A 72089-nucleotide genomic window follows, 5' to 3' on the forward strand; every position below is an offset into this window, starting at 1 on the left:
AGTACACACATGCATATAATGTACATAGAATAACAAACCTTTTGCCTTCTCCTTGCCTTACAACATGCTTTTCAGAACATACATATTTGGAGTGACAGAGGGCCTGAGTCTGATTTCATGTTCACTTCATGCTGAATAGAGACAAGTGTCTCAGCATCTCTGAGAAGTGGACGCAGGGATTAACAGTGTGGTTTGAAACAATATGAACAGTTTTTCACGTGCAAGAAAGGTTTGCTTAGACATAGAAAATGTCTCTGCACATACGCTCCATCTCTGCCTCTGGTTGTGTAGTGGCGACCAACACACCCTTGGTTGTGGTTTGACAGTCCTTTTTTTTTTTTTTTTTTTTTTTTTTTTTTTTTTTTTAAAGATTTATTTATTATATGTAAGTACACTGTAGCTGTCTTCAGACACTCCAGAAGAGGGCGCCAGATCTCATTGCGGATGGTTGTGAGCCACCATGTGGTTGCTGGGATTTGAACTCTGGACCTTCGGAAGAGCAGTCGGGTGCTCTTACCCACTGAGCCATCTCACCAGCCCTTGACAGTCCTTTTAAAGAGCCATGTGTAAGCCTTTAAAAAATGTTCAGGTCGGTAAGGTCCTTCCACACTAATCCTGAAGGGGAGAAGAACACAATTCCCACGGATACATCTGTACTCAAAATTGGAAGCCTCGGGGCAGAACCATTCTCTTTATTTTGTAATGAATCATCTAAGTCCATTTTCCAGATAGATAGCCAGGCTTGTTTAATGAGTAGAACCATCATTGTCCCAGGACTAGACAGGATGAAACAAAGTTCAGCCAGCTAGATTTAAAGTGTCTGATAAGGGCAGCAACTTCCTTGGAAACATCTTGTAGAAATTATGGTGTATGAGAACCATACTTTGTCATTTTCCACTTATACTTTTGTCTGTCTGATAAAATAGTACAATTTAAGCATCTGTTTATAACATACATTCTTAGTTTAGACCATCTAAAATCTTAATCACACACAGAATGTCTGAAAATGTCCTAGAGGGACATGCTCACTTTGACCTGCATTCCAGAAAATACAGACTACAGTAACAAAGTCTTTTGAAATGCTTTACATTTTCTTCCAAAGAAAGTAACCACTGATTGAGAAAGTGAAAGGTGGCCGAGGAACAGTGAATTCAAAGGTGCACAGTGACTCCAGGTACATAGTGACTGCTGAGCTAGCCTGGGCTACAATGTGAGACCCTGTCTCAAAACAAAATCCCCAATCCAAAGAATAACAAAATCCCTGTGCTGAGTCTCATTAAGCTTTTATAAGCATATATTAATAATATATAAAGGGTTTTATTGTGACCATTTTATGTGCAGTGTATTATGATCATATTTACACACCTGTTACTCTCTTGTCCTCTGCCCACCCCTGCCAATCCCCTTCATTTTCCCAGTGAGCTTTTCCATTCTGCTTTGATGTGCATGTGTCTGTCTCTGTGAGTGACATCTCATGAGTTTCATTAGGGTTGTTTACAGGTAAATGGGTGAAGTTTTGCTTTCAAATGTCTCTCCCTTCCCCCATCAACCATTGTGTAGAAACTCTCAGGGGAGGGCAGGACCCTAGGAGCCCCTTCTCTTTCCCAGACACAGTGCTGATGTGCCCAGTCTTAGAGTAATCACAGTAAGTGTGAGTTCAAGAAGGCACCAACGATGTCATACTGGAAGTCCGAGTTTTCCATTACTTCCCTCCACTTCCTCTGGTGTTTACTTTTCATCCACCCCTTCTTCCAGAATGTTCCCTGGCCTTTGGAAGAAGTGATACAAATGTTTCAGTTCATGGCTAGGCATTCAACAGTCATTTATTCTCAGTTCTTTGATCAGTTAGGCATTTCTGCAGTCACCATTGACCATTACAAAAGAAAACAAACAGCTGCTCTGTTCAAAGCTGACAGTAGCACTATTCTATGAGCACACACTTTAGAAGGCAATTTAACCAGAAAAACCTATCCATTTGTTGGAATTCAGGAATTTGTCACACACACCATCGCAGTTAAGCAAGAATAGTTTATTGAACACACACCATAATACCGGATGCCCAGGTCCACAAGAAGGAAAAACCTAATTGTGACACGAGTCTGCTCTCAGAGTAGACTTTCTATAGGAAAAAAAAAAACCCAAAAACCTAAAACTAAAAAAACCAAAACCAAAACAGGTACAGAAGTTTAAAGGGCAAGGAAGGCTCACTAGGCAAAGTGTATCAGTAAACCTTTAAGCTGATTGGTCCTGAGTAAGGTAAGGAAAGTGGGAATGCATGGTGAACAGAGGAATTTCAGGACATTGAGGTAATAGAGCATGAGTGTTATAATCATAACTTTTTAGCTTATTAGAAGCATTCTTCACTGTCAGCCACAAAAACCACAGTGAGTTCATATGTAGGTGCAGGAAGGGCTGTCCGGTGGTCAGCTCTGACTCAAACCGTTTTAGACATAACAGTTCGTGTTGACCTTTGATTTAATGGAATTTCTTAAGATTAGCAAACCTCATACATAACATTCAGAACAGACAGGACAAAACCATGGTATGTGGTCAGCATGTTCTTGAGCAAAGTCACTTCTTGGTCAGTGACTGGCAGGCATGTTACAGTAGTAATATAACTGGCAGGCATGGAACAAAATGGCTACAGTTATGGGGGGAGGGGTGTTAGACCATAATACATTTATCCAAATAGCTACAATAGCTTTTTACTAGAGACCACAACCTTGATAGCCATGGGCTTTTGACCTGCTTACCCTTACCAGAGGTGGATTCCCTCCTGTGAAGGGAGCCTCAAGTCCATTCAAAGTGGTGGGTTTCCTCCCCATTTACTGATTTGCACTCAATTTCTTTATTTTTTATTAGATATTTTTATATACATTTCAAATGCTATCCCGAAAGTTCCCTATACCCTCCCTCCACCCTGTCCACTCATTTTCCATTTAAAATTTTATTTTACAGTACTTTCACTAAGCGATTTAAATTAATCTTTAAAACAAGTGAACATGCATCCCATTCTATTTATTTGGCCAGACAGGTATTGACTTAGCCCCTGGAATATAGTAGTATACGTATACTGCACAGGATCCAGTATCCATATATCTATTCTCTATTCCGGGGGGGACAATAATTTCAGTAGTGGTATTTTGAAGAAAAGTGTACAGGGTAGCTATTTAAAAATGAGAACCACGTTAATTAATTATAATTAAGGTGGTGAAAGAAGGTTTAAGCTAAGAACTGAATGAACCTGACATTGTAATGGTTAAAACAGGCGAATGTGTTCAGATTTCTTTCTCTCTGGGACCAGGCTGTTTGAAAAACTGCTCCATCTTCGCGTACACATAATACCGCGACTTCAAATTTTACGCACGCCTCTAATTTTGTTATACTACGACCGAGAAGCGGAGGTTGAGTGATCAGCAGGTGATCACGGTGTTGGACAGAGCGGTGCCGAGGGTTCAAAAGGAAAGAGGACAGAGGCTTAAACCCTGCCTTCTCCTCCTGCTTCCCACGCCCCGGCGGCACTTCGGAAGACTGTCTCCCGGGACACGACACAGACTCACAAATGCCCAGCACAGTCGGCAGCGCACACCGTCCTGGCCCGGTGCTGGCCAGAAGCACCGCCCACCGCGCCCCCGCTGGCACATTCCGTCACTTCCGCTGTCGCGCCACACCCCCACGACTTCCGGGTCGCCGAGGCCGCGGGCCGCGGCGCACACATCCGTGCTCGCCGGGGTCCGGTCTATGGAGTCAGTTGGCGCGGCAGGCGGCTCGGAGGCAGGAGGCGGTGTCCGAGTGGGGGCCTCTGCCCCGCCAGGATGTTTCCGGGCTTGGCCGCCGCCGCCGCGGCGCACAGGTGCAGCTGGGCGGCGCTGTGCAGGCTCGGTGGCGGCCGGGCAGCGACCCGCGGCCGCAGCCAGGGTGAGTGACGGACCGGTGGAGGCCGCGCCTGGCCTCGGCAGTTGGCCCGCCCGCTTGCCCTTCTCCACCCCAGACAGAGCCTGCCGGTCTCGCAAGGTCCTCACAGGTGTCCCCGCGAGCCGCGGCTACCGGGGAGGGGTCAACCCGCGTAGGGACACCCTGAGGCGGACCTCCAGACCGGGAGGTCTTAGGGCACATCGCGGTGACCCAGGGTGACCCAAACAGGCCGTGGGAAATGGCGGATTCCACCAGCTTGGAGGGTCCCTTGGGCTCGCCGCCGCAGTTCTGCTGCTGCTTAGGTTGAGTGAGGTACTCCTGCGCTATACTTTTTCGTAGTGCCATCCCGTTTTCTTAAATCTCCCTAAATCAAAGTGGATGTCACATACGGATCTTAAGGTGAGGGCTTCTCACAGTTATCGAATGGGCTTAGTCTGGGGGACAGGAAACACACCGAAGTTTGCGGTTATATCGAACAGTTCTTTTGGTGAAAAAAAAGTGTCTCTTGAAACTGTACATAAATAACCCTGGGTGCGGGGTGTGATGGAGAGTTTTCATCTTCTTCAGCATTGCTTTCTCAGTCAGATTCAAGTTATTGGAGAGTTTCTAAAGTAGCATCAAACCTGTAAGTTCTGTTTCTGTTCACCTCCCTTGTTCCGTAGCTTGACACGGAGGACTCCTAGCAGAGCCCAGGAGAGGACAGGACCAAATCCACCGCTAACCCGAGCCCCTCAGGTTCTTGGGATTTGCAAAGAGTGGTTACAGAAACGTTTCTCAAACATTCACAGTGACCCCTCAAAAACTTGGAGTGGAAGGCAAAAGCTGCAGCCATTCAGGTTTTTGATAAAAGCAGTCACACACTCCTGTGCTGGGCAGATAAAGTAGAATATATTCATACCTTATTAAAAGCTGGTTTCTAAGGTTGCAAATGAATTGGTTGCAATAACACTGTTTTAGTTTGTTGTTAATGACAGAATACTGTAGCTAGTTTTCCCATAGTGGTGGTATGCCACTTATGAACAGAATGGGTTGTCTGTTTAAAACTCCAAATAAACTTCAGCATATTACACAGAAATTCATAGAGTGGCTGTTAAATGTTGTCCAAAGTGCCCCTTCAGTGTTGGTGAAGTGAGTTGCAGTAGTGTAATTTGTAATTCTCATTCTGGGTAGCTGTCACTGGGCCTAAAATGCTGGGCTCTTTGTCCCATTCTCTGTAGCTCAGATAGTAATTAGTCTCTCCATTTAGGACTACTTTGCAGAGCTCTTTTAGGATGTTTATTACTACAAAAAAATTGATGTTTTTAACACTTAACACCTTTTTAGATTTAAAGCATCACCTTGGTGGAAGTTTTGTTACGGTATTTGAAAGAGCAATCAAAACTATGGTTACATTTAAAAATCATTTGGAGAAAGTGTGCTATTTAAGTTGGATGCATATTACAAGAAAAACTATTTGAAGCTTTTTGTCTTGTTTTGTTTTTGTTTGTTTGTTTATGTTTTGGGGGAGAGGGAGTTGGGGATCCAGAACCAGATGGTTTTCTTTGAGAAGAAATAAAGTTTAGTTTCTGCTTCTAGAATGCTTACCTGTCTAATGAAGTCTTCTAAAGGATAAACAGAGGCAGCCAGGTATGGCGGTCCATGCCTTTAGTCCTAGCAGAGGCAGGAGGATTTCTGAGTTTGAGGCCATCCTGATCCACAGAATGAGTTCCAAGACAGCCAGGGCCACACAGAAAAACTTCATCTCAAAAAACCAAAATGACACTAAAGAATAAACAGGAGGAACCCATTGACTGATACAAATACTTAAAGGTGAGAAACCTCTGTGAAGTCAAAGAAAAAAGACAGTATTCAAGAGCCAGGCCACAGCCTGTAGTTTTGCTCTGTGTGGTAGACTTATTTTTAAAAGTAAAAATAGGTTAATATACTTTAGCTAGTATATATTCTGGCATATAATTTTTTTAAAAATGTTAAGGTGTCTCCCATTTTATGTTGTCCTCAGAATGCAGTGTGTGTTTCACACAGCCCATCACAGTCTGGAGTAAGCACACTCAGTATGGCTGTAGGATAGCCATACGACAGTGCAGTAATGGGCAGAGGAGATGGTTGAAGGTTGATGAATAACATACAGAGAGCATGTTCAACAAACATTAAAATGTTTGTTTTTTTTTTTTTTTTTGGTTTTTTGATAAAATGTTTGTTTTTAAACATTTATATTTAAAGGATTTTACTGCTATCTGTCTATCTTGCATTGGCCAAGTTTACTCCTTTTTTGTCCAAACATTTCTTTTATTTGTTTGTGTGTGTGCACATGTATGTTCTAGAATGTGTGTGCATAGAAGCCAACAGAGGGTGTGAATCACGTGGGGCTATAATTATTGGCATATGCAGTACTTAGCTGCTAAGCCATATTTTTATCCTCTTAAGGTTTTCTTACCGATGATATGATATTTTTTATGGGAGATGTAGGAACTCTCTTGTACTGATTGGCAGCAGAATTGAACACTGATTTATGAGGTAGTTATTCTCTGTGTAAAAGGAACCTTAAGAAGTTTGTGCCCTGTGACCTGACAATTGTCTTGAAAATAATTTACAATAAATATATACTGAAATGTGTATCTCAGTTCATTACTAATACATTGGAAGTTTATTTGTAGTTATAGTATTTGTATTTTGTTAGATGCTTTTATTGATTTTACCTCCCTCCTCATCTTTTTGAGACAGGGTCTTAACATATAACCTAGGCTGACCTCCAACTTGTGATCCTACTGTCTCTATCTCTAAGTCTTGGAATTGCAGCTATTTTTACTTTTTCTTAGCAAATACTGAAGTAACTAAACAAGACAGTAGAGCTATAATCCAAGTTGTAGCACAGGGAGTTGTCAGTGTGTGCTTTTGCTGCCTTTAAAAAAAAATAAAGTGAGAGATGGCCTTCTTTATGCTGTGTACTAAAACCATATTGGTCACATTCTCCAGGGCTGGGCCTCTCTATCTTGCTTACACCTCTGCTGGCTAGGTGAGTAGGCAGGCTTTCCTGCAGTATTGGCTAGCAGAAGGGATGCCAGTAAACTGGGGCTCCTGAGTGTTCATACTGGCAGACTGTCACAATCTGATAGTGCTGTTAATAAGATCTCTTCTAAAATCAATTCATGGTTGTAACATTTTTATATGTATGAATGTTTTGCCTGCATGTAGACCTGTGCATCACATGTGTGCAGTGCTCATGGAAGCAAGAAGAGAGTATGGGGTCCTCTGGAATTGGAGTTGCAGAAGATCGTTAGCTGCCTTGTGGATGCAAGGAATTGAACCCAGGTCTCTGGAAGTGCTCTTAACCACTGGGCCATCTCTTCAGTCCCCATTAAGATCTTTTTTTCTTTTAAGATTTATTTTATTTATGAGTGCACTATACCTGTCTTCAGACACACCAGAAGAGAGCATTGGATCCATTACAGGAGGTTGTGAGCCACCATGTGGTTGCTGGGATTTGAGTTCAGGACCCCTGGAAGAGCAGTCAGTGCTCTTAACTGCTGAGCCATCTCTAGTCCTCCATTAAGATTTTAATGAATTCCAGATAACTTATTGGTAGTTATGTTTTAGTTTCTATATGGTATACTTTTTGGGTTTTTTTGAGACAGGGTCTCTGCAGAGCCTTAGCTGTCCTGGAATTCACTAACTAGATCAGACTGGCCTTGAACTCATAGATCTGCCTGCCTCTGCCTCCTGAATGCTGGGATTAAAAGCGTGCACCACCACACCTAGCCTATTGTACACATTTTTTTTAAATATAGAAAAGCAATTTAAAAATTACATATAATTCTGGTAGCTTATCAAGTATATTTTTTAGTGATTGAAACCATACTGAGTTAGACTCCCTTTTTCATGTAACATGTAACTGTAACATGTAACTGGGAATTGTTCCTCATCTAGCAAGCAAAGGGTTTTTTGTTTTTGTTTTGTTATTCTCTCACATATTGTATCCCAGCCACAGTTACCGATTCCTTTCCTTTCCTTCTCCTAGTCTCCACACCCAGACTTCCCCTCTCCCTCAGATCCACCTACCTTATGCCCCCCCTCAGAAAATAATAGGCCTCTCATAGACATCAACCAAACAGGACATAACAAGCTACAATAGGACCAGGCACATACCATACAGCAAGGCTGGATGAGGCAAGCCAGTAGAAGGGAAAGGGTCCCATAAACAGCCAGAAGAGTCAGGGACAGCCCCCACTCCACTGTTCAGATTCCCACGTGAATACCAAGCTACTCAGCCATAACATAGATGCAGAGGACCTAGGTCAGATCCTACTGGCTCCCTGTACTCTGTGAGTCCCCTTGAGTCCCAGTTAGTTGATTCTGTGGAGCAGCCAGTATTAGCATTCTTAATCCCAGAGCCATCCCTCCAGCTATTCAGTTATTCAGTTTTTAATATGTCAGTGCTTTCAAATTTGGAGGGAAGAAACTACTGAAATGCTCCCTTAGGTAAGGAGACTGATATGTAGACAGCAGGTTACAACCTTGGTTCAAGTCACAAAATTAGCCAGAAACTAACCCAGACCACAAGATGTCCTTTTTGTTTATTTTAATGCAGATGAAACATACATAATAGACTGAATTGTCAGTTTGCAGGAAAGACAATAGATTGTTTATTGTTATCCTTAGTTTCAAATGAAAGCCGTATTTTCTCTGTAGGCTGAAGTAAACAGGTAGTCGGTGACAAACTAGATTGGCGAGAGGGCAAGCAGTAAACAGTAGCAGTGGCTGCCAGGAGTCACAGAAGCAAAGTAAAAGCAGAGACTTGTGACTAGGCCCCCGATTGTCATGACTAAACTGGTAACGTGCCAGAAGCTGCAACTTAGATGAAGCAGCCCTGATGATGCAGCCACGAGCAAGCCCTGTTCAGGCTGGTAGAGCAGTGAGTGCCAGACAAAAGACTAATGTTCCAGATGTAACTGAATTTAGATGTCACCTTGAAGAAAGGGTGTTAAGATTAGGAAATAAGCTTTCCTACATTTCTGCCAGCTAGAGTTAATGAATTCAACAATTCACCCTGCAAGTGATTGATTATGTTTTCTATTGCTAGGTTAGAATTGTATTGGTTTCATTGAGTCCCATGTGGGCCCATGTAGTTTCTAGCCTATATGCAGTTTTCAGTTGTGTATTAGTGCTAAAGGTACGCTGAAAGCTGCTGATACCTGAAATACCATTAACATTCAAGACTAAGGGATGTTTCCAGACAGCTACAAGGGGAAAGGATTAGAAGGATTTGAAGAAACCTCCACTGGCCAGAAATCAGACCATTTGAGCATTGCAACTCAATGACTGGAATGGATTGAAATATACAGCAAATCATACTGAAATCTGGACTTGTAATGATATCTGTAAACTAAAACCATGCCACCTTTGCAGTGTGCCAGGCGACACACTTACCATTTTGAGAGTTGGTGCATAAGAAGGAAGAGTTAAGGCCTGAGGCTGACTTACACTGGATTCCTGAGTAACCTCAGAGCGGGATTTTCTGTGCAAAGGCATTCTGACTGAGTGAAGAAGTAACCATATTAGAAGGCTGCAGGTTTTTTTTTCCCCCAAGGCTTTTCTTTTCTTTCTTTTTCTTTTCTTTCTTTCTTTCTTTCGTTCTTTCGTTCGTTCGTTCGTTCTTTCTTTCTTTCTTTCTTTCTTTTTTTATTTGGTTTTTTAGAGACAGGGTTTCTCTGTATAGCCCTGGCTGTCTGGAATTCACTTTGTAGACCAGGCTGGCCTCGAATTCAGAAATCCGCCTGCCTCTGCCTCCCGAGTGCTGGGATTAAAGGCGTGCACCACCACGCCTGGCAGAAGGCTACAGTTTTAAAGCTGCTCAGAGAGTAAAGGAGTGTAGCATTGAATAGCAGTTAGACATTGTCATAAATAAAGGGAAAATTAGATACTAGATGAGTTTGGTCATGACCAAATCTGGGACCCAGAGCTCTGCTGCTAAGGTGCGATCCCAGTCCAGAATAAGCAGCCCTCAAAGTGACTTCATCTCTACTTCCAAGGTTTTTCCTCATCAACTGAGTTCAGAAAAAGCCTTTACACCCACTGGCATGTGGGATACATAGGGTAAGTTAGACACTGCTATGGGAATTCAAGCAATAAAGTTCAGACTGGAAAACTACCAGGGCAGAAATTCAGATGAACAGCTTAACTTATTAATATTTAAAGAATGTAAATTGAAAATTTAAATATATTGTATAGCTTTAAAAATGGCTCGAAGAGATCTCAGGCGCAGTATGTGGGCCTTGTTTGGGTCTGTCCACAAAGAACTGAAAAATCATGTTTGTGACAAGTAGTTAAAGACTTTTTCTTTGTTTAGAAAGTTATTCCTACTGTTGTTATTGCTGTGTGGCTGTGTGTGGTGTGTGTGGAGGTATAAGAGCACGCATGCCATGGCATTCGTGTGGAGGTTAGGGGACCACAGTCTCTAGTTGGTTCTTAGTGCTTTTCTCCATGGAGCCATCTCGTGGGCTTGGGTCCCTTCCTCCCTCCCTCCAGCCATGTCTTCCTCTCACTCGGTGCTAAGGTTTACTGTTCAGATTTAGGGATGGGAGGAATGCTAAAACTTGAGGTTACAAACATTTGGCCCCAAATACACATTTTTGGATGTTTTGGGGGAAACAAATTATCTCTGTAGGCAATTTTGACTTTACCAGTATTGCTGAAAATTTTGTTTTGATTCTTAGTCAGCAGGAAAAGCAACAAGGTCCCAGGTTTCAGGCTTTTCATGAGCCATTAATTTATCAGCATCAGCATCACCATCATCATCATCATCATCAATTATTTTTAGTACAAGGTTTCACTGTGCAGCCTTGGCTGGCCTAGAATTTGTTATGTAGACCAGGCTGGCCTCACACTCACAGAGCTCCACCTGCCTCTGCTGGGAGTGCTGGGATTAATGGTGTGTGCCACTGTTCCCTGCTCTCTGTGCCCTAATTTCCCTTTGTCTTGTCTTGTCTCTTTTCTTTTCTTTTCTTTTTTAAAGATTTACTTATTTTATGTATATGACTACACTGTAGCTGTCTTCAGACACACCAGAAGAGGGCATCAGATCCCATTACTGATGGTTGTGAGCCACAATGTGGTTGCTGGAAATTGAACTCAGGACCTGTGAAAGAGCAGTCAGTGCTTAAGAGCTTAAGACCTGTAAGCCATCTCTCCAGCCCCTCCCTTTGTATTTTCTTAGTCTTCCTATTTTGCCTCAAGAATAGCAGTGGCTCCAGTGAAGACAGGTTTGGTATGTCACATGGTTTGTGTGCAGGAATTCTCTACTGTTATTTTTCTCACTTAGCTTTTAGAAATAGATGCACATAAACAAAACCACATCGGACCCTCAGCAATTTGCCAGATAGACTAAAGAATACATTGACAGCAGGAAGTTTCCCCTAAATAAATGATCAGCCTGAGCTTGACTGAGTTTTTATGTCTCCTTGAACCCCTCATGCTTTCCAGTTACCTGCACTGCTCACAGTGGCTTATTCCTGCCAGAGTCTCTGAGCCCCAGGGAAAGGCTTTTCTTTATTTTACAAACCCTCTTCCTGTAGATGACATACATCAGTGTTTTGGAGATTCAGTTTTCAGCAGTTGGACATTGTACCCCTCTGCCCCAATGGTGCTGAGGATGGTCCTGTCACCGAGCTGTGTCCCCTGACCAAGTGTCAGCCCTGCAGTGCTCACTCATTCACTCTTGAAAAACAGAATTGTCTCTAATGACATGGTTGGTTTCATATAAAACCTGAGGAAGTCTAGATTCTGTCTCAGTAGTTCTTGAGTCCTTTAAGACACTGGAAACCTGAGTACACACAGTAATACATAAAAAGTCAGGAGGAGAAGTTTATCTTTCTGTCACTTCAGCACAACTGTGGAGTCTCGTTTCCTTCTGTGTTGGTCCAGAAAACCACTGTCAACCAATATGCAACAGCTAAAGTGCTTTGTGTCTCCCATCCTCTCAATTAAAGGTTCCATATAGAGCTGGAGAAATGGCTCAGAGGTTAAGAGCACTGGCTGTTCTTCCAGTGGTCCTGAGTTCAATTCCCAGCAACCTCACCAGTAATGGGCAGCTCACAACCATCTGTAATGGGATCTGATGCCCTCTTCTGGTGTGTCTGAAGACAGCTACATGTGCTAATATACATTAAATAAATAATAACTAAAAATAATTTTTAAAAGAAATGTGGACAGCTACATGTGCTAATATACATTAAATAAATAATAACTAAAAATAATTTTTTAAAAGAAATGTAAAAAATCAGACAACAGGGATGACTACTAATAGGATTTCCTTTTTTGTTTGTTTGTTTAAAGCCATCTTTTTAAAAGACTTATTTATATGTATTTTGTGCATGTGCACACTTTGTCTGCATGTACATCTGCACTCCAGAAGAGGGCACCAGGTGAGAGCCTTCATGCTTTCATGTTGGTGCTGGGAATTGAACTCAGGACCTTCAGAAGAGCAGTGAGTGCTCTTAACTACTGAGCCATCTCACCAGTTCCAGGTTCATTTATTGATTGTTACATGACAGGACCTAATCTCCAGCTTGTGAGAAGACATGGGATAATTTTAAGTAGGAAGCCCTTTTGGTTGTCTCATACCCAGATTCTGCTATTCTAAAAATACATTATAGCAGCTTTTTTTTTTTTTTAATGCAACCAGCATACAAAATAAGAGTATTTGCTATGTACTATGTACTATCTTTTGAAATAACTGAATATGAATGTTTGGTTGATTTCATATATACTTTTGAAGTTTGTATATCAATATAAATATAGGGGAGAAATTGAACTAATTGATTCCTATATTACTAAGAAAATTCAAGCATGTAATTTGTTAAATGTTTAAAGTTAAAGTGACTTTTTTCTCTTAGGATGGAAGAATGTAATGACATTTGAAAGCTTTACATATGTGGTTCCCGACATTCACCCACATGTATCTATTCTAAATCAAGTCAAGTTGTACTCTACGAATGTCCAGAAAGGAGGGCAGGGCTCACAGACTCCAAAAGCTGACAAAGTCCCATCACTTACACAAACAGGTATGTATAAACTTGCTGAATGTTTTTAAATTTTTCTTGTACATTGGGGAAATGTAAAGTTATTTACTTCTTTAATAATAGAACATGCCTGTAAAACCGTCTGGGCTGGAGTGAGTGTGTGTGTGTGTGGTGGTGGTGGTGGTGTATCTCAAACAGATGAAAGGTGAGGACCAATTCCTGAGATTATTCGACCTCCACACACACTTGGGCACACATATCTACACTCACAGATACAAACAAGCATGCATACATGTGCACACATGCAGACTTCAGTTTGTTTGCATGAAGTTTGATGAAGTTTGTAAGCGTTGTTTACTCTGTTGTATTTGTGGTTCCTTTCCTAATGGTGTTTCCATACTTTTTAAACCTTGCTAGGGCTTCATGTTCTGTCACAAAATTTGGTCTCTATGATTCTGGTGTGAAGCTTGTCTAAGTTTTGGTTTACCATTTGAAAAGTTTTTCTAAGTGGCCCCATGTATTTAAAAATGTATGTAGCTTGATTTTTTTGGGTCAGAGTTTATGTATAGATCTATTTAGTACTTTAATTTTTTTTAAAAAGTAGTATCTATAACTTCCATGTTTATAGGGAAGTTATATATTCTATTACTACTTCAAAGGCCAGAGATAATTAACGTTTAAGGTCCTTTGGTAAATACAAAGACCTTAGAATGCCTTAACTCTGACAAATTGTTCCCAACTGATGTGCTATTTACTGGCTAATATTTCATATCTATTTAATTCTGTAGACCATATACATTGGTGTTCTTCTGCTTTTTGTTATTTGTTTATTCCTTTCTTTTGAACCTAGGACCTCACACATTATCATTATTATTATTGTGTGTGTGTGCACACGTCCATGCATGCACATGTGGAGCTCAGAGGACAATTTTGTGAAGTTGGCACTGCTTCCATGTTTGTGTGGGTGTGGAGGTCAAGTCTGCATCATCAGACTTACAGAAAAAGTGCCTTTGTTCATTGAGACATCTTACAAGCCTGTCAGCATTTTGTTGTTGTTTTGTTTTTTTAGTTTTGCTTTTTAAATATTCTTTATTTTGAGATAAGATCTCATTAAGCTGCCAAGCTGGCCTTAAACTTACAGCAAGAGTCTGCAGCCAGGCTCTCTGCTTCCTGGGAAGGAGACAGGACTGGGTGGGGAACAAGATGTGGCACCTGACTGATGTAGATTCCCTTGCCAGGTGAGATATCACAGGCTCTGGCCAGTGGCTTAGGGTGGGGTTTCACAGATACTGCCTCAATAGGGTACCTGTCAGTGTCTGTCAGTGAAAGTCAGAGTCTGAGAGGGGCCTGAGTGAGGCTGCATTTGGGTTTTTTTTGTTTGTTTGTTTTTGTTTTTGTTTTTCGAGACAGGGTTCTCTGTGCATTTGTTTTTAAAAATTTGGAAGGATAGCTTGTTGCAAAATAGCAAATGTTACAAAGGAGGGAACCTGAAAGCAATATTAATCACAGGGCTTCTCTTTCCTTTTCCTTTTCCTCCCTTCTTCCTTCTTTCCTTCCTTCCTTCCTTCCTTCCTTTCTCCTTTCTTTCTTCCTTCCTTCCTTCCTTTCTCTCTCTCTCTCTCTTTCTTTCTTTCTTTTCTCTTTTAATCAAGAGCCTTGCATGTGCTAGGCAAGTGATGTAGATTATACTGAGTTACATCTTCTATGATAAACAATACTTTTGAAAATGAGTTGATAAATGAATTAGAACTTGGTCATTGAGTTAATGAAAGAGAAATTCATGTAAAGAAAAAGGCCAGTTGTGTAAATTATTTCATTGATTTCTAAAGTCACAAATACAAGGCTAGCAAGCTGGCTTAGCAGATAAGGGTACTTGCCACACAAGCTCAAGACCCGAGGTCAATCCCCATAATCCAGGTAAAGTTAGAAAGGAAGATCCAATCACAGAGTTGTTCCCTGATCCCAGTTGTTCCCAGGTGGAGACACCTGGGCTGTGGCATGTGCGGGCACTGCTCTCTCCCCTGTAATTAAAGTAATGTTAAAAACTGCAAACATCAAAGTGAGAGGGTATTTTTAATAAAATGAATTGGTTTTGGACATCTAACCTTTAGGTACCCATTGCACACCTTACCAGATGTAGTGACCAGTTAAGTGGTTATGCTATGAATTTGCAAGCCCACTGGCGTCATGATTGTTAGCCTATTGTTGAGCCGTCCCCTTCCTGAGCTGGATGATAGCACTAGCTGTCTCCCTGGGAGCACTGGGTCTCAGTTACTACCCTGTTGCTGTGAAGAGAACTGTGGCCAAGGCAACTCTTAGAAAAGAAAGCATCTGCTTGGGAGCTTACTTACAGATTCAGAGGGTGGGGAGTGTGGTGGCAGATGGGAAAGCACACATGCATGGTGCTGGGGAAATAGTTGGGGAGAGCCTGGTTGACAGGTGGCAAGCAGAGAAAGAGACACTGGCCCTGCTGTGGGCTTTTGAAACCTCAATGCCCACTCCCAGTGACCGACCTCTTCTAACAAGGCCACACCTCCCAATCCTTCCCAAACAGTTCACCGACTGGGAACTAAGCATTCAAGGATGTGAGTGTATGGGGCCATTCTCATTCGGACCATCCCACCCTGCCTGCTTCTATTCTTCCTTCTGTATCTGTTTTCCAAAGAGCAGTATGGGCATTAAAAGTAGATCATATTCCTTCTTTTTAGAGCTTCTCTTTGACTTCCATTTATCCTCAGATCAAAATCTACTGAAAGAAAAAAAATTCAGTGTCTTCACTCTCAAAATTCCCTACTGTGATGGATATTCTTGGTCAACTTGATTACACCTGGAATTAGCTAAATGGCTGGGCATGCTTATGAGAGATTTTTTTTTCTTTTAAATTTAAATCATTTGAAGTGGTAAAACCCACTTCTATTTCAGATCTTTGAGGGGAGAAGATTGACCTTCAATCTGGGCCACACCTTCAGCTGGCAGCCTATATAAAGGATTGAAAGAAGGAAGCTATCTCTTTACCTGCTAGCCAGTCCATTCTTTTACTGGCATTAGAGCCTACTTCTTCTGGATTCCAACATATACTGAAGACAACTGAGAAATCCAGCCTCATGGGCTCAACAACTATGGATTCTTAGACCTTCCATTTGTAGACAGACAGCCATTATTGAACTAGTTGGACCATAGCCTGTAAACCATTCTAATAAATCCTTTGACCTCCATATACATATCATAGCACACATGTATGTGCACTCACACATGTGCCCATATATACATATATCATTGGTTGATTAAATTTTTAGAATTGGATATTACTGGTTAAAGGGATAAAATGTGTAATGAGTCTCTTCATTCCAGAACTCGGGCTGTGCTTATTATAAAGACACAGTAAAGGAAGAGACAGTTGCTGAGATGACACAACAGATCATATAGTGGGTTTCTTAGGGAAGCCTAAATGCAGAAGGAAATAGTGAATGTTGCTTGCACTATACGAAAACTTTTAAGATTTACATTTTTGGTTTGGTATCCTTTTTCTCTGCTGAGTGTAATAAAAATTTTAGTTTGTCTTTTTTTTTTAAGATTTTTTTATTTCATATATATGAGTACACTGTAGCTGTCTTCAGACACACCAGAAGAGGGCATCAGATCCCATTACAGATGGTTGTGAGCCACCATGTGGTTGCTGGGAATTGAACTCAGGACCTCTGGAAGAGCAGTCAGTGCTCTTAACCACTGAGCCAACTCTCCAGTCCATAGTTTAAATTGTCTTCTACTAGAAATACATTGTCTATTGACATTTTTTTATTTTGGACTCCTTTTCAAGATTTGCCTAGGCCAAATTAGACCTTGTTAGATATCAGATAGACACCAAGTAATTGCTTGGTTGAAAGATAATTTATATACTGAAGAGTTTGAGATTGACTTTTGAATAATTCAAATCACATGATAAAGTCAGGAATGGCTCATTAAGGAGCAGAGGCTTGCTAAGACATCCTTAAATTTTTAAGAGCATTCAGATGGTTTGAATTTTAGTAAAATTAGTTTTAATTTTACTAATGACAGCAGATGTGTGGCAAACAGCCAGAATTTGAGCTTAAAAACAAATGTCTAGAGCCATTCATGGATAGAATATCTGATTATTAGTGGAAATTATGGAGATTCTATACCAGCAATGTAGTGTGAATTTATTAAGATGGTTGTGGTTTGTAAAATAAGTATTCATGCATGTGTTTGAGCCATTACTAACCTCCTTGTTTGTGCTTCATAGCATTATATATATAGTAACATCTAGACAGTTCAGAATGAGAATATTTACAAGTTTCCATCTGAGAGCAACTTATTTTATGTGCTTTGGTTAAATGATCATTGTGGGGAAAGTGGTGTTTCTGAAGCTTTTGACAGCAGATTTCAGTTTAGACAGAATTGCCATGAGCCTGAGACCAGCTTGTGCGTACCAGATCAGATCCTGTCTCAAACAGACAAAACAAAATAGCATGAAGCTCTAGCTTGCATTTCATAGCTTGCAGGCTGCATTTTAAGGGCAACCTGGTTTACACAGTAAGTTCCAGGACAGCCAGAACTACTTAGTGAGACTTTCTCAAGAAAACCAAAACCAAACAAACCAGAAAAATTCATTACATTTGGACTATTGAGCAGGATAAAAAAACAAAAACAAAAAGAATCCACCTAGACATCTTGTCTAGGGAAAGCTTGTCTAGGGAGACCAGCTTGTGCGTACCAGATCAGATCCTGTCTCAAACAGACAAAACAAAATAGCATGAAGCTCTGGTTTGCATTTCATAGGCATTTAAGAGGGAGAAGACAGAAAATAATAAGTAATTTATAAAGATAGTGGAGGGCTGAGGGAATTGTTCAGATGATAAAGTGTTTGCCATCAAGTGTGAGCACTGGAGTTCCAACCCCCAGAACCCACATAAAGGTAGAAGCAGTAGAGTGTCTAGGATCCCAGCATGCCTACAGTGAAATGGGAGATAGAGATGGGAGAATTCAAGAAGCTCACAGGCCAGCTTGCTTGCCATATGCAGCAGCGAACAATAAGAAGGTAGAAGGAAGGATTAGCATCATGAATTGTCCTCTGACCTCCACATGGTGCAAGTCTACTTTTGCATCTACAGTCACATTAAAATGTGCACATCCACCACACATAGATATCCCACACATATATTAAAAGAGTGAGGGACATAGGCACACACATACACACACATACACACACACACAGCATGTGCACATGGTGTTCAGAATTTGAGAAAAACAAAGTTCTTCAACTACAGTGACTTTGAACCAGTTGGGAATGTTCGCACATGTGTTAATCTCAGCACTTAGGAGACAGGCAGGATCTCTGTGAGTTTAAGGGCAGCCTGGTTTACACAGTAAGTTCCAGGACAGCCAGAACTACTTAGTGAGACTTTCTCAAAAAAAACCAAAACCAAACAAACCAGAAAAATTCATTACATTTGGACTATTGAGCAGGATAAAAAAACAAAAACAAAAAGAATCCACCTAGACATCTTGTCTAGGGAAAGCAGATTGGAAAAACAGACTGAGAAACAATTTAACCTAAAAGCTGCCAAACAGAGAAGCCAGTTACTGCTCATTTGAAATAATATTTATATCAACAGTACACAGGAGGCCAAGGGACCACTCCTTGGGAGTGATATCTTTGGAATCAGGAAAGGAAAACTGAATGTTCCCCTGGAATTCCATGCTGAGATCAAGGTGAAAATAAGCATGTTATTACACATAAAGGTTGCTATTACAAACCAGCCATTCAGAGCTAAAGAGCACTGTAAACATAGATAGTTCTCTAAGTTGCAAAATAAACTCAGGGAAATCAGGATATGATAGACAGGGCTCTGAAGAATAAGAAATGGATAAGTGATGTTGGTAAAATTAAGAATTGGTAATAGAAATAGCAAACATTTTGTCAGAATTTAGTATTAAAACTGTAATCCTGAGTGATAAGAGAAAATTTCTTGTTCTAGAGGAGAGTAGAAATACTAACTTTGCAGATGGCTGAAAATCTTACAGGGAATATCCTGTGTACACTAAATTAAAAAGTAGAAATATAATTTTATAAATTCCAAACCAGTGATAGGAGAATGGGACACGCGGAACGTATGGGAAGTTGATTGACTCTAATGGATAGCAGGAAACGTGAAAGAAAAAAATAAAAGCAAGGAAAAAAGGACAGTACTCTAGGAACAGACGATAAGCTGGTCCAGTGAGCCGCAGTCAAAGGTCGTATGTGATGCTGTGAAGGGTAATCTAAACACATCCATTTGCAAAGCCGTGGGAGCACAGACTCCGCTGTACTTTGGTCCTCTCTCTCATTTGCTCTAGGACTTTGTTCTTAGGATTTATTTTTTAACTGCACCAGCAATTTTCCCCTTCCTTGAAATGAGGTCAACCCTTCCTTGATTCTGTTCTCAGCTTCTGCTGAAAACCCAGATGATATTCTGTCTGTTCCTGCCTCATCACTGCCCCATCCTCATTCTTCCCCAGAAAGTGGCTTGTCACGAGCTTCCCATGGCTTTCCTGTTGCTAATTGCTCAGTACTCACTGTGAGCCTTTTCTGTCTTCCTCAGTGTAAAATACCCAGATGCTGCTTATGAAGTCAGATGTCACTGTAAACATGGAGGCAGTATGTGCTTAACAGCGTGCACCACACTAATAAAAATGTCTTAGGTTTCAGTCCTTTCTCCTTCCATTTCTAAAATATCACCTTGCAGTTACAGTACCTTTTGCCTGTTTCCTTATAAAGAGGAAATTGTAGTTGTGTGACTTTGAGGGACATAGAACCTCTCTGTGCTTCAGTTTCTTCAGGTAGAGATCATAAGACCAATGCCAAAATGATTTTGTGGGAACTAAGTATAGTAGTGCACACAAGTCCATAGGATGCTGCAGCGCAGGCTGGCTGCTGAGGACATGTGCTGGACTCACTGAGCTGTGATTAAAATATGCAGTTCTAGTTGAATGAAGTCAGGTTATAATAAAGAAATGTTTTAAGAGTGAATGAAGTTTTTATTATAAAATATACACATACATTGAAATATTTTTTAAGTTAGAGAATAATCTTCTCTTTGGTAACATCCTTCTCACATTTGCATTTGCCATGTGAGTCTATGGCATTATTTCCAGCTTTAGCACCTTGGATTTTTTTGTTGTTTTGTTTTGTTTTTAAAACGAGGCAGGGGTACTGAAGAGTTCAGAGCACTTACTGCTGTTGTAGAAGACTCAGTGCCAGCACTGACATGAGGTAGCTTCACAACCTTAACTCCAGGGATCCAGTGCCTCTTCTGGTCTCCACGGGCTCACACAGGCACACTTAATTCATAAATACATCTTTTTAAAGGGAAGTGAAAGGAACAGCTTAACATACTTGTGTGCTCTAAATTGTTTAGTTTTGTCTATTTTTGAACTTTGTTGCAATAGATTTCTGTGTATTCTTTGTAGTTTGTCTCCTTTTTCATTAAGTTTTGTTGCTAGATTTATCCTGACTCTGTATTTGTGTGCTTTGGTGATTTTCAAAAAGATAATTACAGCACAAACTATTGAGGCTGTTGTATGAATTAAAGAGTTGACACAACAGTAGTGTTTGGCTTAGAAGAGATAGCTAGCCATGGTGAGGTTTGCACTCACTGCTTATAAAAGGAAGGGATGTCACTGTTCTTTTGCTGATGGGCTATTGATGGTTGCAGTTTTTAAAACAGAACACAGTGCTGCTGTGAATGCCATGCGCCTCCCTTCAGTTGCCCTTGTGCAAGGATTTCTTGCTTCATTGACCTGGAAGACTTAGAGGATCATAGTTCTCTGATGGGCATTTGTGCCTGTTCCCACCAACAGCCATATTCTCTTTCTTTGTGCCGTTACCAAGATCAGGTGGTGTGGTTTTTCATTTTCCATAGTGTAATGGTTGTAAAATGCAGTTCTTTAGTTTCACTTGAATTCCATTAATGAAATAATCACCTTTTCATAATCTAATATAAATGCATATTTGTTTTTCTATGCAAGTTTGCTCTAATGTTCAGTTTAATGAACTTTTTCTTATTCATCTGGAGGAAGTTTTAAAATAGACTTGAAACAAATCATTTGTTAACTCTGTTGGAAGTAATTTCTCCCAAATTGAGACTTTTCCTCCTTCCCTCTGAGCTGGGCGTGGTGGCACACACCTTTAATCCCAGCACTCGGGAGGCAGAGGCAGGTGGATTTCTGAGTTTGAGGCCAGCCTGGTCTACAAAGTGAGTTCCAGGACAGCCAGGGCTATACAGAGAAACTCTCAAAAAAAAAAAAAAAAAAACAAACAAAAACCCTAGTAGTCTCTGGTATCTACATGGGGCATTCAAATGCATTGGTATTTGAATTTGTATTTCTAAGGTTTTTTTGTTTTGTTTTGTTTTGTTTTGGTTTGGTTTGGTTTGGTTTTGCTTATGGTGGGAAGCAGGCATCTTTCTTTTTATCATTTACCTTTATTAGTGGTTTTGGGGATGTGAATGGAGGTGCATTTGTCTAACATCACTTAAGAGACTTGTTCACTGACTGTTGTCTCTAAATGGTGAAAGAACCCTTGGTGCCTTGTTTCTCTATTTTGAATGCACCTCCACTCTGACCATCAGATCTGAGACCTCACACTACACTCTGACCATCAGATCTGAGACCTCACAGGTTTGCTTCATTCACCCTTTAGAAGGAGTCCTTTGTCGGTTTTCTGAAAGGCTTTGGTGTGTGTGCTGATGCTGAGTTTTACTAAAAGCTTTGTCTTTAGTTCTTGAAATGATTCCATGCCTTTTCTCCTGTAGTGTATTAATGAGAGGTAAGTAGCTTTTATGAAGTTTAACATGTTTATATGTTATATTTTATAGAATGAGTTAAAATAGTTTGGGATAATATAATTGTTGTTATTCAATCCTTGAATAAAATAATAAGTTATAGTTATTTGAAAGTAACTCTTCAATATTAAGCTTGTTTTGATAAACTTTACAGCAGAAAATATAGGCGCAGAACTCAAAGCTCCACTTCAGCAAGACCCTCTCCAAGTCAGAGGTAAATGTGTTCTGTGTAATGTGTGAGTGTGTGGGTGTGTGTAAATACACAGAATTTATGTGCAGGGATTTAACATTACTCTAAGCATGTGGCTTGCCTTTATTTTAAATAGATTGGCATACATTTTTATTCAGTTTACATGCTGCTTTATGCTGGTTTATTTTGCATTTTGTGACAAGTATTTTTAAAGCCTAAAGAACCAAAATCATCAGTTTGCCTTATTACTTTTAGGAAAGTAAACGTTATTAAGGAATGAGAGGCTAATACCTTCAGCTATAGTGTGGTTAATTCAGGCAGAGTTGACTGGTTTTGTCTTATTTTCTCCAAAGCAGCCAATTCGTGAAGTCAGTAGCTCTGTGGGATTCAGAGCACAGTGGTGTCAGACAATACAGAGCTCAGTTCGGCTCTCACATTTACTAGCTGTCTGAGCTAAGGCAGTTAACTTATCTTAACCCCTTGACCATTTAGCTTGTTTCCCTATAAGATGGTAAAAATAAAACATATTCATCAGGATGGCGTGAAGATTATGCATATGAATAGCTAGGTAATGAAGAGTCAGCAGCACTGGACTGTGTGTGTGACCTGCTTGTGACTGTAGCCTATCAGAGGCTAGAGCAGGATCCTGCTTTACATAATGAAGCCTTCTCCTTAGGAAAAAAAAAATCAGTACTGGACAGCAGTGACCACTGCCACCCCCATCCGTAATATGGACTTGGATAGGCCAGCAGGCGTTCCTTAGCTATTTTGAAGGATTTTTTTTTTTAAAGAATTAATCCTTTTAAGGTAAGAGAATTTTCCTTTTAGTTCTAGGTTAGCTCATACCCAGATTTTTAGTTTTAGAGTAATGGACGTAAAGTTCCTTAGAGATTGAAATCCAGGCAAAAAGTAATCTAAATGCCTTCATATAACTACTTTTTCAGATAAATAAAGGTTTGGCTTTTGTATTGAACTTCATTCTCGAAATGTTCTTAATATATATAGTTCATTTAACTGTAGTGCTGATGTGGTACTGTTTTCAGAGGGTTTTTACCCATAGAAATGAGGCCTTTTGGATTTATCCTGCTCTTCCAGTTGGAGTAGAGTAGGAAACTAGGGTTGGGGCTGGTGAGATGGCTCAGTGGGTAAGAGCACCCGACTGCTCCTCCAAAGGTCCAGAGTTCAAATCCCAGCAACCACATGGTGGCTCACAACCATCCGCAACGAGACCTGGCGCCCTCTTCTGGAGTGTCTGAAGACAGCTACAGTGTACTTACATATAATAAATAAATAAATCTTTAAAAAAAAAAAAAAAAGGAAACTAGGGTTGAGCGCTACAGGGCCTGGACTGTAGGGAACGGCGACAGTGTCCTGTGAGTGCAGGCTTACTTGTCTCCGTCTGTTCTTCAGGTGGCTGTTCTAGTTGTTATGGCATATGACATGGTCTTACTCTGCATACTTATTAACATAGGAAGGTAGTATGTAAGTTGTAACTTACACACTGTAAGCTATACCAAATCGGTATTACATTTTTGTGTCTGGCAGTTTAGTAACCTAACAGTTAGACAGTAGTTTAGTAGAGGGCAGTCTTTTCCTATAATCTCTAAACTTCTTGTAAGTTTTGATTGTTAAAAGTATTTCTTAGCAGGGCGGTAGTGACGCGCGCCTTTAATCCTAGATTTCAGGAGGCAGAGGCAGGCGGATTTCTGAGTTCGAGGCCAGCCTAGTCTACAGAGTGAGTTCGAGGACAGCCAGGGTTATACAGAGAAACCCTGTCTCGAAAAAAAAAAAAAGTATTTCTTAGTCTCTTCAGTTTTGTTTTATTATGTGAAATCTGGTAGCCTTAAGTTTTTTTTTTTTCTTTTTTTTTTTTTTAACAAGAAATGTCTCTTACTGACCTAGAAAACATTGATTATTATATATAAGAGAATCAGAACATCTTATAAAAGTTTCTATTCTATGTTTAGTATCTGTTATTACTTCCTATTTTGACTTTGATAAATGCTGGTTTTACTCCATAGTTTGAAAACACTGAACTATTCAGTAATATTTATTGAAACTTCCTTTGCAGGTAGATCCTAAGCAACTTCAGTTGTTTTAATGCTTTGGACAGAACAGTCCTACTGATACAAAATGTCTACTAGATGAAAGGTTATTATTTCAACATCAATTAGAGATTAGCTATAGAGATAAACACGAGATGTATGATCCATGCTACTTTTCTGTACTGGGGGAGACATTTCTTTTTCCTCAATAACATCTTATGCATCAGGAGAAAATAATAAGTGTCCGTGGAATCAACAAGTGTTCATCTTCAGGAAGGGCCTTCAGTGTGCATACTGAAATACTTACATATTTCTTTGTTTCTGCTTTAGTCAAAGCAGTCCTTAAGAAAAGGGATTATGGATCAAAATACACTAAGAATAATTTCATCACTGGAGTAAGAGCAATAAACGAGTTCTGCCTTAAGTCCAGGTACAGTGTTTCTTCCTTTCAGTAGTACTCTGTGCAGATTTTATAGCCCCTTCTCTTTTCATTAATTTTCAAAATTAGCATGGAGATAAATGTTTATTTTTGTCCCTAAATTTCTACAAGATAGCCAGGGATTAAATATAAAATAACAATTTTGATGAACATATAAACCTTTCAGGATTTGAGAAAAAGCAAAGTGATTACAACCGTGACTTAGACATTTCTAACTGTAAAAATGTAGTCGTATGTGGGAGAGTGGGGGAGGACGTGTGCTGTGTTGCATGTCTGCAGGTCAGAGGCAGACTTACAGAGTTGGGTCTCTCCTGCCATGTGGTGTGAGGGATATAACTCAGGCCATTAGGTTTGCCAGTAAGCCTTCACCTACTGAGCCATCTTACCAGTGATTAACTTAAATAGAAGAGTGATGCTGTGTATAGTCTACTTTTTACATATCTTAAAAGTTCCTGTGGTTATGCCCATAGTACAAGTACTAATGAGGAAGTTGTAGCACCCATCCCAGCTAGTGACCAGATGTGACCCTGCTAAGTTTCTGATGAAACTTTGCGTTCAGGATTGTATGTAGGGGAATGGAATCTGTGTCCTATGATATTCTTCATCAGTGATAATCTTTTTTTACTGTCCCCAAGCTATTTTGTATTAAAAGTGCTATCTTTAAGCTGATGTTTAGAAGCTGTAAAGATCCCTTCTTTCAAGATGGGGCTCAGTATAGTTGTTTACTGTCTGTAACCTATAAACTTTTAAGTATTATCTAAATAACTTCAACACTTTTATATCCCCAGTGATTTAGAACAACTTCGAAAAATCAGGCGGCGGAGTCCCCACGATGACACCGAGTCCTTTACTGTGTTCTTGAGGTCAGATGTGGAAGCAAAGTAAGAGCATAATTCCTTCATAGCAGAGTGCATGCTGGATTGACGTTAGAAAACCATCTTAAACAGAGGTTTCCCTTTTTTTTTTTTTTTAAGATTTATTTATTTTATGTACATGAGTACACTGTAGCTGTACAGAGGGTTGTGAGCCTTCATGTGGTTGTTGGGAATTGAATTTAGAACCTCTGGTCAGCCCTACTCGCTCCAGTCAACCCTGCTCGTTCAGGCCCAAAGGTTTATTTATTATTATAAATAAGTACACTGTGGCTGTCTTCAGACACACCAGAAGAGGGTGTCAGATCCCATTACAGATGGTTGTAAGCCACCATGTGGTTGCTGGGATTTGAACTCAGGACCTTTGGAAGAGCAGTCAGTGCTCTTAACCACTGAGCCATCTCGCCAGCCCCCCAGAATCTTTCAGTGATGCTTTTGTTATTTGCAGTTTGTTGTCATCTGTGCTGGTTGAGTAAAATATGTCCTTACTTAGCAGAACATTTGTGGATACGTGTATATGAATTGCTTAGATTTGACTCAGACACTTTAAGTGCTTTTCAATATGCTTTTTATATATTTATAGTTCATTTATCCATAGAATAATTATAATGAAGTCATTTAAGAGTCCTTGGTGGTGACCATGTGTATATATTTATACACAGAGCTTTGGAAGTTTGGGGAAGCCTTGAAGCTCTTGCCAGAGAGAAAAAATTGCGTAAAGAAGCAGAAATAGAATACAGAGAACGTAAGTATTTTTAACTTAAGTCTGTGGTTGTTGGGAAATAACATATAGGTAAGAACTGTGCCCTCATAGTCAGGTAGTCTCTTGTGCTAGCACTTCGTGGTTTACTCTGTTGCTGCAGCAAGGGCTACTTTTCACCATGGAATTATTTTTAAAACAGAATCAATTTGTTTTTTTCTTGATGACTTTCTAGGATGATAATAGGAAGTAAAAGGAAACACTTTGTAGTTTCTGTGTGACAACACTAGTAACATTATGGATCTGATGTAAAGATTACCATTATGATAGTGGTAGTTACTGCTTTGTTATAGAAAATATTGATTCAGTCACCACATTCATTCACTCATTGATTCTTTCATTCAGCAAATGTTTTTCAAAGTCCTAACATGAATAAGAAACCGTCCTTCAACTACAGACACAAATTAAAACTCTCAGGGAAAATGAATTTAGTGGTTTAGAATTTAGATTTTTAGATTTAGGACAATGTAAAATTTTACATGATTTGAATTTTATAAATATATTTATTGATACAAAAGAATTATATATATTTATGACTCAAAAAGAATATAGTTTGATTTCCCAATATCCCCAAAGAGCAGAAATATAAAGAGTGAAAAGTTTTGTCTTTTTCTGTATGTTTTAATTTTCTTTCCAAAAGTAATTGTTATTGATAGTTTGCTTATATCCTCTCAGAATATTTCTAGTACATTTTAAAATTTATATACATACTTTTTAAAAGATTCCTTTCATTTATTTGTATGTGTTCATGTCTTTGTGAGTGTGTGCACACATGTGCAGGTTCCCCCTGAGTCCTAAAGAGGGCATCCAATCCCATGGAGTTAAAATTATAGGCAATGTGAGCTAGCTAATCAAAATGGATGAGAGTACTGGGATTCAAACTCCGGTTCTCACAGTTGAGCAGGAAGCTTTTTTAACTGCTTGCCATCTCCCCAGCACCTTGTATCTACACATTCTAACATAATGCAAATGGGAAGGTACCATGCATATGCATATACTTGTACATCTTGTTCTTCATAGATATGAATATAATAATATCTGTGGAAAGAAACCTCCTTAATACGTTACTTCAGAGGAGGGGGATGGTCAGGGTCTCACATAACCCAGGCTAGCCTCAAATTTGCTGTGTAGCCAAAGATGACCTAAAACTCTTGATCTACCTGTTTCTACCCCCTGAATGCTAAGATTACAGGTGTATGCTACACCTGACATACAGGTTCTGAGAAGTGAGCTTTGTAAATGATAAGCAAACATTCTACTTACTGAACACCATCAACCATTTAATACAGTCTTAAAGAGAATAGTTGTATTAATATAAACTGACTAGTAAGAATGTATATGACCTACACTAATCTTCTAATTCCTCTAGGGCTATTTAGAAACCAAAGAATATTAAGAGAATATGGTGATTTCTTGGGAAACACAAAGGTAAGGATATAGTATTTTTTAATAGTATGTATGTATTTGACAAACCTGGTACATTGTGAAACATCCATGATCATAATCCAAGAAATTCTAGGAAGTCTTTGATCATAACCTAAGATTTTTCTTAAGAGCATTATAATTATCTGAACTGCCATCTATTCATTTAAAATACACAGATAAAGGAGACTGGTTTTAGCAGGATTTTCTGTTTCTTTCATATCCTCTCTCTCTCTCTCTCTCTCACACACACACACACACACACACACACACACACACACACATTCCTATGGATGTACATATAAGTATCTAATAGCCTTTGTCTTCATTCCTTCCAGTCCTAATTCTGATTCAGCATTCAGACTGCCAGCTCTTTGGTTTTGCTCAGGAAAGCATCCCTTGAAAAAGAAAAGTATATGGCCAGTTTGATTGTTCCTTATTGCATGCCTATACACAGTCAGTGGACACTGTGACTTCATTAGTACGTTCTTCACTATAAAATAGCTAAGTGTATGCTTTTCCCCATATTCCCAAATTCCCTGCAGTCTTACCTTTTGCCTCTTAGTACTGACCCTACTTCATACGTCATTGACAAAAACAAAAAAGGTGTACAAATGGTTCCTTATGTGAAGTGGTTCACTTTGTAATTTATCAACCTGATAGTGTGGAATCGTAAGCATATAGCCATTCTGTTTTTAATTTCTGTGTAGTTTAAGTAAGTTATAATCAGTATTTCACTAAAATAGGCTTTGTGCTAGATGAATATACTTAGTCCTAGGCGAGTCTAAGGGTTCTGAATACATTTGAGGCAGGCTAGATACGCTCTGGTTAGGTTAGGTGGATTCGGTGCAGTTATAGTCTTCAGTATTTTACATTTGCAGTGGCTTAGAAACCTAAGTTTTGTAAGTCAAAGACTATTTGTAATTTGATGAAAGAACCTCACTTTTTCATCATCAGATCTACAGACTTTTATCTACATATACTCCTAAATGCTAGTTTTCTACAATTAATATTAGAAGTATAGAAAGTTTCTTTTCTTTATTTCACTTACTCTTGTCTCTTAAATTCAGTTCAATTGGGTTTTCATTCCATTGAAATGGCTCTTAACCAAAGACAAACCACATCCAGATTTCAACATCATCTATGTACAGAATAGACTTTCCATTTCAACTTGGCTGGGAGGGGTCTCCCATCAAGAAGTTAATGGTGGGTATGTTGATGGTTCCACATTAAGGAGGCAGAGTCAGGAGGACCTCAGGTTATAGCTCAGAAGAATCCCCCCCCCCCCAAAGAAAAGAAAGAACTTAACGCCATAGCTGGGTGTCATAGTTAATGTTTGGCATGCCAGCACTTGGAAGTCTGAAGTGCGAAGATTACCACAAATTAGAGCTAGCAAAGGCGACAGAGTGAGACTTTTGCTCAAAACCATGTTAATGCATATCTGGGTCAAAAGCTACCTCTGCAAATCGTCTTTTGTCTAGGTTGCATTTGATACTGGAGTCCCTTTCACACAGTTCAGCACTGGGCCCAGCTGAGCACTATAGTTGGATCTTAACTCAGCTGCCCTCTCCATCCATGTTGATTGGTTTCTTCCTTAGCCCTTGCTGAGTGAAGGTTGCAGTCTTTTCATGTCTTAGGAGCTAGAATTTCTGCCATGTTGCAAGGTAAACTGTCACTTCGTTACCATGTGGAATATCTTAGGCCATCGATGGCTGCCTCTTCTGTCTGTTCGTACGGACAGTCCTGCTTGTTGCGATCCCATGCTTCTTTACGTGTTTGACTGTGGATGCACTCTTTCCCTGTTACACTCTTTTTGTCCCACGGGACAAAAAATAAAGCAAGAAATAAAGTCACTGTGTCCTTGGTTTACCAAAGCATCCTCTCGTCAGAGCAGTGCCTCACCTCTCATAATCTAAGTTTGCAGTGCCCCTTTAATCCACTTCCCCTTATCTGTTCTATTTTCTTATGCCTTTCCTTGGGATCCTGACTTTGTGAAGCCAGGGTGGTCTTTTAGAGCCTTGAAAGTACCTTTATCTCCACTAAATAAGTTTAGCTCTACAGTCAGTCTTGCTTTGAAATGAACCAGTGGTGCTTTGAGTAGTTTGTGCATCTTTCCCTGAGAGTCCTCTCTGGCATCTGTTGTAATGCTTAAAAACTTAATATTTATTTATTATGCATATGTGTGCACCTCCATGGTGCTCCTGTAGAGGACCGAGGACAATCTGCAGGAGTCTTTTCTTTCCTTCTACTAATTGGGGGAACTCAGGTCATCAGGCTTGGTGACAGTTCTTGTAGCAATATAAAACAAACTTAATTGTGAAAATTAGAGAATACATAAGCATTTGAGGGTTTGGGAAAGTATCCAGATGTGTTTTCAGTTATGTCCATACTTTATGATTTATTTTATTTTATTGTGCATATGGTGTGTGTCAGTGGAAGGACAGATGAGCCATGTGACATAGGTGCCCTCAGAGGACAGAAGAGGATGCCAGATCACCTGAATCTAGAGTTATATAGGCTGTTGTGATGGGTGCTGGGAACTAAACTAGTGTTCTCAGCAAGGATAGTGCATGGATAGTGCGAGCATTGTAACAGCCGAGCATCTCCCTAGGCCCAGACTACACCCCTTTAAAGAGAGATGTTGGATGAGAAGAATTTGATAGTAAGCCTCATTGTTTAGAGGTTTTGAGAGAAAAGAAGGTAAGTATTGAGTTGTATCAGAGCCACTGCCTACTGTGCTTCTCTGAGAGGCTTTGCCTGTCTTTGTTCTGTCTTGTCTTACAGCCACGTTCCAGAGCGGTCTCAGTGTTCCTTAAGGGACCAGGAAAAGTGGTCATGGTTGCTATCTGCATGTGAGTTTTGTAAAACAAGGCTTTTAAAGTAGAATATATACCTTTCAATATGTTTGTCCTTGAATTTACAAATGTATTACTTGGTGGTTATATAGTTGACTATATATGACTGCATATAGTTGACTATAGCTTTTATTATTTTAGAAGGAAGTTAAGCCTGTGTCGTGGCCCAGTGAAATGATATGGGAAGGGTCCCGGTCCCTATGGACATTTGATTTGGGTTTTGTGTATTTTTGAAGTGGATGTAAGTTTCTTCCTGAGAATACGAACTGGAGCTTATCAGACTCATTTTTAAGCTACATTGACCATCCTGGCTCGGGTCACAGCTCCTGAGGAGAGTATTCATGCTTGGGTTTTTCTCCCACTTAACTTTGGAGGAAACGTAATGTTTTTATAACTGATTTTTCCCCCCATCTGGCTTCTTGATTCCTGTTTTGTTTATCTTTTTTGCTTTTTATTGCTAATTTTAGGGTGTATAAAAGCATTAATTTTACAATTCAATAGTTTTTATTTCTTTTTTTTAAAGATTTGTATTTATTTATTATATGCAAGTACACTGTAGCTGACTTCAGACACTCCAGAAGAGGGCGTCAGATCTCCTTATGGGTGGTTGTGAGCCACCATATGGTTGCTGGGATTTGAACTCTGGACCTTCGGAAGAGCAGTCAGTGCTCTTATCCGCTGAGCCATCTCACCAGCCCCAGTTTTTATTTCTTAAAAATGAATATTTTATGATAAAATTTTATGAAATTGTGGTAGGATTTAGAAGTGTGTAATACGTGATCCTTGTAGGACTAGAGAGCATTAGTCTAGAGGAAAGCTTTTTCAGTAAGTACTAATTAAGGATGATGATATCTGGTTAGAATACTTAGACTGGTGTCAGGTTACTGCTTGGACACTGAGCAAATGTTACTCTGACAGGAGCATCAGAAACAGGCAGGACAGAGATAGAGGAAACAAGATTTGGTGTTAGTTTGAGATGTCTATAAGGGTGCCCTTGAGGAGAAGGTCAATAGACTTAGTTCTTTTTGCCAGGAGAGTAGGGATAATAATTGTAGTCTTCCTAGCGAGGAATGTATGTAAAATAGAAACTAATTAGCTAGTCGATAGTGTATAAGATGTACTTGATAAGTATTGTTCATGTATATTGGTCTCAAGCTCAGGGGGAGATCTAGGGTAGAGATTGAGACTCGTGGTTTATTAGTCTACAGATGATAATTAAAGCCATATCAGTAGTTAAGATTAGCTGGTGGGTAATAAATATAGTATTAGGAAATAAAAGTCTGCAACATATAGCATTGCCTCTTACCTGTGTACCTAATGGTATTATAATGCCTACTTTGCATATTTATACCTGAACTGTAGGAAGTCCCTTTTTATTGGCTTTTAATAAAATCTAGTATAAAATCAGTTAATTTTTGATGGAAAATATTACTTTAAACATATGCTAAATTGTTTTCTTTCTCCCTAGTAATGGCTTAAACTGCTTCTTTAAATTTCTTGCCTGGATTTATACGGGTTCAGCAAGTATGTTCTCAGAAGCTATACACTCATTATCTGATACTTGTAACCAGGTAAGAAGAAAATACTTAGTTATTTAAGTTACTTCTTATGGGCTTTAATCAGAAAGTTATCTGTTAAAAAATATTCTGCAGTTGGCTTTGAGGAAAATGCCGATGTTTTGATTTGAACATTTAAGAGCAATGGCTTTGTATACATGGGTTCTGCATCTGTACTTCCATATCCTCACAATTGACTGTGGATTAAAAATATGAGAAAGAGATGGGCATGTTACACACACCCAGCACTCAGGAGGGAGAGGCAGGTAGATCCCTGAGAGTCTGAACCCAGACCAGTCTATATTGTTTAGTGAGTTCCAGGACAGCCGGAGCTACACAGAGAGACCCTGTCTCAGAACTCACACACACAGGGGAGGGGCACTGTGTACACTGTACAGGCTTTGCCCTTAGGATTAGTTTTCTTGTTTCTAAGGTTTGTTTACTTTATGTGTATGAATGGTATGTGTGCATGGATGTCTGTGCACTGTATGGATGTCTGATGCCACAAGAGGGCATGAGCCTCAAACCCCGGTCTTCTGGAAGGGTAGCCAGTGCCCTTAATGGCTGAACCATCTCTCTGGCAACATCCCTACCCCTGTTTCTCTAACAAGAGGGTTTAACAGTAATGTATATACTGTTTATATTGTCTGAGACATGATTTAAAATATGAGCAATATTTGCAGTTATTTGAAAATACTATATCTATTTTATAATAGAAACTAAAGCATTGAAAACTTAAGTTTCACTGGGCTTGGTGGCCTACACTTTAAGGAGGCAGAGGCAGGTGGATCTCTGTGAGTTTGAGGACAGCCTGGTTTACAAAGTGTGCTCCTGGACAGCTAGAACTATATAGTAGGACTCTGTCTGGAAATAAAGGGAGGAAGGAAAGGAGAGAGGGAGGGAATTTAAGTCTCTCATTTACTCTGTTTGGTCACTGTCTTTTATAGAAGAGATTTTTTTAAATTTATTTTTATTTTGTAGTATGAGTATTTTGCCTCTAAGTACAAGTATGCCTGGTGCCTGAGGAGGTGGAACACCTCCATGTGGGTGCTGGGAATTGAGCCTGAGTCCTTTGCAAGAACCAGTGCCTTTAACTACTGAGCTAACTCTCCAGCCCTTGTAGAAGAGATCATTATTACTATTTCTTCTTCTTCTTCTTCTTCTTCTTCTTCCTTCTCCTCCTCCTCTTCCTCCTTCTCCTCTTCCTCTTCTTTTATGTTCATTGGTATTGTCTGTGTGAGCTGTCAGATCCCCTGGAACTGGAGTTACAGACAATGGTGAGCTGCCCATATGGGTGCTGGGAATTGAACCCAGCTCCTTTGGAAGAATATCTCACCTCTGAGCCATCTCTCCAACCCCAGGACAGATTCCTAAAAGGAGTTTCTGAGTACAGTGATAGCTGCCTTGGAACTCACTCTGTAGAACATCCTGGCTTCAAATCCCAGAGATCTGCCTGCATCTGCCTCCAGAGTACTGTGTACCATGATGCCCAGCTAAATATAAGTTCTTAATTACTGTGGAGAGACAGTAAAATTTTTGGAATATAGAGTGTTATTGATTTGCTAACATACTTTCATATTAGACTCACACTTTGAATTTTTTCCCTTGATTTTGCAAATGAAGATTTAAAAACAAAATTAAAATAACCTTTAAATTCTGTTTGGCCCAAGTTGTAAATTCTTAAAACCTAATCCTTTGTAAAGAACACTCTAGAAATTTTACTTATATATTTGTATCACATTTTAAAATCTATGTTATCCTTTCCATATTTATTTGAGTGAATCTTGAGTGAAAGATACAGGTAGAGGAGTGGATAGTTAATCCTGCTACTTTAGTTTAGTGGTAAAGTTGCTGATTAGTAAGTGAGAGGCCCTGGCTTGGGTTTCCAGCACTGCCCAGCCCAAAAGAACATTTAAGATAGAGTTCAAAGGAATAACAAAGAAACAGAGCAGTCTTATTTACAGATTAACGCTAAGAATGTGTCTCACTGTCAAGTAGATTAGAGCCTCTGTACAAGGAAAGGGAGAAGGTAGGGAGTTGCTGTTAGTGTTAGCAGTCTCTACCTGCGGTTGGATTTCTTTTGTGTGTGTGTGTGGTCTATGAGATGTGTGTGTGTGTGTGTGTGTGTGTGTGTGTGAGAGAGATGTATGTGTGTGTGTGTGTGTGTGTGCATGTGAGGAGGCCAGAGGTTGACACAGGTGTTTGCCTCAATTGCTTTCCATCTAATGTATAGAAAGAGGCAGATCTCTCACTTGAGCACAGGATTCACCAATTTAGCTAGTCTTATTCCAGAATGCCATTGCCTGCCTCCAAAGGGCCAGGATTATAGGATAGCCGTCCTTACCCCACCCAGCATCTAGGTGCTGGGCATCCTAGCGCCAGTGCTCATGCTTGCATGGGAAGCACTTTACCTACTGAGCCATCAGTAAATATTTAATAACCACTTCCTGTGTAGTATTTTTCCAGTCAGTGCCATATTAAGTGGGAGGAGAGGAAATGGGGAGGGAAATGTAAAAGCAGTGATTAAGAGCTTAAAATCTTAAGGACATAAGGATAAGGAAAAATTAAAAGTTTTATTAATTTTTAGAACATTGGAGATAAATCTTAAGTTTTTATTCTATAAAATATTGTCCTACTTAGGGTTATTATTGCTATAATGAAAAACAAGTTAGGGAGGAAAGGGTTAATTTGGCTTATACCCGGTAGTCCGTTACTGAAGGAAGTCAGAGCAGGAACTCAAAGGGCAGGAACTGAAGCAGAGGCAGTGGAGGGGAACTGTTGGTGGGCTTGCTCCTTCTGGCTTCATCAGCTTCCTTTTTTATAGAACCCAGGACTACCAGCTCAGGGGTGGCATGACCCACAAAGTCCTGGATCCTTACCTGTTGCGGCCTGCCCGCAGTCCACAACACGAACGGTTCAACTGAGAATGGCAGTTCGAGCTGAAAAGAGAGGAATCTAGACGGGGCGGAAGAATGAATGGAGCTAAGACAAGATCCTGATCAAAGCTCAATTTTACTATTTCCAGACACTCAGTTATAAAGGAAGGGGGAGGGAACCCGATTTCCCGCCAAGTAACTCAGGGTCCAGTAGCAGGACGAACACGTGTGTGCCTCTTCCAAGCAGCAAAGGCGGCAGGGTCCAGCAGTAGGCGTGGCAGGACGAATGAGCAGGTAGCTCCATCCTTGAGCAAGCAGGTTCCAGGCTGGGGGAAGGGAGGCCACACTTACCTACCCCCAGTCACTAATTAAGAAAATGTTCTATATGCTTGCCTATAGCTCTGTCTTATGGAGGCATTTTCTCAAATGAGGTTCCATCCTCTCAGGTGACTATAGCTTGTGTCAAGTTGGCATAAAACTAGCCAGTACAAATAGTATGTATGGGTTTTCTTTTTTTTTTTTTTTTTTTTTTTATTTATTGATTATAAGCTGTCTTCAGACACTCCAGAAGAGGGCGCCAGATCTCATTACAGATGGTTGTGAGCCACCATGTGGTTGCTGGGATTTGAACTTTGGACCTTCGGAAGAGCAGTCGGGTGCTCTTACCCACTGAGCCATCTCTCCAGCCCCAAAGATTTATTTATTTATTATATGTAAGTACACTGTAGCTGTCTTCAGACACTCCAGAAGAGGGAGTCAGATCTTGTTACAGATGGTTGTGAGCCACCATGTGGTTGCTGGGATTTGAACTCTGGACCTTTGGAAGAGCAGTCAGGTGCTCTTACCCACTGAGCCATCTCACCAGCTCTGTATGTATGGGTTTTCAAGGTAGCTTTTAACTGGAGGAATAACCATGAAAAATTGAGTAAAAAGGTCAACTTGCAGAATATTATGTCTAGAACTTCTGCTTTATCCTTGAAGGACTCACAGAGATTGAATTTAGTCTTTTGATGCATCAACAATAAAAACCTAGACAAAATATATAACTGCATTCAAACATTGAATAATAGAAGCACAAGACCATACCTCTGAGATGAGATTTGATTTCTCTTATACTTTCTCTCTGGCCTTTTGCTTAGAAATACCTTTGGAGTAGTGGGCCAGGACGAGAAATATCAAAGTACAAGGAATCTGAACTAGAAAGCAGAGTTCCTCAGAGGGAAGAGCTATGTAGTAAAACAAAACAAAACAAAACAAAAACTACTCTGCATAGGGACCTTCTTGAGTCTTTGCTAAATTACCCACGTACAAGCTGTGCTCAGAAATACCAGAAGGGCAACAAGCTGAGTAATTCCTAGTGCTTACACAGGGCTACCAGACATACACTGACCAAATGAGGTACCCAGGCCAGCCCAAGTCTCATACCTTCTCAGTGGAGCTAAATTATCTCTAGGATAAAGGCTATTCAAGAACCCTTCTTAACACACTTCCCAGAAATGTAAATGAATAACTTTATAAATAATTTATTTGTAAGACCAAAGAAGTGTGACATTCAGAGAGTTCAGCTAATTTTTCCAGTTAGGAGCAGAATACTACTAGACAGTGCAAGGAGCAAGAAAATTGGCTTCAGCTAAAAGGAAAATATTTAATAAAATAGACTCAATTAGCAGATGATAGAAAACTTAATGGGACTTTTAGAACTAACAAAACTATGTCTGACACAAAATCTCACTTGATAACATTGATAGAAGACTAAATCCTGAAAAGAGTCAGTCTTTAATTTTAATAATGGAAATCACCTATACTAGAACCAGAGATAAGACTGAAGAAGGTAAAGGAATCCTTAGTTACTTATGGAGACAGTACCAACAGAACTTAGCTAGCTTTTAAGAAAATAATACCCACAGTGCACAGACTTTGAGAGATAAGAGAAAGCAGTGGGTCTTCAACTCTATGGAGATAGCATAGGTATGATATGAAAACTTACAATGTCATTATTTGAGAAAACATACCAATCAGTATTCTTCAGAGACATACTTAGAAATTCTTCAAAATATAACCAAATGAGATCAAGCAATATATAAAAATCATAGTATAGTCAAGTAAATATTGTTCTGAGAATATAAAGTTGATTTAATAGTCAAAATGAATTGATACAAATCAGTGCATTTCTACTGCCAGCAAATACAGAATGACATTTGAATTTTTCCATATATAGACTAGTAATAATAGTCACAAAACATTAATAAATCTAGCAAAAGGTGCACAAAACTTTTACACTGAAAATTGTAAAGTATTACTGCGAGGTTTAGAAAGATCTAAAGAAGGGCTGGGACACTGATTGGTGGCAAGTGCTTGCTTAGACTGCAAGGCTGAAGGTTTGATCCCCAGTACCACTAAGGAGAGGGAAGTAGAATGGAAAAGAATTTGATGTGGATAAGATAGTTATCTATAGATTGAATGCTTCCCAGTCATAATGTCATTGTGCCTTGTTTTGTTTGAGACAGAGCCTTGAAACGTAGTATTCCAAACTAGCCTGCATTCAATATCCTCACGGAGTGGGCCAGCTAGAGCTTTTCCTGTGTCAGTACAGAACACTGTATTTCAATTAATGCTGTAGAAGCCATTTGTGTGGTTGATCATTTGTGTTGCATGTCCTTATTGATGGAATTTTAGATTCCTGTAGTTATTGTCTTGGCTTATTTTGGTATGGCTTCATTTTTTTTTGAGATGGGTCTCTTTATGCAGCCCAAGATGCACTCAGACTTGATTCTCCTGCCTTGCACCTCTTCAAGTGCTAGGAATTTAAGTGTGTGCCTCCATGCCCAGCTATTTTTCAAGTTTTTTATCCTTATAAACAATGTAGTTTTGAGTCCCCTTGGGTTTATCTTTATTTTTCTAAGTCCTGAAACTAGGATGTCTTGGCCATTTATGTGCATTTATGATTTCTTTGTTGCTGTTCTCTCCATCTTCCAAAGTGGTGTACTCACTGTATTCTCCATCTTAGTAATGAGCTCTTACCATTCACTCTTCTCCATAGGGCTTGCTAGCACTGGGCATCAGCAAATCTGTTCAAACACCAGATCCTTCTCACCCGTAAGTCACTAAGATAAAACCAAGGCATTGCAGAGATTTGAAATTTATATAACATCAAGTTGCTTGGTATTTGGTCATTTCCTTTGTAGCATGTAAAGTGTCAAGGTCAAAGTAAATTCAAGGCATAATTTGAAAATGGAATTGAAGTATTTTTATGTTTTATAGAGAGAGCAGCCTAGAGCTCTTCTCTGTATTTGGTAATAACAAAATATTTATCTTAGAGTTCTGGTTTTTTTTTTCCAAGGAATATATTTCATCCCAAACTTAGTTGGCTACCTAATCTAAAATTTTAATGTTAACCCTTTTAAAATGCATATTTCATACTTACTCTTTCTTTAATGCTTTTCTTATCATTGAGAAATCTTTTGATAACATTTCAAAATTAGGTATTTATAAAGTGAGGTTTTTGTTTTAGAAGATATTGCTTTGAGTATGTCAATGTCCTGATGTAGATATTTATTTTTGTAGCCTCTAGCTCCATATCCATTGTTACTTTCACTAGCTTCATTAATACAGATTGATCAAGTTAAGGCAAAGATGTGCCTTTATCTCTGTGAAGATGTCTATTTTAGTACTTTATAAACACTTTTTCTTAATTGAAACCAGGTTACTGCTATTTTAATAATAATAATAATTTTAAAATTATAAGTTATCTAGCAGAGAGAACAAATGTTAACAAATTGTATGCTGGCTCCTTGCTGGCAGGTCCAGGTGAGAGGAGAGAGGTCCCGGTCCCTCGGGAGTCTCTTTGGGGCTGAGCGGGATGGCGAGTGTTGACGGCCCAAAAGAAATACACCAGGGCCGGGAGAGTCTTGTCAAAGCAGGAACTCAACTTTATGGCATCAGCCTCTCGCGTATATAAGTTCGGAACATAGGGAGGGGGATTTTTGGTGGGTTAGATGACATAGGAGGTAGGGAAGGGTATGGCGTGACTTGACAGGGCCAATGGCAAAGCTCTACATCAGCAAGGGTGAGGCAGAGGAAGGGCCAAACAGGTCTTGCTGAATCATCCCGATACGGAAGTGACTGAGACAGGTCTCAGAACTCAAGCCAGGCTCGGGTTTGTTCTCAAGGCCCAAACCAGGGCCAAAGTGGGGCCCAGTAATTGCACATCTACTATATTTTACTATCTCTTGAAAAAAAATGTTTTCCATACCAAAAATTTAAATAAGAGGGTAAAGATTTAAAAGTTTATGTTCCAAAGATTGCTTCTTAAGTATTTTCAATAGCCCATTTTAGTACTACCTAGTACAGTGACTAAATTTTGGACAATAGTTTAAGGAAATTTAGATATGGTAGCCACATGGCACTTAATATAGCATCAGTAACAACCCTGAAAAAAAAAAAAACAGAATCCACAGTGTCTTGAAAATACATATAATTCAAATTGGCATATAGTTGCTGTTACTTTGCAAAAAAACTTTTAAAACAATTTTTTTTCTAAGTCAAATTTGTAAAACATTGTTGCATCAATAAACTGGAATTCTCTATAGCTAGATTATATTTTTGCAGAAGAGAATTTCAGTAATAATTCCAAATTTAGAATTGCTGTTTGAATATGTATCTACCAGAGAATGCAGTCATGTTTGGGTTTAAGAGTACCTTTCTCAGAAAATATTTCTATTTCTCATAGTATGTCATAATTTTCAAGTGTCCTAAGAGTGCTGTTTTGGTACTTAAAATAATACAAAGTAATGGTTCATTTTGACCAATGATAATTAGAAAAATAATTGATGTTTTCAAAATTATCCATGAAAACATGCAGAAAACTGAATATATTGGTTTACTTGTGTGCTAAACTCTTCAGAGCCAGCAGTAAGTTTCATGTTAAACTGTTGAGAATTAAGCAATGAAATTATAGGTAATATTTTCAAAGATCTTGCAATTTTTTCCATTTTGTATACTGTTTTTATTGAAATTTGAATTTTGTGCTTATAGTATTTAATATAAAAAAAAAACTATGCCAATTTAATAGTCCAAGAATGATTTTTGTTTGTTTTCATTGACTTATTAAACATTTTGAAAGTTAGTGTTCATTTTTGTAAACTATATGATCTTTATATCTTTCAGGTACGGCTTTTCAAATATGCGCTATATTTCTTCATTGATTAGTGGTGTTGGTATTTTCATGATGGGCGCAGGACTCTCTTGGTATCATGGAATCATGGGATTACTTCATCCTCAACCAATGGAATCCCTGCTATGGGTGATCCTCCTTTCCCCACTCTCACTTTGGAGTACTGTGACTTAGTGAAAACCTTCCCATATTGTATTAGAGGACAGGAATAACAGCCTCTTGGCTGTGCCACACAAGTTAGTTGTGGTTTTGTTTTACACATGAGTATTTATGATCTCTGAATCTATATAATTGGGTGACTTTAGACAGTTTTTACTTATTTCATGTGTTTGGGTGTTTTGCCGGCATGAATGTCTGCATCACATGTGTGCCTGATGCAGGCAAAGGCAAAGAGGATGCTGGCTCTCCTGGACTGGAATTACAACAGGCTCTGAGCTGCCCTGTGGGTGTTGGGAATCAAACCCAGGGCCTCTGATAGAGCAGCCTGTGCTCCTAACTGCTGAGCCCTTAATTTGGTGATGTCACACAGGAGGGTCTCTGTAGGCTTTATTACTAAGCACATCCTCTTTAGTTAAAATCTTGGGCAGCTTTACAGATTTTCTAGAGATGCTCTTGAAGAACAAAAAGAACTCCATGCGCTTCTAGTGCCAAGAGTGACCTTATACTAGGAATTATAGTTTCCAGTCACTTGACAGAAGTCAGAACTACATTTAGTGTTAAAGCAAAACAGCAGGTTTTTGTTTCCTTTTTGTTTTTGTTTTTCCTTTGAGGCTCCATCAGGAAGGTCCTGCACTGGGGAACAGGAAAAGGAAGATGGTCACTTCCAGTTTTGTCTCACCAAGGCTCTTCTGCTCAGTAGGCTGTGCCCAGCACTGGGCAGAGAACAACAAACACTACAGTGTTCTTCTCTGACCTTTGCAGATGTTTAAAAACTACCTTTCATTGACAGGCCTTAGAGAGCAGGCTGCTTTGCTGTTCTGACTCCTTGGGTCGACATAGACTGGTCATATGCTGTCCCCTCAGCTTCTGTGTTGCAGGGGATAATTTCAGGCATGTGGCAAAATGCCTCTTAGACATTTCATAAGACTCCAGTTCAGGTCCCTATGCTAAGATCTACATATGAGACATTTTACTTTCCATGGGGCACTGTGATTTTTTTTCTCTTTTCTGACAGCCACCCTCAGCTTATATCAGACACAGTTTGCTATACTCTTAAAACTCTTGGGTGCACTTATTCAGCCCACTGAGCAATATTAGCAACTCAACACGTTCATCATAGAAATGCTAGCCTTTGGCCTCCTTACTCTCTGAAGTCAGAGTGTGGCCCAATGGGTCGAGAGAGATCCCTACCTTCTTCTGAAAGCTCCAGCAGATGAAATACTTCATTCTGCTATTAGAACATCCTAGAATGAGAGTGAACTTAGAACTTTTTTTTACTGTTTTGGGTCATAGAATAGTATATAATCAGTCTTATTTTAACATTCCATTACATATTTATGTAATAACAAGTCAGTTAAACTAGTCTTACTTTGATTTTTGTCGTTTGGTTATAAGACAGTGTTTGCTTTGACACCCAAACTGGCTTTGAACCTTTGAATTCCAGCCTTACTCTTCTTCTACACTCCCTGTGCTGGGATTACATACAGGCACATGCCACCATGTCTGGCCTAGTTTTCTACTTTGTCTTTAACCATAGTACATTTAGTGTAATGAAATGGACAAAGCTTGCCTCTCCTGTTGTGGACATGTTTATCAGCCCCTGTAGAACAGTACCTTGTTGTCCTAGCAGCATCTAATTTGAACAACATCATTTGACAGGCCAGAGCAATTTTTGAAATTAAAGAATAAGTAGTTCCATTTTTAATTGTGTTCAGGTTTTGCTATATCTTGTGTTTGAGTGAGTGAGTAGGGTTCCATTGTAACGAGGCCCTTGGCTGGATAATGGAGTCGGTGGACTATGAATTTGCTTTGGAGGGATTGCTTCAGGGTCCTTGACCTGGAGCACTTTTTTTTTTTAATAGATTTTTTTTCTTTTATTTTTCTGTTTAATTAAAAAAAAATGGTTTTTTGGAGTCAGGAGGTTTTGAGACAAGATTTCTCTGTGTAGCCCTAGTTGTCATGGAACCCACTCTGTAGACCAGCCTGGCCTTGACTCAGAGATCTGCCTCCCAAGTGCTGGGATTAAAGGTGTGAGTGACTATACCTGGCTTGTGTCCATATTTTACTGTCCTCCTGATTTCCAACAAGATCCTGAGTATCTAGCTTGAATTAGAGCTTTTATTTCAATTCTATTGGACATTACTATTTTACATATGAGCAGCTGTGATCCGTTAGTGAGGCACTTGGTTCATTATTTGTTCAATGCTTGTTTTCCAGGCGTATTGTATTTTAGCAGGATCTTTGGTGTCTGAAGGAGGTATGTACTGTCACAAGGTATTTATTTTCAGTGATACACATTCGTTACTGATTGCCACATTCTATTAATTTGTACCGTGGAGTTAGGAACCTAGGCTCCGCTGCTTTTCTAGTAGAAAGTCTGGTAATGTTCTGTGGTTGTTGCTGTAATGGATGAGGACAAGGGGAGTAGACTGTATTCGTAAGTTGTCTAATATTGCCCAGACCATAAAAGCATAATGGTACTGATTTTTTAAATTGGGTTTTAGCACTGTTAATCAGAATACAAAGCTAAGTATAATAATTTCTACAGCCAAGGCTATGCTGAGAAACAAACAAACAAATCTGAAATATAGCTTCAACAGTTTTGTAACATATTTGGTAATATCGACATAATCTACCTATTTTAATGTTCTTATCCCTAAAAGATTATCATTTACTATACTTGGTATTCCCTTCCTCTGTCTTTTAAAGAGATCTATTTACTTATGTATTGTTCCTCTATTTATGTAGATGTCTGTAAACGTGAGTGTATGTGCATGTTTATCAGTGGGTACCTGCACCCATGCGCACGCTGAGGCCGGAAGAGGGCACCAGCTCCCTCTGAGCTGGACTTAGGTGTTTGCAGGATGCCCTGTTGTTACTAGGGCTGAGATCTGAACTCCAGTCTTCAGGATTGCAGAGCTCCAGCCCCCTAAGTCATCTCTGTAGTTCCTCATACATTTTAAAAATTAATATAATTTCTTATTGGCAGGTTGTAGTTGAACATATTTATGTGATTTTCCTTAATTGATAGACCTCCGAGGGTTGGGTTGACTATGCTTAGTGGGTGCCAGCTCAGCGGTGGCTTCTCAGTTGACGAAGGCTACTGCTGTAGTAATTATGGTTAACCATTATAGCTTTGAGATAGGAGATCCATTTTGTTATAATGGTTAATTTGAGTCATGATGGTGCCTGGTAATACAGAGCCTTTCTTATTGCTAACTCTGGTGCTAATGTGGTGTGCTTATTTATTTATCTTTGAAATGCCATCTTTATAGTTTGTAGACATGGAGCTCCTTCCTTGCTGATCGGATGCTTTTCTTTCAGCAACACTTCTCGTTGCCATAAATGAACTTCGCAGGAGCGCTCAGGCCAAGGGCACATCATTTTATAAGTATGGTATGTAGTTTATGTATGTTTATAAGTATGGTATGTAGTTTATGTATGTTTATAGGTATGGTGTGTAGTTTATGTATGTTTATAAGTATGGTGTGTAGTTTATGTATGTTTATAAGTATGGTGTGTAGTTTATGTATATAAGTATGGTATGTAGTTTATGTATATAAGTATGGTATGTAGTTTATGTATGTTTATAAGTATGGTGTGTAGTTTATGTATATAAGTATGGTATGTAGTTTATGTATGTTTATAAGTATGGTGTGTAGTTTATGTATATAAGTATGGTATGTAGTTTATGTATGTTTATAAGTATGGTGTGTAGTTTATGTATATAAGTATGGTATGTAGTTTATGTATGTTTATAAGTATGGTGTGTAGTTTATGTATATAAGTATGGTATGTAGTTTATGTATGTTTATAAGTATGGTGTGTAGTTTATGTATGTTTATAAGTATGGTGTGTAGTTTATGTATATAAGTATGGTATGTAGTTTATGTATATAAGTATGGTGTGTAGTTTATGTATGTTTATAAGTATGGTGTGTAGTTTAGAGCCAGATGCTTATTCTTTTTATCTGCTTAAAATATTTCCTGCTGTTGCTTTGTTACTAAGAGATGGCATAAAACGTGCCTCACTGTCCACGCTGTGTGGCTCTCACAAGACAGATGAGTCTGTGAAAAAGAGAACTTTGAGCATAGGAATGTTTTCTCTCTGGACTTAAGTCAGCTGTCATATATCTGCATATGCCTGCATAATTTGGAAAGACTGTATAAGTTATCAGCACTTAAGGTAAAAAATAGGGTTTTAAAACTATGGTCTCTCATATATTCTCATGTTAGTTAGCAAATGGATACTTATTGAAATGACTTCTAATGGGTCAAATTAAGATTTCAGAAATATTTTTTTCTTGTCTATTGCCCCAATGGTTAAGTCATGGAAAGTCGTGATCCGAGTACAAATGTTATTCTATTGGAGGACACTGCAGCTGTCTTAGGAGTGATAATAGCGGCTACCTGCATGGGCCTTACCTCCATAACAGGTAAATATATCTGAAACTACACATGGTTTTCTTCTACTACCTAATTCTCTACGGGAAGTTGGTCATATCATTGAATAATTTTAAGCCAATACATTATTATATATTAATTCCATACTGATTTATTTATTTATTTATTTGTATGGAATCAGCTATCATCATGTTTAGTGAAATAAACCTGGTTCAGGCAAATACTGCCTATTTTCTTTAATCCACAGACTCTAGGAACGTGTGTGTGTGTGTGTGTTGTTGTTGTTGCTGCTGCTGTTGTGTGGTGTGTGTGTGTGTTGTTGTTATTGTTGCTGCTGCTGCTGTTGTTGAAAGCAGAAAAAATTAGCTGAGAGGAAGAGCTATTGAAGAAGAAGGAATCGGGGAAGAGAAGGTACTAGAACTCATATGACTGAAAGCAAAGGGAAGACTGTTTATCAGGAAGGAGGGGTCCAGCAGGCAGGCTAGGCAGGGACTAAGGAATGCTGTAATGGATGGGTATGAAGACTTACTTCCTAATCTAACTTTAAAGTTTAATGGTAAAATATTTGGTCAGTAAAAGTATGCAGATTTTTCGGGGTTAGGGTTCACATCTCCAGATGAGAAGTATTGAAAAGCATTAGTAGGTTATTGTAAGCCTTGGTAATGGTGAGCCAGAGCTGTGGTCCTCGGAACTCTAAGTCCCTTGCCTATGACAATATGGCTGATATTTACTAGTTAATGCCACAGGTCCTTAAGCTAGTGTAAAGACTTTAATAACTATGTGTGTATTGGAGCTCCTGTCTTCCTGTTCCTAGTACCAGGTATCAATGTTCATAGGCATTAATTTTCTTCAAGTTCTTTCCTGCTCATTTTGGTAGCTGGTTAAGTATGTTGAGGACCAAAAGGTAATTTGGAACAGAAAGTTTATTTTGTTTTTTTAAAATGAGAGCCACTTGAGTTCATTCAGCTTGTGATATCAGATTCTCCTAGGGGCCACCCGTCCCCTGCCTTCTCACTTAGTTAGAATCAGTTCAGGTGAGCTGCAGCAGCATTCTCCACTGTTGACTGTGACCATGCCCCAGGTAACTTTGTTCAGAAAGTATCAGTTGATGATCTGGCTGACCTTTACCCTGCTATTTGTCATAAATTGTTAATGAGCAATTCCCTCTCTTGAGAAGGGGTTCCTGGCTCTCTAGGCCAGGGTGACCTTGAACTCAGAAGAGACATGTCTGCCTCTGCCCCCTGAGTGCTGGGATCAAAGGCTAGGCGCTACTCCTGTTAATAGGAGTTATAAGTTAAAGAGCTATTGAGATATCTCAGCAGCTCAGGACACTTAGGGCCAAGGCTGATGACCTGAGTTCAATCTCTAAGACCTATGTAGTAGAAAAAAGAACCAAGACTCTCCCCGCCCCCCACCCCGGCCCCCAGCCTCCTGAGCTCCATACATGTACTGTGGTATACATGCATGAGCATGCACACAAACACTAAGTGGTTTGATTTTGTTTTCTAAGAAATGTTTTTCTTGAGGCAGGATTTCACTGTGTAGCCCTGGCTAGCCTAGAGCTTCCAATGGAGGCTCAGCTGGCCTCAGGCTCCCAGAGCAATACCTACCTCTTCTTCTTCTTCTTAATGCTGAGGCTAACGGCATACACCACCATGCCCCCGGTAACTTTGTTTTGTAGGATAGGAAAACTTAGCAGTCATTAGAAGAAGTAACTAAAGGAAGCGTAAATGAATTTCAAAAATCCTTGTTGTTTGCTCTCTAAGGCTCAGTGAAGTGATAAGAAATGTTTTGGTTTCTTCTGGAATTCTTCTAGGCAATCCACTGTATGACAGCCTGGGTTCCTTGGGTGTAGGCACCTTACTAGGTGTGGTCTCGGCATTCCTCATCTATACCAACACAGAAGCACTCCTAGGACGCTCCATTCAACCGGAGCAAGTGCAGCGGCTTACTGAACTCCTGGAGAGCGACCCGTCAGTAAGGTCAGCCCTGACTAGTGATGTCCTTTGGGTGACACACACATGCACAATCACACACACATACACACTTATAAGGGGTTCCCTGCATACAAGTTTTCAATCTGTATACCTCAAAGTCATAGATGCTTTAGTGAAAATAGATATGGTTGAATACACTTGTCTTTTTTTTTTTTTTTTTTTTTTGGTTTTTCGAGACAGGGTTTCTCTGATAGCCCTGGCTGTCCTGGAACTCACTTTGTAGACCAGGCTGGCCTCGAACTCAGAAATCCACCTGCCTCTGCCTCCCGAGTGCTGGGATCAAAGGCGTGCGCCACCACACCCGGCTTACACTTGTCTTTTTAAAGCTTCCAAAACCGTGGGCCAGAACCAAATCTTTCCTCCTCAAGTTGTTATCTTTGATATTTGGCTATAGTGATGAAAACTAATAAATGAGATTATCTGTTCAAACTTTAAAATAGGAAGGTCTTTAGTCTGTTCTTTGTTTTGGTTTTAGATTGTTTCTTCTGCTGTAACAGGATACCAGAAAGCAGGGAATTTCTAAAGAAAAAAAAGGCGTATTTAGCTCACAGTTCTGAAAGCAGGAAAATTCACAGTCCAGCAGAGCTTTGTATCTGCAATTAAAAGGACAGACATAAGGAACAGCTACATCAAAATAGAATTAACCACCACCTAAGTATTAAACAAAGGAAGACATCACAGCACTTAGTGAGAACAGAATGCAAACAAATGAATTAATGAGATAGCAGCTTGCCAAGCTGGACAGACTTTATTCTTCACTTGAGTGACTTGTAAGTTTATAGCCATTAAGTCTTTCATTCTCATGTCATCTCAGAGAGTTGATACAGCTGCATTGTGTGGACTAAGAATCCTGGACTCAGTTGCTCAAGATCATTCAGGAATTAGAACCAATTATTCTGATAGCATAAAGAGTCTTTCTTAAGGTAGCATTCTAGCACAACTCCGTTTTCTGGACCCTGGCTTTATTTCTGATGTAGCCTATAAAGAAAGTAAGTTGGACTGATTGCAGATAGGAGCTTTCTCAGTTATTCCCTGGGGAGGGTTTGCTCCGTGGGAGTTAGGGTTGGAGGAAAGCAAAGCAGTCGATGCATCATCTGCTCTCCCTTCTGGGAGGCTGAGAGGTGCTGGCAGTGCGTGAGTTTGAGGGTGGGAGTGCAGTAGAGTGTGGCAGCCCTGGTCTGCCTTGTGTTTTGTTTTAATCAGAGCTATTCGTTAAGTGGCTGACTGACCGTCTGTGCTGCACTGAGCATGTGCAGTTACCACTGCCCTCACTAGTCCTGTGCACCAGTTCTATTCTAACAGTAGCTATCGGGCTGTGTGAAGACGCTGCATGCCAGCCAGCACAGGAGCCACCAGTACATTTGTGGTGTAGCTTGTTTGCAATGCCCTGTATCAGCCCTGGTTTGAACCTCATCACCACAGAGGAGGCAGGATTGTAGGAAGGAAAGTTATTTGCACACTCAAAAAAACTGGTATCAACAAAACTTTTCCTGTCATAAATGTTGGGAAATTAGTAAGTGGGTAGATTATGGGAAGGTTTATAAGATTAACTAGATAATATTTTAGAAAGCACTTTAGAATTAGTAATATAAGTTTTATAATTCACATATATGTTATTATAAAAACAGGTTTTTTTTATGCTTATACTTTTGAATGGCATTGCACATAGAAACCAAGACATGTGATTTGCCTCAGAAAGTGATGAGCTCCACAGTAACTCTCTGCTGCACTGCTGGGGAAGCTGGGATCTCTGCCATGAAAGCATGGATGCGGTACACTTGGACTTACGTGCATTGTTTGTTATTCTTCACAGGGCAATCCATGATGTTAAAGCCACAGATTTGGGATTAGGGAAAGTCAGATTTAAGGCAGAAGTTGATTTTGATGGACGAGTTGTTACGAGATCGTATTTGGAAAAGCAAGATTTTGACCAAATGATGCAAGTAAGTTTGCGTATTCATCATGTTCTTCTGTAGCACACAGCTTTAAAGTCTCTTTGTCTGTGTGGCCTTAGATTCATATCAGCTATGCGCTGCTTACTTCCCAATCCCAAGTATGATAGAGAACTTCACATTTATAGTGAGTCATCAGAGACAGCCAAAAGGACAAACTTAGTCATTAAGTTGTTAGTACCTGTTACATGTTTTATGTCATTTTCTCTCAACAGCTCTGCATGGTGACAAAGTAACACTTACATTCTAACATACAGGCAAACTTAGACAACAGACTAATTAGCCTAAGATTTCAGAGCCATAGACATGAAGTCATATGATTCTGATTTGACTCCAGATCTATGCTTTCTTATTAAGAATACAACAGTACACCCATCCACTTCACTGGTTTATTCTCTGTGGATTAAATTGCCAGAATCAAAAACAGTAAGTAGAAAATTCCAGAAATAAGCATAAACTTTAACTTGCCTTTCTGAACAATTGTTAGTTCCCAGGACATGAATTCTCCTCCCCTAGCATCCAATCTGTATGTGCTACCCAAGCCGAGCTGGTGGGGGAGGGGACAGGAGTGTTCACAAAACTTGAATTGCAGCTATATTATTACAGGTGTATTTTATTATAGTTGTTAATCTTCTATGCCTAATTAATTGATTCAACTTTATCATAAGTACATTTTTTTATATATGAAAAAAAAATGGGACTGGAGAGGTAGCTTAGCAGTTAAGAGCACTGACTACTCTTCCAAAGGACCCAGGTTCAATTCCTGGCATCCACATGGCAGTTCACACTGTCTATAATGCCAGCTTCAGGAGATCCACATCTTCACACAGACATGCATGGAGGCAAAGCACCATACACATAAAGTAAAGTAACAAAAAAATAAGATAGATGGATAGATAGATATGTGTGTACATATATATATATGGTGTGCTTTTAGCAACCTCTGGACCTTTTGTCAAATATAAAAGCGGAGTGCTGTAATTTAAGAAACAAGTTATAGAAGCCAGCAGTAACAGAACAAATGTTACTGTTTGGTTTTGTCAGATCTTAACATTTTCTACGAAGGTTGAGTATTCTTATAGAAAAGACCAGGGACCATATTTCTGATTTTCCAAATCCTTCCTTTTTAAATATTTGCATACATTGAGTGTTCTTAAATCAAAAGTCAAAGGCTTGGTGTTTTGGCTTCCTTGTAGTTTGTTTCTTTGTTTGAGACGTGGTCTGGTGTAGCCTAGGCTTGAAGCTTCTGCTCCTTCTCCCTAGTGCTGCGGTTGCAGGTGTGCCCCATGCCTGGATGTGTGCTAGGACTGAGTGCAGGGCTTCATGCAGACATGCAGGCCCCCACCGTGGAGCCGCATCCCTGCCAGTCACGTCAGTGCTCACAGAGTTGTAGACTTCACACCATTTAGGGTTTTCGGCTTAGGAGCATCCATCATGTATGTGCTCATATAAGATCTTTACAAGAGGGACAGAAACAGGCTCAGTTTTTGCTGAGTCTCGTTTTCATCCCCAGAGTTAACTAATATGCTGAATTTGCTACCAGTTACTTCCATTCTGCGTTTTAGACTACATGTTTTCAGTGTACTATATTACATTTTGAATGTTCCACAGTATATGGCATAAATGTATAGTATATAAATATAAATGGCTTTATATTGTGTCACTGTGTATAGCTCCCTGACAGCTGTCTGAGATCCATGCTAGTTTATATGGTTTGGGATCATTGGATCATTTACTGTCACTGCTACAGCAGCCTGTGAATGTGAAATGATACAATTTGCATATCCTGTTTCTAATGGAGATTGATATTGTTTTCCACGTTAAAATGTGAATGATAGTGCTATAGGTGTGGTAACACAAATCTGTAATCCTAGCACTCAAAAGGCTGGGACAAAGGAGCATGGTTTTGAGGCATCCTGAGCTACATAGCTGGATCCTATCTCAGAAGGAGAGAAAAAGAAGTGATGCCTGGTGCTGTTTCTTACATGTGTCCTAGGTCATGTGTGAAAGGCTCCTTAGGGAAGGAGATGGTATGGATAGCTAACCTTATGAAGGATAAAGACTACCAAATGCACTTCAGCTTCCATAGATAATGACAAATTAACTTCCAAAGTCTGTCCATTTCTCTCCCACATTCGGGACAGCATTTTCTATGACATCATTTGGTTTTTCAAGACTCACTGTACAATCTCACAGGGTTTACTATGTAGGGCTGGCTGGCCTGGAACTAGATATGTAGACCAGGATGGCCTCTAACTCAGAGAGACCATAGGCTTGCCCATTGCACCCAGAGACCTTGGGTGCTCCATTCCCTGTCTCTACCTCCAGAGCTGAGTTCCCTGGGCCTGTAGCTGTTCTTCCCCATAGCTCTTCTATGCTATTTACCTCCTGCCCCCCACCCCCAACAATCTTTTAATCTGTTTTGAATGGTTTCCTTCCTAGTCTGAAGTAGAAGTTAGCTCTCTGTCTCTCTCATCATGGACGAGCATTGTCCAGCAGCACTTGGTGAAGGTTCGCAGTGCTCACTCTGCCTGGCACTCTTCCTGAGTTGTTTAGAAACAGGCGAATCAATGCCTTGACCTAAAGTTTTTATTTTCATTAGACTTAATGGAGCTACAAACTATGCATATACCACTTTAATTCTGTTTTTCTGCTTTTGTTTATAGGAAATTCAAGAAGTGAAAACTCCTGAACAATTAGAAGCCTTTATGCTTAAACATGGAGAAAATATTATTGATACTCTAGGAGCTGAAGTAGACAGGCTTGAGAAAGAGCTGAAAGTAAGAGCTATTTGTCAAGAAATTGGTTTCTGCTAACGGTTTTTGGAATCCTGATTCAGTGTAGACACCGCGCTAACTCTGTCAGAGTATACATGTGTGCTCTCTTCTACCCCATAGCAGTTTCACAGACAAGGATTTGATGGATTTATAAAGTTAAACTCAATAGAGAATAATGGTTTAAACCTTTTGTATTTTTATCACTGTTCTTCCTATTGGTATCTAAGATAGTAAAAAGTATTTTGTCTTTAAGTAGAAAATATTTTAATGTAGGGTAGTGGTGTTATAAGCCTTTAATCCCAGCACTTGGGAGGCAGAAGCAGGTGGATCTCTGTGAGTTAGAGACCAGCCTGGTTGGTCTATAAGAGTGATTTCCAGGACAGCCAAGGCAGCACAGAGAAACCCTATCTCACAAAAAACAAAAACAACAAAACCAAACAAAAAACCCTCAAGAAAACATCAGACTTTAGTCAAAAAATTAGAAAAGCTAGGATATAGAACTAAACATGCCCTTACATTATTCTGTGCTTTCTGTTTAGTTGGAGGTAATTCCGCCTTATTAGCTATGTTACTAGTAGTATTGCTTCATATATTAAAAGAAAAAGAATTATTTTCACTTTACATGCATGGGTATTTTGCCTACATGTGTGTATGTTTGTGTGCCACATATAGACGAAGAGGCCATCAGAGGCCATCAGAGGCCATCAGAGGCCATCAGAGGCCATCAGAGGCCATCAGAGGCTTTGGTAAAGACAGATATGAGCTACTGTGTGGCTCCTTGGAACTGAACCTGGGTCCCTTGTAAGAACAAGAAGTGCTCTTAACTTCTGAGCTCTCTCCAGTCACTTACTTCATGTTTCTTGCAAAACATGGGGAGTATTAGAAGCTGTAGCTGGTGTAAAGATAGCTAGATCCCCGTATATGTCTCTGTGTCCAGTCTGGGATGCTTTTGCTAGTTTTGATTAAAGAATAAGAAGTGAGTATTATTCCACTGACTCACATGGCTAACCTGAGTTTAAGAAAGAAAGAAAGAAAAAAAAAAACCTTAAGTTTGTTTGTTTTTAAATATCACTTCATTGTAAAGAACATTCAAATAGTTGATCATATGTGTGTGCCTTAAATCCCATTTCTGGGACAGCCAGGGTTATGTAGAGAGACCTTGTCTCTAACAAACAAACAAAACCCCAACATGTAAGCCACTCAAACAAGCACTTGCCAAGGCCAAGTCTGTGGCTCTGAGTGAACATTGGTGTGATTCAGTTCCAAAGATGTGGCACTTCACTGTCAGTTGCATTTTAGTTGTATGTGTGTGTGAGAAGGGGGCGGGGGGACTAAAGACAGACTTATTTTAAAAACGTAATCTTCACTTCTTTTTAGCACAGACTTGCCCTAGATCATATGGACTACTAAACTATAGCAAGCAGTGCTAGAAACGTTAGTTCAGATTGATATTGTTTGCAGTGATTTTCTTTTCACTCTGAAAAGGGACATTGCGACTTTTAGTGCATCCATGTTTGACATACTCGGAACCATAAAGCACCTTTGTATTGATACATGAACGGGCCCAGGGGGGCAGGGCTACTCCCTGTATCGTTCACAGCACACTCACGTTGGTCTTTTTTCCTGATGCATAGATTCTGCTTGCTGTGTGACACATGTTTTTAGTTGCCCCAGTGCAGGGATCAAGAAGAAGAAGGGGGGGGGGGTGCGGCAGGTTTTGTTTACCTGTGAATAATGTGGAAATATTTTTCTTTCCAGAAACGGAATCCTGAAGTTCGGCACGTAGATCTTGAGATCCTATAGATAGGATGAGTCACTTAGGACCTGGAGGTGTCTTCCTCCCCACTGAATGGGTCAGTGCCGTCCAGATGCTGAGTCTTTCCAGATGGACGGGACGTGGCTTTCGTGTGCAGAGTAACTGAACAGGCCGAAGGACTCAAACTCTCTCTTCTAATCATGTCTTTGTGCTTCTGTAGGGACATTGGCTGCTTAGGTCACCCACAGTCTCTCATTTCAGCCAGTCTGTGTTGAACCATGAAATCATGTTTTCTTTCTTAACATGGTACAACCTGTCTCTGTGGACTTGAAACTTAAGTTACAACTGAAAAGTTTGGTCCACCAAAGGTCTCATCTTGAGCATTCTGGTTAAATCTCACTGCGTGGTTTTGGAACAGGCAGTGTTTTGAGGGCTGTCTTTCCTGCCCACTTGGGAAAATATTTGTCTACTTTGTGGTTTTGACCCGAACACTAAGAGGTGCATCTCCTGACGTCATTCTCCAGAAGCAGACGTGCATTCCAGAAGCCGCACACTTACTGAACGGAGTGGAGACATTTCCACATCTTTTAGATCATAGTAGTTGCCACTTTGTAAAACTTCTTTTCTCTCTTTTACCTTTTTTTCCATATTTGGTTTAATTTTTGTAATGTTAAAGACATAATCCTAGATGTATGACTTTTTTTAAACTGGCTTCAGTGCCATAATGTTTATTTACTGGAAATATTTGTAAATGTTTTACCATTCTGTAATATGGACTAGAAATATTTATAATTTTACAGGCAGGATAACATTTTGTTTTTAATTTATTTAAGAGAAGGCACTACTTGTATAAATGTGAATCGGATTCCTTTTGCGTTGAGAGAGAAATCTCTAACCCTGCAGGGTAGGCTGTGCTGTGTGCGTCCGATGCCCTGCGGCTCAAGTGGGCGTTAGCCTAGCGCTCTGGCTGGAACACAGGACGAAAGCACAGAGCTCGCTGCTGACCGACGTGCTAGGGGAGGAACATTCAGTTTAGTAGCTGAAGACTCTGAAAAGCTGCAGCTGTCTGCCCAACAGCTCATGAGCTGTGCTGCAGTTGGTGGCTGCCCTGCTGGAGAGTGTGCTGGGCGCACTGCCCTCACACCCCTGGGGACCCAGGGTCTCCAGATTTTCTGAGACTGAAGTTCGTGTATTATAGAAAACTGTAATGTGGAAACAAAAATAAATCTCCAATTAAAGGATTTGTTACGGTAGTTTTCAATCCAGAAATGACACTTGGTGGGAAATCATGAGAATTTATGATGTGCTTTGTGCACCCTGGGGAGCATGCTTGTTACCTGTTGTTTGTGCCTAAGGAGGGTCTGTCTGTGGAGGTCAAGCTGGCCTGGAACTCACGACATAGAGCCTAGGCTCTCTGAAGATAGGAAATTGGAGCCAGTGGGATAGGTCATTGGGTAGAGTATTGGCCAGCAAGCCTTCCAACCTGAATTTGATCTCCAGGAGCCACATGTGGGTACAGAAAACTGACTGCTCCACTTGTGTGGTATGATATGCTCCCTTCCCCAAATATATGTAATAAAATTGAACTTCTTCTTAAGAAATAGCCAGTAACAGTTTCCAGTGTGCCTGAGTAATACCTAGAACTTATTTCTCTTTTCTTACAGGTCAGATCCCTCACTTCTTAATAACTCTATTGACCTATCGTGACTCACTTCTTGGTTTCTGGTCCACCTGTCCTTTCATGCTTAGCATTCATCACTCCTTGCCATTGGCATATGGGAAAGAGCTAGTTGTATCCATTGAATTTAGTAAAACTCTTTTGAAATTTTCACATATTCGCATAACAATAATTAAATCCCCAAACAGATGTCCAGAAGTTATTCCAAATAGCATATTTTTTAGGACCTAAAGTGCTCGCCTGTGAAGCATAAAAGGCTTGAAAAGGTTCTTCAGAGCTTGTGTGTATTCTTCAGGCTGGGTGTGCCTCCACAGGTCTGCAATCCCAGTGCTCTTGTAACGTTGAGAGGCAGACACAGCAGAGTCTAGAAGCTTAAAGGCGTGCTGGCTTGATGTGCACAGAGGTCAGAGGTGATCAACAAAGTGTTTTAAACAAGGTGGACTGCAAGGACCAAGACTGACCTTTTACCCCCTTTCCATACATATTTGTACACTATATTCATATGAATAATACCCATATACCCATGTGCACATACATACACACAAAAGACCACTTCCTCATATTTCTTTGAATTTTTGAATCTGATTTGGGTTAAGCATATAACCTTAAATAATAGTTTGAAAGTCTGCCTTTCTAGTTTGTTATTTTAGAGACTTTATATAAATTTGGCATGAAAGGACGCAGTGTGTCTGGAAGTATGTGTGAAACCAGGAAATAGATGGCCCCATTTTTTTTTTCTCTGAACTAAAGCCAAATTACAATTTTAAAGCCAGAGCTAATAAGATGGATTAGATAAAAGCACTCACTTGCTGCTAACAGATGACTCGAGTTCAGTCGCTGGGAGACACGTTTGTGTGTTTAAATGCTATGGACCAAAGCAAGATTTAGATAAAGAAGAACAAAGATAAGAATTTGGAAAAACTAGACATTAGTTTTAAAGAAAGAGGCATAAATTATCCAGGTTTTAATTTCTTTTCAAAAATTTACAGCACACCGTTCATCCTAGCCCGTGGGAGGCAGAAGTAGGGGGATCTCTTGAGTTTGAGGCCAGCCTGGTCTACAGGGCGAGTTCCAGGCTACACAGAGCAACCCTGTCTAGTGAGGACAAGTGTGTATGTATTCTAGCGTGTTCGTGGAAGTCAGGATAACTACGCAGGAGTCGGTTCTGTTTCCCCCTTGTTTCTGAAGCATTGCAGTACTCCTAAAATTATGTTCACACCTTCTAACAGAATTTGTCACTCATTATCCTTATTACGTATAAATGTTCTCTTGGTTTCACAAAACCCAATAGTGACGATGAGCATATGGCTAGGATATATCTTTTGTTTACTAAAACACAATTGCTACACATGCCAACTGCCCCTGCCTCATCGCCTAGTAATAGGCTGGGATTACATTACGGACTTGAGCCACCAGTCACTTTCACATGGGTTCCAGGAAGTGGAACTCAGGTTATCAGGTTCGTGGGGCAAGCACTTTTACCCTGTGGTCCATCTTGGTGGCCAGTAGCCATTGTCAAAGAGGTTAGTTCCTGGATGAATGCTGAAGAACCCCTGAATTAGAATCACAATTTCTTAAAGAAGTCCTGATCCCTGCTCCTTCTCCCCCCCTACCCCCCCTCAAATATACCCATCCCCTCAATTATCCAGAGGACAAAAGGTAAAGTTTGGGTTTGGGGTGCATGGCTTTTCAGTGCTTCTTTAATATTTTGTAGCTGGGTGATACTTTTGCTAGAAGTATCATACAGTCTAAAGAAAGGCCTACAGAGAAGCTTCAGAGAGTGGCACGGGCATTTGGAGTCTGTATTATCCTCTCAGATCACATTTGTGAAGCCTTGCTGACATTTCTCTTAAATGTGATGACCCCCAATTTGCCAAACTGTCAGAAGTCAGTGAAGCGAAGAATTGAAGGTGAAGCGCTCATTCAGAGATTGTTGCCCCTGAATCCCTCATCCTGCCTCTGAGATGGAACTCTGGAAAGCATATATATTGAAGAATTGTCTGGCTCTTTTATATTTGCAATTTTTAAATTTCATCCCTAGGCTTGGTTTTATGGAAAAAGGAAATTTTCGTTTCTATTACATTGTGTTTTGTCTGTCTGATTTGACTGACAGATTAAGAGTCCTGGCCTCTCTGGATCGACTTTTCCTTAATGTGATATGTAAGAGCAACTCACTTCTTAATTTGGGAGTTTCCTCCTAATAAATGAATGGTTTTTGAACATGTATGCTTTTTATCTTATATTCTAAAGAACTAAAATGTGTGATGTCATGTTTTACCCTAAAAATTTTGTTCACACCTTGTGACAGAATTTGTCATTCATTATCCTTGTTATAAATGTTTTCTTGGTTTCACAAAAGTTAATCGTAATTATTAGCATATGGTCAGGATATATCTTATGTTTGCGAGAATGCACTGAATGTTGCGGCATTTACAGGGAACATTTCCTCAGCGCAAATACTTCCTTCACTTAGGAACAACTGATAGTACCAGCATTCAGTTTGGCCTAGGAGGACTTCAAATATGTGTTCGCGCATGGATTTTCTTCCTTTGTTCTACAAGGGTTGTAAAGTACTGTATACTAGTGAAGCTCTTAGACTTAAGCCCTCAGCAAGGCTGCAGGGGTGGCTCTGTTTCTTCAAAACACTTGCTGCACCCACATCAAGCTGCTCACAACCATCTGTAACCCCAGCTCCAGGAGACTAGGCTTCTCCTGGCCTCTGGGTGCGTTGTGCACACAAATGTTTCATCTTCACACATGCAAGCACTCATACATGAAAACAAAACATTTCAAAAGAAAAACTAGAAATGTAGAACTAAAGAGCGCTTAGCCAGTTCCCCGTTTTGTGTTAACTGAGAGTCCCAACATTTCCAGGATGTGTGCTATATTCATCGTAGGGTAGCTTCCCACAGCAGGGCACTGTTTAGATGGACTCTAAAGGTTCAGTCCTCGGTTGCATTTGTCATGGCTTTATGTGCCCCGCAGCCACTGTGATGACTGGCCAGTGCGTGGCACGGTGCAGATACAGAGCGCTTCTCTTGGCAGTTCCTTGGTATGGCTCCAATATGGTGATGTCACCCTACTCTCTTCATGGTCTGGGTATCCACAGTACACAACAGAGTAGACCCTAACCTGAGGAGGAAGTTGTAGCTTTTTGTCTTGGTTGGGGTTTCTCTATATGAAGAGGCAACATGACCAAGACAGCTCTTATAAAAGAAATTGTGGGCATGCTTACAGTTTGCGAGGGTTAGTCCATGATCGTGGAAGAGCGGGAGTGGCAAGCTAGGTGTTGGGGCAGTAACTTAGAACTTTACATCCTTCTCCACAGGCAGAGAGCTCCTGGGTCTGGTGTGGGCTTCTGAAACCTCAAAGCCCACCCCTCAGTGACATACTTCCTCCAACAAGGCCACACCTTCAAATCTTATTCTGCCTTAAACAATTCACCAACTGGGGACTAAGCATGCAAATATGGAGCCCTTGGGAGCTATCCTCATTCAAGCCACTACACTTTAACCCCCATGTGTATCTCTTTAACCCCCATGTGTATCTATGTGTGGTGTGCAAGTTTATGTGTGCAGGTGCACACTCGAAAGGGTGTGTGTGTATGTGTGTATGCATGCATGCATGCGCACACACGTGCATGTGCAAAGGCCTGATAATGACATTGGATGTGTTTAGTTGCTCTCTATTTACTGAGGCACAGTCTCTTACTAAACTCAGAACTCACTGGCTGTGGCAAGTCTAGCTCTTCAGCTTGTCCCAGGGACCCCTGAGTGCTGGGATTGCAGGTGTTCTTTGGGCCTGTACAGCTTTTACATGGGCGCTGGGAGTCAGAACTCCGGTCCTCACACTTGCAAGGCAAGCATGTACTTTCTCCCCAGCGTCATCTCCACAGTCCAGCTTGGCTCTGACAAAATTGTATTGCCATATATTAGCTTGAGGGCCATTTAAGGATACCACTAGTGTTATTTTGTACACGTAGATTTGTCATTTTGAAAATGAGACATTTGAACTCCCTTCTCTGGTTCATAATCATGCTAAACGTTCAGGGACAGTGGACCCTAAAAACTGTTCTTGAGTCTTCAAAACTTCCTGCCCAGACTGGTAAGTCATGTGATTCTGAGGGTTCGTGTGGGTTTACTCAGTGCCCATCCCAAGCATCCCCAAAAGCATTCACAAGTGAAAACAGGAAGTCAGTGTGCCCAGGTAAAAGGAGTTTCAGATTTATAAGAAATGAACTGGTGAGTGTTGTGTCTATTAGTCTGTGCCTGAAGAACTCTCAGCATGTTGAAATGCTAATGTACTGTACTGTGAGTACTGTCATCTGCTCCAATAAATCCTATTTAAAAGAAACGAACTCTCAGCCACTCCTGGGACTTGATGGTTAGGTTGAGGCCTGTGGAACATTAAGGGGTTGGTAGTCTTACCAATGCATGCATTTGAAGAGGAAGGAATCACTTGGATGGGTCCGAGTTCCTTTTTTTTTTTTCTCTTTTAAATTTAGGGGCTGGAGAGATGGCTCAGGTTAAGAGCTGTGCTTCCAGAGGACCCAGATTTAGTTCCCAGCAACCACATGGCAGCTCCCAACAACCATCTCTAACTCCCAGGGCATCCAATGCCTTCCTCTGACCTCTTGAAGCATTTCATGCACATGGTATACAGACATACATATAAGCAAAGCATCCATGCACATAAAATCGATTCTATTTGTCATTTATTTTGTGAGGGAGACAGCCCATGTCACAACACCCATGTGGAGGGCAGAGGACAGCGTCAAACAAGGGTCTTGTTTCTGTTGCTGTCTGTATACTTCTGGCCAGGTCGCCTATCTTCACCTCCAGTCTTGCTGTAGAAGTTCTGAGAGGGCAGGTGCATACCACCACGTTTGACTTTTTATGTGCCTCCTAGGGACTGAATGTGTGTCCCCAGGCTTGCATGGCCTGCTGAGCTATCTCACTGGCCTATTTTCTGTGTTCAGTAAGAACCCATGTCAAAATTTACTGAGTAGTTGTGTTGTACAAGGTGTCAGTTGGAACCTTCTAGAAAAAGGGTGATGGTAGTCTTACTAGCTCCATGAGCTGACTCCTTCCTGATCATCTAGGGCAATGGATATGGCACACTGGTCATTTCATGTAGGAACCGGGACAGCATGTGCCTATGGCCTTTGGCTTTCTTGGGGCCTCTAAGGCCATGCAGTTGTTTGCCCATCACAGACCAGTGATGGCCAGGCTAGCTCTAATGATAGGAGATGCCAGATCCTAATCTGAGCCCACTTGGAAGCATCCTGAGTAACTCCTATAAATTAGTATGTTTTGGCTTTTCTGGATTCACTTATACTGCCTCAGCAAGCAAGTAAAAGCATGGCCAGAGTCCTGGATTTTTATAATCAGAACATTTATCACTCATTTTAAGAAAAAAAAATACTAGAACAGTGATCTCTGATCCATAGCAAAAACAAAAAGCAAACATTAAAAAAACCTATCTCATTCAAAAGCTGGCCTCCTCTCTGCTTTTTCCAGCCCCCTCATATTTCCTCCGTGTGCCCTCAGCCTACATATACCTTCTGAAATGGTCTGCACACACCTATACTGCCTGCCTCGTTGCTTCAACTGTTTGGTCCATTACTGCCTTGTCAGTGATACCTTTCCCCAACACAAACAGCAAGCCATTTCCATCTCCCACCTCCTGCATCTCCTCCCTGATTGGCTTTTGGCCAGGGCACTTCATGGTTTCCTTTTGTTGATTCCCACCAGAATGTAAAGTTCTCGAGAGCTGCTCCGAGGATGAGAGGTACTGCCAACTGATCGAGCTGGAATAACCATCATGCGTGATGGTTGGTTCTATAGCATAGAAGAAGGAAAAACAGAAACAGGCTCTGCAGGACTGCACAGGAAGGTGCCCCTGCAGATGGTCAGCAGACAGTGTAAAAGTAGACCTAGCAAATCTTTTAAGCAGGTTCACACCAATTTTCACATGGTAAACTGTATGAAGACACTCCAATATGCCGGTGATGAATGTGTAATTCATTATCGTTCTGGAGGCTAGTTTTGCAGTAGATAGGACGTACCTAAAAGATAGCCATGCCCTTTGACCCAGTCTTTCCACCTCTAGAAGCATGACTGTTAGGATTTGGATATAAAATGTCCCCCAGCCACTGTTCTCCAAAAGCTGCTGTGTTGAAGGCATGCCCCCACCATGTTGGTGCTATTGAGAGTTGATTAGACTATGGGGACTAAATGGCTGTTAGGAGGTGGGGTCCAGTTAAAGGGACTGAGCCATGCCTTTAAAGGGCTTGTCTGGCCGCTCTCTGATGCCCTGTCTCCTGTCTGCCAAGAGGTCAGCTACCTTGCTTCTGCATGCCAGCACGTTCTCCATCATAATAGCCCAGAAAGCCTACCACACATCAACCACAGGCTGAAGCCTTTGAAACCATCAGCCAGAATAAACACTACCCCTATTTAAATTGTTTCTCAAGTATTTTTGTCACAATTACCAAACAGCAAGATCTAATGGGAGCCGGGCGTGGTGGTGCATGCCTTTAATCCCAGCACTTGGGAGGCAGAGGCAGGCGGATTTCTGAGTTCGAGGCCAGCCTGGTCACAAAGTGAGTTCCAGGACAGCCAGGGCTATACAGAGAAACCCTGTCTTGAAAAAGCAAAACAAAACAAAAACAAAACCAAAAAACAAAAGATCTAATGGGAGACTTTTTTCAGCATGGAAAGTGAGCAGTTTAGTAGGTCAGAGTAGCTGTAAGACAGTACAGTTGCCCTCTCTTACTTGTGGCTTGTTTTCAATGGGTTTTGTTGCCTAAAATAACCAAAAATATTAAATGCAAAATTCCAGAAGTAGACAGTTCACATTTCAAATTATCTGCTGTTATGAGTTCATGATGACATCACTCCCCTGCCTCACCCCACTCAGGATATGAAACTTCCCTTTGATCTCCACGTCTAACCTCTGTCTGCTCTTTAGTTGCTGAGTACCAGCTCAGCTATCGCAGCGGTGGCACTATCTTCGTTCTGGTCAGGTCACCGGCTTACATAACAATGGACGGGTCTGAGGTATAAGAGTGAGGGGTATTAAGCTGCTGTTGAGTTGGGTGTAGTAGTTCACATCTATAATCCTAATGTTGAGGATGCTGAGGCAGGAGGATTTCCTGCCTGTGCTCCAGTGAGAGCTCTTTTTAAAAATTTACATTGTAGTTCTCTTATTAATTTTTGCAATGATGGCCTTAAAAAAATTATTGCAATGCTAAGCATCAACCCCAGGACTTATCTTATGCTAGGCACTTGCTCCACCAGTGAGCTCTATCTCTGCCTGGGTATTATTTTTAGCCTCTCTTTTCTTTTTCATTTTTCCTTTTTTATAACTTCTATTGTTTGAAATTATAATTACATCATTTCCCCTTTCCCTCTCCAGTCCCTTTTAAGAATCTTCTCCTGCTCGCTCAGATCCATGGCATTTTTCATTGTTTACACACACACACACACACACACACACACACACACACACACACACACACACATTCCTAAATGCATGAATATAAACCGTTCCATCTGTACAATGTTACCTATATGTGTATACGCTCAGAGCTGGCCACTTGGTATTGGATAGCCAATCAGGGGCCTGTTCCCTGAGGAAGACATTTCTCCCACGCTTGGCACTGCCAAGTAGTCTGGAGCATCCGCCTTGAGCCCCATGAACTCTCCTCCCTCCGTGTTAGCGTGTCCATTGGCATCATCACTGTTCAGGTCTTCCTCAGGCATCCGTGCTGATGAGACTTCATGGGTGCAGCCTCTCTCACATTTCTAGGAGCGACGATCTCAGTAAATTTCCTGTTCCTCTGGCTCTTACAGTGTTTCCACATCCCCTTCCACAATGAAGATGTAGGAATTATGTCATAGATTATCCTCACTCCCTGAGGATTGGCTTTCATGGCACCAGAAGGCACCATGCTACCTTCCAAAAGAGGGAAGCAGTCAATAGCTTTACACTGCTATACAATGCCTAGCAACCACAGTGATGGCCGCCATAGGACGATACCCTAATGCTATAATAGTGGCCCACTATTGGCCGTAGCCAATAGCTCTCTAATTGATCTTAAGATCTGCTCAACAAGACAGAAACCATTCCTGGTACTGGAAACCTAGCCAACTCCCCAGGTCTACTGAAGTCCTGGGTCTTGGAGAAGAACCTGCCACCATCACTTCACAAAACTAGCATAATTCCTGACTACATTCTAAATAGTTTTTTTCTTTTATTGAACAGGCATCATGTTCCAGCTCAGGCTGACCTGAAACTCACTGTCCAATCTTTCATCACCCACTCCCACCCTAAGAGCTAGGATTACAGACGTAAAACATCAATAAACTCAGTTTATTTTAAATCTCTTCCATGGGAAGCATGATGTACGCAGAGGTCGGGATTATTTGAGATGTCCTGAGGGTCTCGGGAGATAACTCCCACAGAGAGGAAAGAAGTACCAAGTCACAGTCTTTGGAAGGTTTTGTTTGCCTCACTCACACGTAATGCAGTGCCTATGCAGAGTGTGAAGTGGCAGAGTGGTTGTGACCCAGGCAGTGCAAGGGTACATTGGGTAATGTAGCCTATTACTGCTAAGTTTTGGAACGTAGACAGGATGCCAGGAAATACTTTTAACGAATATGTATTAGTTTTTTCAGCTTTAAAATGTGCGTGAGATTTGGCTTTACAGAGGTGGCTAAACAGTTCCTAACACTTGATGCTCTTGCAGAGGACCTGAGTTGGGTCATAGTACCCATGTTGGGTAGATTATGATACCAGTAACTCTGCCTTCGGGGATCAAATGCAGTCTTCTGGTCTACACAGGCCCTCACATACACGTGTGCCTATGCACACACAGCCACGTCCACTGCCACGTCAAAGGTTCCTAGGATTCCTTTTTAAACAGAAGTATGAAACCAAGATACATTACTCAAAGTTATCCCAATTTTGTCTATAGAAGAAAGGTGGAAAAGAAATGTATCGAACATTAAAATTCTTACATATATATCTTTCACTTCTTTTTCAGATCTATAGATTCCATAAATAAAATCTTAATAAGAAAGGGCAGATTGTTCTTTTCTTCTGGAGATAATTAAAAACATTTTCGTGTCATCCGTCTGAGGAGTAAAGAGACTTAAATTTGAACTCCTTTTGCTTTCAGATGAGGAGCAAACCTTCCCAGAAGAGAAGACTAAAGGGAAAGTTTATTTAAAGTCTTTGAAAACTTGTTCCCCGTATCATCCAACTGAAAGTCTTGCCCAGTGAACTCTACTCCTGGTACCGGACGTGGTTGCTCTTCACTTGCTGGTCATGTCCGGTTAGGCTGATTCAACCTTAAACCAGAGTGTCCATTCTCAACCTGTGGCTTGTGACCTCATTGGCAAACCACCACCTGCAATAACATTCATATCAGTAGCAAAATCACAATTATGAAGTAGCAGCAAAAATAACTTGGTGGTCGTGGGTCACCACAATATGAGCAAGTTTATTGAAGAGTTGTAGTATTAGGAAGGTTGAGAACCACTGCTCTAGAGGGGACAGCAGAGCACTCTTTCCTTGTTAAATAAAAAAACCCCACTGCTCGACGTTGAACGATTGGATACCACTGGCTATATATCTGCTGGATCTGGAGAACTGCAATGGGCTCCATTTTGGAACAACGCTGACACTGTCTACCATAGCTCTCTGTATTTAGCTTGTTTCCTTCAGAATGCGGCTTCAGGACATTGCTTATTGCAGGCATTCTGAATTGTGACTCATCCTTGCTCAGTAAAGATATTAAATAAATAGAAAATCCCCAAGCCTGCTTTTATTATCATTTCTCTTACTGAATTTTAGATGTAGCTTTTAGGTGGTTTGGCATTAGAAGAAAGGAAAGACGACTGCATAGCAATGTAAAGCTCTGCAGGCACTTATATGTGATACAGAATGTCCAGGCTTATCCCAGAAGAGAAATGGATTCACAGATGCTTCTCACCTTAGTTGTTCAGTGGAACTCACACACTGCCCAAGCCTGTCTGGGGTCCTCCAAGAAGTCTCCAGTTCCCTTCTCTTCTCTGAGGCCCCTGGGGCATGTAGTACCCTGAAGCCTGGCTTGGTGTCACAACAGAACCACGGTGGATCCTTGCCCGTGTCTTCAATTATAGGGTGATTCATTCAGCCGTTTTCTCCAGTCCAAGTAAACTTTGCTGCAACCTTCTTGGACATAATTCTGGAATTAACTCTTTCTTCATAAAGACAGTCATTACTATCAGAAAAGAAATCTCTAGCCTCATTATTTCATTGGTATTATGAATTATGTCTTTTGAGGACAACCTTGTTTCTCAATCATTACCCTGTTTAGAAATCACTTGGGAATCCTGTTAAAGGAACATTTCCAAATTTAGTAGATGTAGAGGGAGCCTGTGTTCCCATCATGTTCTTGGCTCATGCTCTGTGCTTTCAGTACCAAGGACTAAAATTTCCGCATCTAGATATCTAGCCTGCAGATGCAGGAGCGTAAATCCAGAGTCCTGTATAGATCATGATTATGGTTGTAAACTGGAAACATTGTTCTAAAGAAAAGCCATTGTGACTTCTCTCATTTAGGAAGAGTGTACGCTAGGTGTGTATCACTGACAGAATGTGTGGCATAGACAACCTGAAATGAACATTGGTTTCGTTCACAATCTAAGAGTCTATGGTCAGCTAGTTCCGTTGGTTTGGAACCTGTGGTGGCAGGCGTGGTGGCAGGTAGACTGTGGTGGTGGAGAGCCAAAGGTGAGCAAAGCCACTGGATTCTCTGTTACTTTTTTTTTTTTTAAGATTTATTTATTTATTATATGTAAGTACACTGTAGCTGTCTTCAGACACTCCAGAAGAGGGCGCCAGATCTCCTTACGGATGGTTGTGAGCCACCATGTGGTTGCTGGGATTTGAAGTCTGGACCTTTGGATGAGCAGTCGGGTGCTCTTACCCTCTGAGCCATCTCACCAGCCCCCTCTCTGTTACTTTTATGACAAAAGGATCCTTCCCCCAAATCCATAAAGCTGTAAGTAGCTTACCCCATCAAACACACATGCCCCAGGCACATTCCTAAGGGTCCACCTCTGAACACGGACTGGTGTGTTGGGGACCAAGCCTTCAAGACATGAGAGTTTCTTTTTGCTGAGGGAGGCAGTTAAGATCCAAATCCCAACATGAACTGTTTCCTCCTTTATTCGGGAGATAAGGTTTCCAGAGTATGAGCATTAAAATAATGTCAATGGTGTTTTTAATAATTATCAAATCATTGTCTCTCTGAGACAAGATCTTGCTTTTAGAATTCACTCGATATCCCAGGTCGGCCTCCTAGTCGTGACGCTCCTCGCTTTATCCCCTCAATCGGGACAGTTACAAGAGTGCAGCCTGACAGCTGGCTTAAAACATAGTCTAACAACGCGGCCATTTTCACGGCATGTTCGGCATGTTCGGAGGCGCACCTGCTTGGCAGTTGCTGGGAGTGTTTGGGCTCGTTACTTTTTGAAAAGAGACTTGATGAAATGATGGGTAGCCTCATCTTCTGAAGATAAACGTGATGTGTTCGGAAGCAGTCAAAAGTAGCCAATCCACAGCTATGAATATGGTGGGTGAGTAAGCAGGTTATTTTCCTTTGGGTGAAAAAGAAGGAACGCTGTGATAAGACGCGGGCTGTGTGTGGCTCAGTAGTTCTTTTTCATAGCCGGATCCCCAGTCATTCCATGGAAGTGATTACAAAGGAATTCATATAGGCTTATGGCTCAATGGGTAAAGACACTTGCCACCAGGCCTGACAACCTGGGTCTGACCCCCAGATCCCACATGGTGAGGGGAGAGAACAGACTTCTGTAGATTGTCCTCTGACCTCCACATGCACGCAGTGCAACAGAGACACCCCCTCCCAAATAAATGGATGTAAAGAAGAAATCGAAATAAGTTCATGTTCCTTCAAGGTAATTATTTTGTATAGAAATAACTCACGCCTGCTGGGAGACGTTCCAGTGTGTTGGCTCAGTCAATCTCAATATTTTATCATCTTGGCTCATTTTATGTATTCTTAGTCAATAAAAATGAACAGCGGGCTAGGGGTGGGGCGCACCAGATGGAGTGCTTCTGTAACGTAGACAAGGGGCTGAGTTTTAGCTCCATACATGAAACAAGTATGGTGGTCCATGCCTGTAACTCCAGAACTTGGGAGGTAGAGGTAGGACGATCAGAAATTCAAGATCATCCTCAACTATATCGTGAGTTCAAAGCTGGCCTGGGCTCCATGAAATGGTCTCAAAAGTAAAGTGTATCAGCCAGGTGGTGGTATGACACACCTTTGACCCCAGCACTCAGGAGGAAGAGGTAGGAGGAGCTCTATGAGTTCAAGGCCAGACTGGTCTGCAGAGGGAGTCCCGTGATAGCCAGGGCCACAAAGTCAAACTATCTTAAAAAGCAACCCCACCCCCCAAACTGTACAATGGAACTGAGTTGGTATTCACACTAAATATAAATGGTCTAAATACTTTAGCAGTAGAGATCATCAGATTTAAACAAGCTCCAGTTACATGATGTCTATAAAAACCACTGTAACTTACACCATTCAAAATGAAAGCCTGGGCGTGGTGGCGCATAAAGGCAGAGGGTGAGGAGTTCAACACTAGCCCTGCTACATCGTGAGTTTGAGGCCAGCCAGGGCCACGAGAACTTGTCTCAAACCAAACCAAACCAAACCAAACCAAACCAAACCAAACCAAAAAAAAAAAAAAAAAAAAAAAAAAACAAGAACAAGAACAAAAACAAAAACAAAAAACAAAACAAAACAAACAAACAAAAGACCCTAGGGGCTGGAGAGATGGCTCAAAGGTTAAGAGCACTAGCTGCTCTTCCAGAGGTCCTGCATTCAATTCCCAGCACCCACATGGTGGCTTGTAGCCATCTATAATGAGATCTGGTGCCCTCTCTGGCCTGCAGGCATAGATGCAGACAGAATGCTGTATATATAATAAATAAAATAAATCTAAAACAAAACAAAACAAATTAAAAAACAAAACTAAACCCAACCAAACCAAAAGTCTTCTGGGGTAGGAGGTGGGTGGGGAAAAGAGAAAGGCAGAATGCATATAGCACCATCAGGAAGGGTATACTTGTTAAATAATCAGGGATTAAATAGTCAGCATACTAAAGGGGTCAATTCTTCAAGAGAACAAAGTAATCCTAAATATTTATGTCTGAATGCATAATTTCAAAACACATGGAGCAAAAGTTATGGCACTGAAAAGAGAAACAGAAAATCCCAAGACACCCATATGCAACAGTTGGTGGAATAAGCAATCAGAAAGCATGCAGGGGACGGCATGAGCAACACAGTCACAGGCCCTCCTCTGACATCGCCAGCACCTTCCATCCCAAGGCAGCAGGCTTCTGAAGGGTGAGTGGAAAATCTGCCAATACAGACCATCTGCTTGGCTATGAAGACAAGTCTTAATGAAATTAACAGGGCTTAGATCACACCAAATATGTTCTCTAATCACAAGGAAATTGAATTAAAATCCTATAAAAGCCTGAAAAATTAAAATCCACAACAGTAGCAGCACAAAGGACAGGGATGGGAAATGGAGACTGTCACAGTGAGACAGCAGACAATTATAATTCAGACTTCAAGGGGTTAAAGATGCCCATTGTCAGTCATAACACACAGGTGCACACGTGAATACACATACACACACGCACAGCCCAACTCCCAACTTCCTTTCCTCCCTCCCTCCCTCCCTCCTTCCTTCCCTCCTTCCTTCTTTCCCTTTCTCCCTCCATTCCTCCTTCCTTCTTCCCTTCCTTTCTTCCTGTACTGTGGGTTGAACCTTGAGTCTTACCCTTGCCTGGCAAGTAACTTACTACCAAGATATAACCCAACCTGGCCTTGGTCTTGCCCACCTTGTTAAGGCTGCAGACCCTCCCCCCTCTCTGTCCCCTTGTCCCCAGGCCCAGCCTCCATCACAGCTCCATACACAGGAATCTCAGTGCCCTGAACGTCCTCTGACCATCTATCTACTCATCTCTGCCCTTCTCCAGATTCTCACAACCCCCAACCCATTTCCTGTCTCAGTCGTTCCTACTTTTCCAGATTGTCATAGGGTTCAAGTCAAAGAAACTTCCAAGACTGTCTTCTTTATTGTGTGTATTTAAGCCCCTGACACGTCCTTTTGTGACTCAATGGCTTATTCCCATGGTTGTTCTTCACTGTTCCACTAGTTCTGTTGTTGGATGTATCACAGCTTTCATCTATTCAGCCTCAGAAGGACTGCTTGATATGTCCCAAGTTTAGGAAATGAAGAATAAAACTACCACAAACATTTCTGTGAGTTGTTATGGGGATATAAAGCTTCAGTTCCGGGAGCTAATTATCTTGGTGATGGCTGATTGCATGGTTATCTGAGAAACTGCCAGACTGCTTTATGGAATGGAAGAACCCTCTCACTTTCTTATGGGGAGTGAGTGTTCCTGATGCAACATTCTCAACTATGTTCAGTGTCCTGGATCTCAGCTGTTCTTTGGGGATCGGGCTGGTTTGGTTTGGTTTGGGGGACATGGTCTCATGTAGCCCAGGCTGGCCTTAAATTAGCTGTGTAGCCAAGGCTGATCTGAAACTTCAGATCCCCCTCTGTTGACCTCCCCAATGTTGGGGTTACGGTTGTGTACCATCACTCCCAGGTTATGAGGTGCTGCGGGTCGAACCCAGGGTTATGTGAATGCTTGTCATGCACACTACCCTCTGCGCTGTGTCTACCCGCCAGAATCTGTGTGGCAGATTTGGTAAGTTTTTAGCTAAGATATTTGGCCCAGGTTTGAGACTGAGTCGCCTTCTTAGCCACCCTTTCGGATTTCATGCATATTCCAAATAGTCATTGGTAAATATTTTCTATATGTTAATCTCTTGAGCATATCATTCACAGAGCATAACATTTTAATCGTCAGCTATGAATCCTTTCTTTCACAAATAACTTTTGTTGTCAGATCTAAGGAGCCACTGCCAGGTCCAGGAGCACATAGATATTTCTGTCATCTTAGCTTTGGGGTTCCCATGCAGCTAAAGTAACTTCAGGAAGGATTGTAGGGTCTTTGCTTAGATGCATTTTTTTTCCAAGTTGGATGTCTAGTTGTTGCAGTACTATTTGTCAGAAAAAGTTCCTTCCCCCATTAGATTGATTCATGCCTCTGTCTTTTAGGAACTGCTACTATACTGTCTTGATTCCTGTAGCTTTACAGCACATTTCAAATGCGGTTGTATCAACAACCCAATGCCACAGCTAGACAGATTATGCCACCAAGTAAAACCTCCAGTGCCTGGAATGAGTTCCATCTTGTTGAGTCATTGGCTACAGAGATCCCATGGACCTCTCCTCCCCTGCAACATCACAAGCGATTGCCAAGGCTATTGGTTACTATCCACAGTCTGATGGGAAGGCCCTATTGCTGAAGATAACACTTACAGAGAAGCTGAGCGGGTATCAAACTCAAAGCTTCACCCCTGCTGACTATCTATCATTCATGGTGCTGGCAGGTGCTTTGTATGGTACTGGAGGAGATAGGTAATCATTACCATCACCCAGCTACAAACACTGTAATGTACAACAATGACTTGCCTGCAAAACACACTGGTGCAATAGTGGCACACATGTTATAAGAGCAACCAACTTTAATGAGTTTTAAGGTCCACTTTATGAGACAGAACTCATACCTGACCCTGCTAATGTGACTAATAACCTGAAACTATTGGTCTAGGGGAAAACCTGTTACTGTTATTCTGCTAACCCAGTGGTTCTCAGCCTTCCTAAGGCTGCGACCCTTTAATACAGTTCCTCATGCTCTGGCGACATAAAAGTATTTTCATTGCTACTTTGTAACAGTCATTTTGCTACTGTTATGAATTGTAATGTAAATACCTGTGTTTTCCAGTGGACCTGAGGTGACCCCTGTGAAAAGGTCCTTTGACCCCCAAAGGGGGTCACAACCTGCAGGTTGAGAAACACTGTGTTAAAGGAACATAGCAATAAACAATTTCTAATGGCATATTGTTAACTCCCATAGATCAGCGCATCTCTCAGTTCTCATCAGAGAGGCGGCTTCTTGCAGTGGGTGGGAAATGCAAAGATTTAGCTAATGGCTGTCACTATGGCTGCCACTGAGGGTTCTTTTTTTGTTTGTTTGTTTGAGACAGAGTCTGACTAAGAACTATTTTTAAGAACGAAGATGACTATGAATGATAGGTGACAGTCTGACTATGAATGTTTCGGCGTATGACAGTCTTAGCCATAGACCTCCACAGCAGAAACAAATAACTCACACTCCAGGTAGATGCTCCACTTACAAAGCGGGTGAGGTCTGTTCATTTTTTAAAGACTTTTAAATTTTTTTTTTTTTTTTGGTTTTTCGAGACAGGGTTTCTCTGTGTAGCCCTGGCTGTCCTGGAACTCACTTTGTAGACCAGGCTGGCCTCGAACTCAGAAATCCGCCTGCCTCTGCCTCCCGAGTGCTGGGATTAAAGGCGTGCGCCACCACGCCCGGCATAAGACTTTTAAATTTTATGAATGTATGTGAACATGTGTGCAAGTGACCAAAGGAGGCCAGAAGAGGGCATTGGATCCCCTGAATCTGGAGTTAACAGTTGTTAGTGAGCTGCCTGACATCTGTGCTGGGAATCGAACTCTGATCTTTTGAAAGAGCCCTCTGTGTAGCTCTGTAGACTTATGTTTTCCAATGAGTGTGTATCACTTTTCAAATATGATAGTTTTATTAATCCTTTAAGGATTTTATATATGCATACAATATATTTTGATCACATTAACTCCCTACTCTATCCCCTACCTCACCCCCTACCTCTCCCCTTACCCTACCCCCCTACTCCACACCCTCACTCTTCCCAAATCCCCACCCATCTTAACCTCTCACCCCATCTCTCAGAGTTTTCTAGGCCATAAAATAAGCTGTAACCAGTCTAACTACGGCCTGTTATTGTGTGCTAAGTCACCCTCATATTAGTTACGGGCTGTTTATGGAAGAAACAGACCCTAGCCTGGCACCAAGACTCAAGTTCCCAGTTCACCAAGACCTGACATTTCAGGGGTCATTTGATTTTCTCCAAGCAGAGGCCTCAGGGTTGATCCCGAGTAGAGATGGTTAAAAGGTATCCTGTGCATTCTGTAGTTGCAGGACGCTCCCTGTCTCCTGTCCATCTTATTCCCGGATCATATCTGGATCCACGGGATCAGGTCCAGGGAGTGACCACTTGCACCGTAGTTTAGAAGAAAACGATAATAATAAAAGAATTAGATCATTGTATGGTTGTTTGTAAGATTATTGTATGGTTGTTGGTAATATATATTTACATGTCAAAAGATCACACACA

The 72089-nt window shown here is 40.7% G+C and overlaps 1 protein-coding gene across 1 annotated transcript; it reads left to right on the plus strand.

Moving 5' to 3' along the window:
- The first annotated feature begins 3685 nt into the window (after positions 1 to 3685).
- Positions 3686 to 54242, plus strand: Slc30a9 (solute carrier family 30 member 9). The gene is made up of 18 exons (XM_021162111.2): positions 3686 to 3918; positions 12804 to 12971; positions 21924 to 21983; positions 24335 to 24434; positions 25232 to 25324; positions 25978 to 26060; positions 27445 to 27503; positions 30282 to 30349; positions 31821 to 31923; positions 37825 to 37880; positions 39951 to 40086; positions 42334 to 42373; positions 43441 to 43512; positions 44444 to 44551; positions 46336 to 46501; positions 48330 to 48459; positions 51135 to 51248; positions 53004 to 54242. The coding sequence occupies exons 1-18, from the start codon at positions 3816 to 3818 to the stop codon at positions 53046 to 53048; spliced, it is 1704 nt and encodes a 567-aa protein (XP_021017770.1). The 5' UTR covers positions 3686 to 3815; the 3' UTR covers positions 53049 to 54242.
- The last annotated feature ends 17847 nt before the right edge of the window (positions 54243 to 72089 follow it).

This window comes from Mus caroli, unplaced genomic scaffold (assembly GCF_978045245.1).
Source record: "Mus caroli unplaced genomic scaffold, Mus_caroli_1 scaffold_4, whole genome shotgun sequence".
Classification (NCBI taxonomy): Eukaryota; Metazoa; Chordata; class Mammalia; order Rodentia; family Muridae; genus Mus; species Mus caroli.

Excerpts from the sequence above, each read along its gene's own strand:
- Slc30a9 (XM_021162111.2), top strand. The coding sequence starts at position 3,816 with ATGTTTCCGGGCTTGGCCGCCGCCGCCGCGGCGCACAGGTGCAGCTGG. Across the intron at positions 12,972-21,923 it reads CCCATCACTTACACAAACAG|CAGAAAATATAGGCGCAGAA; the intron begins GTATGTATAAAC and ends TAAACTTTACAG. Across the intron at positions 31,924-37,824 it reads TATCTGATACTTGTAACCAG|GGCTTGCTAGCACTGGGCAT; the intron begins GTAAGAAGAAAA and ends TCTTCTCCATAG.